Source organism: Scyliorhinus canicula, chromosome 11 (genome assembly GCF_902713615.1).
Source record: "Scyliorhinus canicula chromosome 11, sScyCan1.1, whole genome shotgun sequence".
Taxonomy (NCBI): domain Eukaryota; kingdom Metazoa; phylum Chordata; class Chondrichthyes; order Carcharhiniformes; family Scyliorhinidae; genus Scyliorhinus; species Scyliorhinus canicula.
Window position 1 is genome coordinate 44,479,014 of NC_052156.1, and position 72,089 is coordinate 44,551,102.

The following is a 72,089-nucleotide window of genomic DNA, read 5'->3' on the forward strand; positions in this document are numbered from 1 at the left end:
GACTGAGGGAGTGCTGAGCTTGTGGCATTTGAGTGCTACAGTGAGAGTTTGGTGACTGAGGGAGTGCTGAGCTTGTGGCATTTGAGTGCTACAGTGAGAGTTTGGTGACTGAGGGAGTTAGGTGAGGAGGGAGTAAGGTGCTCCTTACATTTCATTTCCTATATTTATCAAAGAGCGTGAAGGGAGCCAGGAGTTTAGAGTACAGCTGACTGGAAGCAGAGTCGGAGGGCGGAGGTCCAGTTGGTCCACGGGGCAGCTAATTCTGTAAAGTAAGAGGGGATGGAGGCTAGGGCAGTTGCATGCTCCTCCTGTAGGATGTGGATGGTGAGGGATACCACTGGTGTCCCCGCTGACTATACCTGTGGGAAGTGCACCCAACTCCAGCTCCTCAGAGACCGTGTTAAGGAACTGGAGCTGGAGCTGGATGAACTTCAGATCATCCGGGAGGCAGAGGGGGTTATCAAGAGGAGTTACAGGGAGGTAGCCACACCAAAGGTACTGGACAAGAGTAGCTGGGTTACAGTCAGGGGAAAGAAAACTAACAGGCAGACAGTGCAGGGATCCCCCGTGGCCGTTCCCCTTCAAAACAAGTATACCGTTTTGGATGCTGTTGGGGGGGATGACCTACCGGGGGAAGGCCCCAGCGGCCAGGTCTCTGGCACTGAGTCAGGCTCTGGGGCTCAGAAGGGAAGGGGGGAGCATAGAAAAGCAATAGTAATAGGAGATTCAATGGTTAGGGGAATAGATAGGAGATTCTGTGGTCGCGAGCGAGACTCCCGAAAGGTATGTTGCCTCCCGGGTGCCAGGGCCAGGGATGTCTCGGATCGTGTCTTCAGGATCCTGAAGGAGGAGGGTGAGCAGCCAGAAGTTGTGGTGCACATTGGTACCAACGATGTAGGTAGGAAAAAGGGTGTGGAGGTAATAAACAAGTTTAGGGAGTTAGGCTGGAAGTTAAAGGCCAGGACAGACAGAGTTGTCATCTCTGGTTTGTTGCCGGTGCCACGTGATAGCGGGGCTAGGAATAGGGAGAGAGTGCAGTTGAACACGTGGCTGCAGGAATGGTGTAGGAGGGAGGGCTTCAGGTATTTGGATAATTGGAGTGCATTCTGGGGAAGGTGGAACCTGTAGAAGCAGGACGGGTTGCATCTGGACCAGAGGGGCACCAATATCCTGGGGGGGAGGTTTTCTAGTACTCTTCGGGAGGGTTTAAACTAATTTGGCAGGGGAATGGGAACCGGATCTGGAGTCCAGCAACTAAGGAAGCCGATATTCAGGACGCCAAAGCACGTAGTGATGCAGTGGGGAAGGTAACACTGACAAAGGAGAGTACTTGCAGGCAAGGAGATGGGTTGAAGTGTGTATACTTCAATGCAAGAAGCATCAGGAATAAGGTGGGTGAACTTAAGGCATGGATCGGTACTTGGGACTACGATGTGGTGGCCATCACGGAAACTTGGATAGAAGAGGGGCAGAAATGGTTGTTGGAGGTCCCTGGTTATAGATGTTTCAACAAGATTAGGGAGGATGGTAAAAGAGGTGGGGGGGGGGGGGGGGGGTGGCATTGTTAATTAGAGATAGTATAACAGCTGCAGAAAGGCAGTTCGAGGGGGATCTGCCTACTGAGGTAATATGGGTTGAAGTCAGAAATAGGAAAGGAGCAGTCACCTTGTTGGGAGTTTTCTATAGGCCCCCCAATAGCAGCAGAGATGTGGAGGAACAGATTGGGAAACAGATTTTGGAAAGGTGCAGAAGTCACAGGGTAGTAGTCATGGGTGACTTCAACTTCCCAAACATTGAGTGGAAACTCTTTAGATCAAATAGTTTGGATGGGGTAGTGTTTGTGCAGTGTGTCCAGGAAGCTTTTCTAACACAGTATGTAGATTGTCCGACCAGAGGGGAGGCCATATTGGATTTAGTACTTGGTAATGAACCAGGGCAGGTAATAGATTTGTTAGTGGGGGAGCATTTTGGAAGTAGTGACCACAATTCTGTGACTTTCACTTTAGTTATGGAGAGGGATAGGTGCGTGGAGCAGGGCAAGGTTTGTAATTGGGGGAAGGGTAAATATAATGCTGTCAGACAAGAATTGAAGTGCAGAAGTTGGGAACATAGGCTGTCAGGGAAGGACACAAGTGAAATGTGGAACTTGTTCAAGGAACAGGTACTGCGTGTCTTTGATATGTATGTCCCTGTCAGGCAGGGAAGAGATGGTCGAGTGAGGGAACCATGGTTGAAAAGAGAGGTAGAATGTCTTGTTAAGAGGAAGAAGGAGACTTATATAAGGCTGAAGAAACAAGGTTCAGACAGGGCGCTGGAGGGATACAAGATAGCCAGGAGGGAACTGAAGAAAGGGATTAGGAGAGCTAAGAGAGGGCATGAAAAATCTTTGGCAGTTAGGATCAAGGAAAACCCCAAGGACTTTTACACATATGTGAGAAATATGAGAATGACTAGAGCGAGGGTAGGTCCGATCAAGGACAGTAGCGGGAGATTGTGTATTGAGTCTGAAGAGATAGAAGAGGTCTTGAACAAGTATTTTTCTTCAGTATTTACAAAAACGAGAGGGGCCATATTGTTGGAGAGGACAGTGTGAAACAGACTGATAAGCTCGAGGAGATACTTGTCAGGAAGGAAGATGTGTTGCGCGTTTTGAAAAACTTGAGGATAGACAAGTCCCCCGGGCCTGACGGGATATATCCAAGGATTCTATGGGAAGCAAGAAATGAAATTGCAGAGCCGTTAGCAATGATCTTTTCGTCCTCGCTGTCAACAGGGGTGGTACCAGAGGATTGGAGAGTGGCGAATGTCGTGCCCCTGGATTTTAGTAAGGCATTTGATAAGGTTCCCCATTGTAGGCTTGTGCAGAAACTAAGGAGGCATGGGATAGTGGGAAATTTGGCCAGTTGGATAACAAACTGGCTAACCGATAGAAGACAGAGAGTGGTGGTGGATGGCAAATATTCAGCCTGGAGCCCAGTTATCAGTGGCGTACCGCAGGGATCAGTTCTGGGTCCTCTGCTGTTTGTGATTTTCATTAACGTCTTGGATGAGGGAGTTGAAGGGTGGGTCAGTAAATTTGCAGATGATACGAAGTTTGGTGGAGTTGTGGATAGTGAGGAGGGCTGTTGTCGGCTTCAAAGAGATATAGATAGAATGCAGAGCTGGGCTGAGAAGTGGCAGATGGAGTTTAACCCTGATAAGTGTGAGGTTGTCCATTTTGGAAGGACAAATATGAATGCGGAATACAGGGTTAACGGTAGGGTTCTTGGCAATGTGGAGGAGCAGAGAGATCTTGGGGTCTATGTTCATAGATCTTTGAAAGTTGCCACTCAAGTGGATAGAGCTGTGAAGAAGGCCTATGGTGTGCTAGCGTTCATTAGCAGAGGGATTGAATTTAAGAGCCGTGAGGTGATGATGCAGCTGTACAAAACCTTGGTCAGGCCACATTTGGAGTACTGTGTGCAGTTCTGGTCGCCTCATTTTAGGAAGGATGTGGAAGCTGATGTGGATTGGCCATGAAAAATTGTCCAAAATTCTATGATTAACCTAGGACAAAAGTTCGGCGCAACATCGTGGGCCGAAGGGCCTGTTCTGTGCTGTATTTCTCTATCTCTATCTCTAGCTGCATGTTTGCATATCATGACAGTCATTGGGTGGAATCTTTCCATTTTTGAGTAAGTGTCGACTCAGGCAGGATAAACAGGGTGTAACTCGCTGACTGCAAAGGAAAGCAAGGAGGTAGGTCCATGATGTCAGGCTGGCGGGACGACTCTGAATGAGCCCATCCTGCCAGCCACATCGGGAAAAGGGAGCCCCAATGTAAGAAAGATAAAAATAGAATAAATAAACAGCCCCGCACTTTGGAACCCTGCCCCCACGTCACAAAATTCCATCCCCCCATCATGGATCCGCCCCCCCCCCCCAACATAGATATGGAAGCCCCCCCCCCCCCCCCCCCCCCCCCCCAACTACGGATATGGAACCCCACTCCTGGCACCTCCCCAGCAGTGCCAGGAGGCAGTGCCCATGCAATGCCAGGGTGTCTGGGCAAAAGCATCTCACCCATGGGGGCTGTACTCACTTGTGCCCCCCCCCCCCCCCGCAGAGGTTTTTCTGTGCCAAGTGCACCGTTGTGGGGAACCTGTCCATTGGGAACCATACATCTACCCTGTTAGTCATGTTAGAATTTTATACATCTCTATGAGATCTCCCCTCATTCTTCTTACTCCAGCGACAACAATCCGAACCTCGTCAACCCCAACTCATATGACAGTGCCACCATCTCTGGAATCAGCCTGGTAAACCTTCGCTGCATTCTCTCGAGAGCAAGAACATCCTTCCTCAGAAAAGGAGACCAAAACTGCGCACAATATTCCAGGTGTGGCTTCACCAAGGCCTTGTATAATTGCAACAACACATCCCTGCTCCTGTACTCAAAACCTCTCGCAATGAACACACCATTAGTCTTCTTTACCGCCTGCCGCACCTGCATGCTTACCTTCAGTTACAGATAGATGAGTTATCATGTTCTCACATGATGATTCGGTCTACATCTTGCCTGTTTGGTTTGAACACCCAATGGCCTGATGTTTAACAGTGTGCGCAATTGGTAAGCTGGTACAGACCATCGTGTGACATAAAATTTAAACAGGGTGGTCATAAACGAGGGAGTGGTTCCTGTTTTCATGAGCTCTGGTGCTGCTCATCATTTGATCCTTTTTTTAATCCTGATGCACAGCCCATAAATATTCGATCCTGATATGTATGATGTGTGCTATATCTCTAGGAGATCCTGGTTATATTCTGGTCATGGGGAGTCAAGTTAAGTCAAAAAAATCCTTGTTTGATTGAAGCGGTCGGAGGTCGAGTCAGGTTTGTAGTGGCAGTTTCGCTAGTGAGTGGGTCTACACTTCAGCGATGCCATTGGTGTCAAGGTGATGGCTGCTATTGTGAGTGAAGTTGTGGACAATGATCTCAGCTCCTCAACACAGATTATTGGTGCTCACATTGGTGAACTGCGAGATATCCTAAAGAGAAATGATGAAGCGGAGAACAGAGTCCTGTCAGTCGATAGGGCAGTTTCCTTGGTAGGAGATGGCCGTTAGTCTTTGGAGGCCCTGCTGCATGGTGTGTCAAGCATGCTGGTTGGTTCAGGGAGGTGGGGCTGGAGAGGGAATGTCCATGAGCCCAGTCTCCTGAGAGGAGCTGGGGATGGATTCCCTGCTGAATTTGAGAACTGGAGCAAAGCTTTCACAATCTCGATTTGAAGGTTGGGTATTGTGAGTTTTATGGAGAACATTGTAGCCTTCGAGGCCTGGCATTGGTCAGAGACCCCGACCACTTAGGTTGTCTTGTCCTCAGTGTTTGTCAAGAAGGGCTGGAGGCAGCCAGATACAATGGGTCTTTGCCACAGTAAGGTGTCTCTTTACTGAGGGATGATGACATGGTAGAGGTGCATACGCTTTGATGAAATGCTGGATGGATCCTGGTCGTTGCTCAATAATCATGTTATGTCTTTGGCCTTTCCAAATTCCGTGCATGGTTATATTATCTCGCAGTTCATCATTAATCCTGAACTTTTCTCCCTTGTGATTTCACTGTTGATTTTGAGTTATTGCATTTTATTCTGACACGGGTGCATGCTATATGAGAACAGAGGAGTTTGTCGCCTGATATACTGTTATCAGGCTGAGATGGTTGTGCAGTATTTACCGGTGTTTTTTTTACTGAGGGTGTACATTTTTTGATCCTTATTTATAGATAAGATGAGTAGCACCACAGCAGGGTGGTGGGTAGATGGTTTGGTATGGAGGTGGTTGCTATGGCCTTATAAGTCCTCGTGGGTGAGGAACACTCCCGTTAGCACCCGTTGTTATTTTGGGATTAAGTAATCCTTATCTCCTACGCAGGTAGCCTGAAAAAGATTGAGTTCCATTTTTGTTTTGTCGTTGGTGCCTCTGGCGTTGTTGGAGTTGGGGCAAATATATACTGGTGCCCAGGCATGGTCAGTTAATGCTTGGATATCTAGCCTTTCTTAGCTTGGTCTTTTACATTCACTTGGCTGCACAAGTAGTGACAGTGGTTACTTGATTGCTTGGCTCATGGAATATATGTTGGGCATATCGTCCTGTTGCTGGGGTTGCTGTGATGAGGGGAAATGAGTGGAATTTTATTGAAGGTGAGGCCTAAGTGACACCTCTGCGATGCCTAGAGATAGGGGAAGTTTGCTTTTTTCAATGTATAAAAGTGATGTGAGTAACCTTGACCTGTCGGCCCCTATTCTAGTGTGGCATGATCCTAGTTTCGCTGGATTGAGTAGGTTAGGGCAGTCGTAACGGAGTTTATCCGGGGCAGGTGGAGGGTACGTTGGGTGGAGAAGCAGGTCACCCTTCCTTGAGATGCTCCCTTTTGAGGACTTCTGGACTGCTCTCCTTCTTGAGGTACGCTTCCCTGGGGATATAATCTCCTGTAGGCTGCGGGGCCTGAGTACGAGTCTGAGTGCTTCAGTTCAGCATTGTGAGAGTCTTTTCTCGGGCGCAGATTGGCCTGGATGGAGGAGTAGATCTCCACCAAGTGGTCTTAGATAGGGACTTTCAGACTGTCCTCCTTCTTGAGATTTGGGCTCCAGTGGAGTGGGGGGGGGGGGGCAGTATCCTGTTTATTATGATGTTATGTTGCTCTGTTCCTGGTATCCTTTCTGCGAAAGTGTGCACTGCTATACCATGTCTGACGCCTATTGGCTAATCCTGGTGTTCCTGCCTGGGGCTTCCTCTCTTTATTTGGGTAAGTGAGCTGCTGATACAGGCTCTGATCTGTTATATTTGATTCTGGGGGAGATGTCCCTTAGCCTGTTGGGAGGAGGAGAATTATATTTCTCCACAAGATATCCTGTTGACGAGCATCTTGACGATTCTTCTTCTCCTTGTCAGTGGCGTTTTCTTTGTGGAAAGTGGTTTAAGCTTTTCCGTGATGGAGGGACCTGAATGCTGCCTCAGATTTGGAGAGGAGTAAGGTTTGTCATGTTGCGAGTAAGTCTTGGCATGATGTAAGCATCCTTGGGGCTAATCCTGATGTTCCTCTCTCTCTGGGGTTTCCTTTCTCTATCTGGGCAGGAGATGCGCTGATACAGGCTCTGTATCAATTCAAGAGGGTTTTCCTTATCTTGTCGAGGGGAGAGGAATTGGACTCCTTCCCAAGACACTCTGCTGGTGGGTGCCTTATTGATTCTTCTCCAAGGCGGCGGGGACTCCCCGATGGAAAATAGGTTAAGTCTTCTGGTGTTATGGCACGGTGGCAGAGTGGCGAGCACTGCTGCCTACTGTATTGAGGACCCAGGTTCGAATCCCGGCCCTAGGTCACTGTCCATGGGGACATTCTCCCCGTGTCTGCGTGGGTCTCGCCCCCACAATCCAAAGATGTGCAGGGTAGGTGAATTGGCCACACTAAAATTGCCCCTTAATTGGAAAAAAATTATTGGGTAAACTGAATTTATTTTAAAAAAGTCTTCCTGGGTTGGTGGGGCCTGAGTGGTGCTTCTGGATTGGCTGGCGAGGAATGAGAGTTGATATGGTGTAGGTATAATTGGCTTACTGGTTCCTGTGCACAAGAGTGTGCACAGCCGAGCATCTTGCCCCGATGGCATAATCCTATTGTTCCTCTCTTCCTGGGGTACCCTTCCATTTCTTGGAGGTCCCAGGAGGCTGAGTTAGGTCATAATTTTTTTCCCCATAAGGGATCTCATTTTTTGTGTAGCTTTCTCTTTGTTGCCCTTTGGAGGAGGCCAGGCACCATTGTGCCATGCGTTCATGGCTTTCTCCTGGTATACTGTTATCCTGAGATCCCTATCCTTTTTGGTGCCCTTTTATTTTCCGTACGAAAGGAGATGCTGACCACAATGATTACAATGATTGCCAATCTGAACCAATTGTATGAATGTTTGCTGGTCTTTTCTGTATATGTGGAATACTGATCACTCTGTACTGTACTAGAATTTGGGGATTTGTTGCGCCTTGTGGTTAAATGTAAAGTGCCACCTTAGAACTAAAGTCTTGGTAAATTTATATTTTGTATTTCTTTTTTTTTGATTTGGGGTTAAAGAATTGTTGACTGGGGAGGTAAATATACATTTGGGTGCCGGAGTAACAATTACAGTGGGCAATACTCGAATGAGTTTGGTGTTGGTGTTGTCGCTTGCTTCTCCTGGACGGATATCGCTGCCCTCACCTCAGAACGGTCTTGCGCTCACCTCAGCTTCTGCTGTTCCTCCCGTCTTTCGTCTTTATTCTCCTCGTTCCCTGCTCCTGGAGATGCCATGTTCGTTATTGTATCCCGTGCCTTCCTTCCGGCTCTCATTCCCTGCCTCCCCCCCCACCCCCCCACCCCCCCCTCACCCCCCCTCATCCCCCCCCACCCCCCCCCCACCCCCCCCACCCCCCCCACCCCCACCCCCCCCCACACCCCCCCCACACCCCCCACACCCCCACACCCCCCCCCCACACCCCACACTCCCACCTCCCTGGTTCTCCTCTCGTTTCCTGTCTCTTCCCTCTCCCCCCTCCTGTGATTCACCTTTGTTTCGTCTTAGGTTTAGCTGACCCCCCCCCCCCCCCCCCCCCCCTCTACTCCCTCTCATGCTTTGGCGACTTTCCCCTGATTCTTGGCTACCTGGCTATTTTTCCGCTTGTTCGTTGGCCACAAACAGGTCCCGGAACAATTGCGTGAATGGCTCCCGCGTTCTGTGGAAGCCGTTGTCTGACCCTCGGATGGCGAATTTGATTTTCTCCATTTGGAGAGATTCCGAGAGAATTAGAATTAGAACAGTACAGCACAGAACAGGCCCTTCGGCCCTCGATGTTGTGCCGAGCAATGATCACCCTACTCAAGCCCACGTATCCACCCTATACCAGTAACCCAACAACCCCCATTAACCTTATTTTTTGACCACATCAAAAGCAAGTAAGTGCTTTCTGTTGAGAAAAAGAAGTGAAACCACTTAACTCCTGGATGTTTCTAAACATTGCAGTTATGATCAAAGCAAGCTACTTGAGATGCATTCAGGCATGAAGGGATATTAAACTAAACAATCCAAAGATCTGGCTGTCTGGAAGCTGTCAATTACAGCTGTCAAGCTGTCAATTTCAACCTTGTAAATCAAAGGATCTGAGAGGTTTTGAGGCCTTGTGATGTGGTTTTGGCTTTCTGTGAAGTCAGGGCTGCTGCTTTCTAGACATCTTTCTGAGGCAGGAATAAGAGAACGGTGAGTGAAAAAGCAATGATTTCTTTCACTGTTTTGTCCTGGACTGCTCTTTAGCTTCCAGCCAGAGGTGATTGATGGTGGGGGAGGTATCTCTGTGTTTGGGGGACTCTCTATTATGGGAGGTCTCTGTTCTGCAGGATTCTGTTATGAGGATTCTCTGGTATGGGAGCCTTCTGATATGGCGGGTTCTGTTATGGGGGTCTCTGTTATGGGGGTCTCTGTTATGGGGATCTCTGTTATGGGGGTCTCTGACAGGAGGTCTGTTGGGGTCTCTACTGGGGGCTCTGGTGGAAGTCTCTGATAGAATGTCTGATGGGGGTCTCTTCTGGGATGTCTGATGGGGTGTCTGATAGAGGGTCTGATGGGGGTCTCTGATGGAGGGTCTGGTAGGGGTCTCTGATGAGCGATTCTGATGGGAGCCTCTGCTCGGGGGTCTGGTGGGGGGTCTGATGGGGGCTGTGGGATGTGGTGGGCAGGATTCGCATTTGGGGGAAGGGAACCCTCCGATGGACTTTGGAGGCACCTATCTTAATGATTTACCACCTTGGCCCACCACAAAGTCCATGGTATCAGACCACGCTGGAAAATACTTGCACCAATCCATGCCCGCATGAATCCTGGCCCAGAGAGCCACAGCATCACAAAGACATGGAAAATCCGGTGTTCAGCACATTATTGACCTATTTTTATTTTTCCGCTAGTGCAGGGAGTGAACTTTGATGCTGAGACCAGCGGGGACAGCATCGTAAACTGGCACCAATCCCATTTTTTCCCAACAGGGGATCTTCCACCATATCAGGAACTCTGCGACTGGTGGTAGGCGGTGGAGAATCCCCTCACACTGTTTTTTCCTGTTTACAGAGAGGCACCAAGTTTAATGGTTAAGCTGAATAAACTGTGTTGGTGTTCTCCTGTCTTTTTCCATGTTCATGTACGCAGAAGCATTTATGCTGTACAGTGCCAGTTTTGAGGTTTTATTGCGTTACTTGTAAAAATGGAAAAAAACGAATAAAAATGTACATAAAAAATAATTTTAAAAAGTTAAACAAGCCAATAATGCATAACTATTTACATATACAATGAGGCACGAATTAAACTGTTGCAGCTGGTACATAGCCCATTGTATCTAATTCCTCTTTCCTTTTTGATGTAGGAAACTGGAAATTAGAAAGTCAGTTCTGGGCTAAGTGGTAATAAAGTCCTGGAACCTGGGGCTGGATTCTTCGTTCCCGAGGCAAAGTGCCGGCGTCAACAGAGAATCCGTGGCGTTCCACAACGGGTAAACCGTTGCAATACCCTCACGGATTCTGGTACCGGTGAGGATCTAGCACCGGCGCCAAATGGAACAACTGCGGAACACGTGGAAAATGGCCGGAGAATCGCCAGGTCCCGGGCCGCACATGCGCAGGGCTGACAAGCTGCAGCTGCACACTCCTACACCCGCACCGGTCGTGGCGGAAACCGTGTTGCTGGCCGTGCAGGACCGCATATCCGCCCACACCAACCCCACATCCCACCTTCTGGCCAACCCCCACCGCTCCCCCAGCCCTAGCAGAAGCCCCTGACCAGCGGCATGGATCTGGCTGTGTGTGGCGGCGCTGGACACTGTCCGCAGCCGGTATACTGGGCTCCCAATCACTGGGACCATACGTGGCCCGCGCTGTCGGGAACTCGGTCCATTGGAGGTGAGCCTCATGGGTGGGCCAGCTGTTGGCACTCCGACAGGGTTGTGACTGCGCGCCCCACACATCCCGATGACGCCGATTTGGGGGGGGGCGGGGAATTGCCAACCAAGAACGGAGAATCGTCATGCCTGTGGCTGCCCTGATTTCAGCGTCGGGGGCCATTCTCCGCTCGATCGCTGTTCTCGATTTCCGCGTCGGGCTATGGAGAATCCCACCCCTTATATTTAATTTGCTCAGGCACCCTGAGCATGTTGTTTTGCCGTTTGGTGATGTTGTAGTCTTTCTCTGGCTGATGTCCTTAATGTGCCAATCTGGAAAGTTCCGTCAGCAGGTTTTATGGGTGTAGGGCTCACTGCGTTGGCCTCTTGAGTAGTCTGCATGTCCACTGGTGTAGGGGGCCTGTGCCATAGGCCGGATGACTGAAGTGCTGTGTCACCTGATGGTGCTGGTCCCGATACCTATAGAAGGTAACAGCGGTTGCATACATAGTGGGCACTGTCTATGCCTACAACATAATTGTTTTGCAGAGTATGGCCGTGTATCACCGCCAACTGGTTATGGCGAAGTGCGATCTGGATCCTGAGTGTTTGACCAGCTGTTAGAGGACTGAATCTGTGGGTTCTTGATCATAATGTGTCTTGCTTCTCAACCCGCATTACAAGAGGGCATCATTCATGTTGCTTCCAAGTTTGGGCTGCAACAGAGCATTTGCAGTCGGAATTGCAGTCCTGGTCCACCTGGAAAAGAGCCATTGTGCTGATGAGGGTAGGTCCTGTCCCAGTAGATTTCACAGGCTGAGGAGTGCAGCATTGTAATCTGTGCGACCTTATGCTTATTTCTCTAGGCTGTTGGTGGTACCGAATGGTCTAGTCTCATGTAAAAAGGTAAGGTAAAGTTGCCATAGTCCCAGATGACCATAGACTACCTTTGAGGGGGAGAGCTGACTGGTGGTGTTTTAAACTGAGATCACCACACCTCAGGCAAGGGGCAGGGTTGAGAAGGCAGGCCTTCAAGAATAATCTCAACAGGTCCGGGAATTGAACCCATACTGCTGGCCTTGCTCTGGATCACGTACCAGCTGCCCAGCACACTTATTGTATACAACTGGTAGCTTACCATGGTGTCACAGCTGAAGAGGTCTTTGTATGCTGTCATCTTGGGGACCTGGTGTTGTAAGGAATGCACTTGAATGAGCCCCAATGTAATGCTGTCCCAAAGACTTACATTCTGGTCAACTATATGAAACTTGAAATTGCCCTGAAGTTCAACTTGGAGAAATTTGAAATGATCCATTTTGATAAGGAGAACATGGAGTGACAATATAAAATAAAGGGTACAAATGGGGTACAGGAGCAGAGGAACATAGGGGTATATGTGCGTAAGTTATTAAAAGTGGCAGGACAGGACTGAGAGAGCAGTTAATAAAGTAGGCATTATCCTAGGCTTTATTAATAAGGGTTTGGAGCACAAGAGCAAAGAGATTATGTTGAACTTGGGCAAGATGTTAGTTGGAGTATTGCATCCAGTTCTGGATGCTGCATTTTAGCAAAGATGGGAAGGCATTGACGAGATTATGGGAGACATTCATGAGAATGGTTCCAGAGATGAGGAATTTCAGTAATGGAGAAAGATTGGAGATGTTGGGACTGTTTTCCTTGGAGCAGAGAAGGTTGACAGGAGATTTGATACAAGGATTCCAAACCATGAGGGATTTGGACAGTGTAGGCGGAGAGAAACTATTCCCACTTGTGAAAATATGGAAAATTAGAGTGCCCAGATTTAAAGGGCGGAACTCTCCAGCAATCCTGTGGCAGCGTAGCAGGTTTTCCAGCGGCAGAGGCTGATTGCCATCGGCTGCCAGTAGGATCTTTCAGTCCTGCCGAAGTCAATGGCAATTCACCTGTCTCGCCCTTGCCGTCGTAGGTGAACCCGTGATGGGAGTGGACTTCGGCATGACCGGAGGATCCACCGGCGAGAAGGTATTCCATCCAACGTAATTAGCAAAAGAAACAAGAGGAGAAACTTATTCATGCAGCGAGTATTCGGGGTCTGGAATGCACTGCCCAAGTGTGTGGTGAAGACAAGTTCAATTGAGACATTCAAAAGGGAATTAGATTGTCAACTGAAAAGGAAGGATACACAGGGTAAAGGCGCAAGGTGAATTCCTCATTCAGAGAGAGACGGTGCAGACGCAATGGGTCAAATCTCCTGCACTGAACAATTCTATGGGTAGTTATCTTTGTCTGCAATCTTAAATCAGCTTTAGTCTGTGGTTTAAAAAGTCTGTTTTTTAAAAATCAATTCAGGTTTTCAACCAGGGGATTGAAAATCATTATTTGACACAAACACATTTTCATGACAGGTGCCAGCACAGTCAATGGAGATGAAAACAACTGATCTGAAGGCACAGAAATATATTTTGGCTTTTTCCTTGAAAACGTGAAGAAATTGTTCTGGGGTAACAATAGTTTATGTATGTTCCACCAACACTAGTTCAATATGTGATACATCTATACTTCTGCCCAGAAGGGTCAGAATTCTGGGCAATGGCATTGATTGGTAGAGATTTCCACAGACAAGGAAGTGGCAGGTAAAGCCTCATTGGGGTATTCTGTGAACACAGAATGCTGCAGTAGCTTAAAGGAGTGGAGTATTGATCAAAACAAAGTCACGCTGTGGATCAGCAGGCAACAAATGTTGAAGCTACAGCTACAATGACATTACATTTCAAACAATGTTAGGGTACAAAACCTTGTAGTGACCGCTGAAAGGTCTCCATAAGCCCCAATCAGAGTTCGGGACAGCAACTCAAGATCTCTTTAATTACCACTGGGAAAGACTGCCTCTAGATCCATACCACCCAGGCAGGCAGAGATGAAAATGGCATGGGAGACTTAATTACATCAACTGACTGCAATGCATGAGGCTCCTGCTTATTTCTGATGGAAACTCTGGCTGCTGGAACACAAATCAGCCTGAAAATCGGGGCAAAGGCCGAACAGTGCATCTACACACTGCTTCATTTTGGTTCCGCTACTATCCCATTTCTAAACACACACAGTAGATACTTGGTGCCAGTGTGGCTTGACTCCCAGAGGCAAAGAAGGAGACAGGAGTAACAATTATAATAATAATGATCACTTACCGGCCTTCACCACATCCATGCCGGAGCGTGGTCTGGACATCCACCGACCTGTGAAGACAAACCGCAGCCTGACAGCGGAACGCTCGACCGCGCAGACCCACCTACCGACGCAAGAACCGCAAGCAAGGCAACAAATCCTCCATCCACACACCTACCGGAGTGAATAGCCTCATTGGACACAACTATTCCCTCAGCACTGCATACTCTCACCGTCTCCCAGGCTCGAAAAGAAGCAGTCACTCCAGGAGACGTGGAAAACGTGCAGGCCTGCAGGTGAGAGTGAAATAACGCGGCCCCAAAGCCCCTCTGCCTAGCTTACTCCTAACTAATTTCCAATCTCTAGAAAACAAGCTAGACAAACTTAAAGCCAGACTCACATTTCAAAGAGAACTGAGGGACTGCTGTGTGCTCTGCTTCACGGAGACATGACTCACTCCTGCTTCACCGGACTGTGTCTTACAACCAGAGGACTTCTCAATCCACCAAATGGACTGTACGGCGGCCTCAGGCAAGGCAAAGGGAGGTGGGGTCTGCACCTAATCAACACCGCCTGGTGCCTAGATGCAGCAACACTGGCGAGTTTCTGCTCCCCGGACCTGGAATACCTGACGCTAAAATGCAGCCCCTTCTACCTTCCGCAGGAGTTCAGCTCCGTTATCCTGACGGCAATTTACATCCCACCCCATGTGAATGTGAAAATTGCACTGGACGAAGTATTCACCACCACAAATAGCCTTGAAACGAAACATCCCGAGGCCTTGTTCATTGTAGCTGGGGACTTCAATCAGGCCAAGCTCAAGAGCGTACTACCAAGTTACCATCAACACTTCACCTGTTCCACCAGAGGCCCAAACATCCTGGACCACTGCGACACAAATATCAAACATGCTTACCGCTCTATCGCCCGCCCACACTTTGGCAATTCTGACCACAAGGCTGTGCTCCTGCTCCCAGCTTATAAGCAAAAACTGAAGCGGGAGAATCCGTCAAAGAAAGTTGTGCATTGTTGGTCTGAGGAATCGGATGATCTCCTACGGGACTGCTTAGAGTCAGTGGACTGGTCAGTATTTAAAAACTCTGCGACCAGCCTGAACGAGTTTGCCACGACAGTAACTGACTTCATTAGTAAGTGTATAGAAAGCTGTGTGCCAAAGAAGCAAATCCGCGTGTTTCCCAACCGGAAACCCTGGATGAACAGGGATATTCACTGCTTCCTGAAGTTTAGATCTGTGGCGTTCAAGTCAGGCGACCCTGACCTCTACAAGAAAGCCAGATATGATCTAAAGAAATCCATCAAAGATGCCAAAAGACTGTACCGGACCAAGCTCGAGTCCCAGGCTAGCCACACGGATCCCCGCCGTCTATGGCAATCTCTGCAAGACATAACAGGCTACAAGATGAAGACATGTAAAATCGCCGGCTCTAACGCACCCCGCCCTGATGAGCTCAACGCATTCTATGCCCGCTTTGAGCAAGAGGTCAGCGAGAGCGAGCCATCCACTGTATCTGAGATCACCACTGCAGACGTCAGAGCAGCCTTCTCGAAGGTCAACCCACGGAAAACCACTGGCCCGGATGGGGTACCCGGACGAGCTCTCAGGTCTTGCACGGATCAGCCGGCGGGGGTATTCACAGATATCCTCAACATCTCTTTACAACTATCTGAGGTCCCTATCTGCTTGAAGAAGATGACCATCATCCCTGTACCAAAACAAAGTCAAGCAGTGTGCCTTAATGACTATCGTCCAGTGGCTCTGACATCCATCATCATGAAGTGCTTTGAAAGGTTAGTCATGGCACGAATCAATTCCAGCCTCCCAGATTGCCTTGATCCACTACAATTCGCCTACCGCTGCAACAGGTCCACAGGAGACACCATCTCCATGGCCCTGCACTCTAACCTGGAACACCTAGATAACAAAGACACCTATGTCAGACTCCTATTTATCGACTACAGCGCAGCCTTCAACACCATCATTTCTACGAAACTTATCTCCAAACTCTGTGGCCTTGGCCTCGGCTCCTCCCTCTGCGACTGGATCCTGAACTTTCTAATCCAAAGACCACAATCAGTAAAGATAGGCAACAACACCTCCTCCACGATCATCCTCAACACTGGTGCCCCACAAGGCTGTGTCCTCAGCCCCCTACTATACTCCTTATACACCTATGACTGTGTGGCCCAATTCCCCTCCAACTCCATTTTCAAATTTGCTGATGACACCACCGTAGTGGGTCGGATTTCAAACAACGACGAGACAGAGTATAGGAATGAGATAGTGAATCTGGTGAACTGGTGCAACGACAATAATCTCTCCCTCAATGTCAACAAAATGAAGGAGATTACGATCGACTTCAGGAAGCATAGTGGAGAACATGCCCCTGGCTACATCAATGGGAACGAAGTTGAAAAGCTCGAGAGCTTCAAGTTTTTAGGTGTACAGATCACCAAAAGCCTGTCTTGGTCCCCCCATGCCGACACTATAGTTTAGAAAGCCCACCAGCGACTCTACTTTCTCAGAAGACTAAGGAAATTTGGCATGTCAGCTACGACCCTCACCAACTTCTACAGATGCACCATAGGAAGCATTCTTTCTGGTTGTATCACAGCTTGGTATGGAGCCTGCTCTGCCCAAGACCGCAGGAAACTACAAAAGGTCGTGAACGCAGCCCAGTCCATCACGGAAACCAGCCTCTCATCCATTGACTCTATCTATAATTCCCGCTGCCTCAGAAAGGCTGCCAGCATAATTAAGGACCCCATGCACCCCGTACATACTCTCTTCCACCTCCTTCCATCAGGAAAAAGATACCAACGTTTGAGGTCACGTACCAACCGACTCAAGAACAGCTTCTTCCCTACTGCCATCAGACTTTTGAATGGACCTACCTCGTATTAAGTTGGTCTTTTCTCTATACCTTGCTCTAACTATAACATTATATTCTGCAGTATCTCCTTCCTTATGTATGGTATGCATTATTTGTACAGCATGCGAGAAACAATACTTATCACTGTATACTAATACATATGACAATAATAAATCAAATCAAATCAAATCAAGTAGGCTTTAATGAAGTTACTGTGAAAAGCCCCTAGTCGCCACATTCTGGCGCCCGTTCGGGGAGGCCTTTACGGGAATTGAACCCGCACTGCTGCCTTGTTCTGCATTACAAGACAGCTATTTAGCCCAATGTGCTAAACCAGGAATGAAATCAGCTTGTTTAAAAAGGGGCTGATCTCTAACCTTTTTTGAAACTCTCCAGCTGGTAGTGCTGATTTCCTCTCACAGTCCAGCATAGAACATAAAACATAGAACAGTACAGCACAGTACAGGCCCTTCGAACCACGATGTTATGCCGACTATTTATCCTAATCTAAGTTCAATCTAACCTACACCCCTTCAATTTACTGCTGTCCATGTGCCTGTCCAAGAGTCGCTTAAATGCCCCTAATGACTCTGACTCCACCACCTCTGCTGGCAGTGCATTCCACGCACACACCACTCTCTGAGTAAAGAACCTACCTCTGACATCTCCCCTATACCTTCCTCCAATCACCTTAAAATGATGTCCCCTTGTGACAGCCATTTCCTCCCTGGGGAAATGTCTCTGGCTATCTACTTTATCCATGCCTCTCACCACCTTGTACACCTCTATCAAGTCATCTCTCTTCCTTCTTCACTCCAGTGAGAAAAGCCCTAGCTCCCTCAACCTTTCTTCATAAGACATGCCCTCCAGTCCAGACAGCATCCTGGTAAATTTCCTCTGCACCCTCTCCAAAGCATCCACATCCTTCCTATAATGAGGTGACCAGAACTGGACACAATATTCCAAGTGTGGTCTAACCAGGGTTTTATAAAACTGCAGCAAAACCTCGCGGCTCTTAAACTCAATCCCCTGTTAATGAAAGCCAACACACCATACACCTTCTTAACAACCCTATCAACCTGGGTGGCAACTTTGAGGGATCTATGTACATGGACCCGAAGATCCCTCGGTTCCTCCACACTTCCAATTGTCTACTTTTCACCTTGGAAAGTCCACCAGGTTTGCAAGTCAACAGCAAATTGCAATTCTCAATCTGACAGATTTGCAGATTCTCAGCCAAGATTATTATTCTAATGTGAAAAAGTAACAGAATTTGTGTGGTTTCCCAATATTTAGATGGCAGGGAAGCAGTTAGCAAAAAATTCTGAATTGCAGCCAATCCTCATCCTTCCCATACCAGCCCCCTCTTTCTGGGAATTTGCAAAGCTTCCACCTCATTGTGGTTTGGGACAGAAATGTTAGGAAGTCACCTTCTTGTGAGCTCTTAATCATTTGTTGTCTGTCCTGCCCTACAAACTGAAGGCTGTAATTGTTTTGATAACATGCAGCAATATCCAAAAAGGAGTAAACATCCCCTATGGGTATTATCACAAGTATGTGATACATTAGGTGGTATAATTACTTCTGTATGAACGCACACAAAATGCAAGTGAAGGAAATCTGTCAGGGAATGGTAGTGCTAAGTGCATCCTGTACAAAATGAGCATTCAAGGCTGACATTCAACATTATTGAAAACAGGGCAAGGAGGAAATAATTGCCAGTGCTCAATGGATTTAAATAATTGAATGCAAGTGTGCTTTCTTACCTTGATTGACCTTCCAACATTGCCTTCAGTTACACAATATGTTGGTGATTGAATTTATGCCACCTCCTCCCTCATTCTCTTCAGAAGAAAGTTCTCCTCTACTAACAAGTTTTTTCCATTATTATTTATATGGCTTGTTCTGAAAAGTCCTCTGCAGTACACAACCCTTTTCAAAACAAGAATACTGCTCTTTTTTTTAACTGAGGTCAAGCATTTAACAGCAGCATTTGATTTTCCACTCTGCATGGGCAAACTCTCAAAGACAGATATTGTTCACTGTTGGCACTCACCTCCCTTGTCATGTTTATCTCATATTAACTTCCAACTGGGCTTATGGAAAATCTAAGATGCCGAATAAAACTAATCTTAGATTTTACTTGTCATATTTAAACAAATATAAATTTAGAAACGTTTTATACATGAGAACCATATTTGCCTCATAATATGATAAACATGTCAAGAAGGAAGTTTTCAGTTGATCTCACCTTGCCTTCACACACATGGCACGTACATTGACATTTTTGCACGGTGCTCAAAGGAATGTCTCAAAGCTCTCTAAAATAAAAGTTGGAATTAGCTTTTGTGCTCGCTTCCAGATAATGGGACAAGACTTCACAATTGGGTTAAAAGAGAATTATACTCATGACAAAAATCAATCCTTTACATCTTTACATTCGGAATGAATGAGGAGATGCAAATAGTGCAAATTTTAACAGGGGTACAAAAAACGGGGATCCTCGGGGAAGTTGTGAACAAACTTTGGAGGGTGACAGGACAGGTTAATAAGGGAGGCTTTTTAAGCGTACCTTTACATAATAGTAGGTAAGTGATGGATGGATCCCCAGGTTGATCATCAGCCCATTGAAATAAGGAAGTTAATCAAGTACACAGGATTGACTTCATAAATGGAGACATATATGGCTCCGGCTGTTGGGATCCTCTGTTCTCGCCGGCAGTACACCCTTGTTCACAGGTTTTCCAGCGACGTGGGCTGGATTCAATGGGAAATCCCATTGACAAGCAGTGGGAGTAGAGAATCCCGCCGCCAGCGAACGACACACCACCGAGAAACATGGGACTGGAGAATCCCACCCGTAGAGCACAAAATTAGAAAGTAACACATAGCTAGGCAAACAGCTGCAGTATCAATAATGGACAGCACAATTCAGGAAGGATATTAAGGCTCTGAAAAGAGGTACAGAAGAAATATATTTAAATATTTTCAGGGATGAAGGAATGGAACAACATAAATAACCAGGAAAAACTGAAGAAGCTGTATTGAGAGTAGGGATGTCTAAGAAGAGGTTTAATAGAAATGTTTAATCTCATGAAGGGTTTAGATAGAGTAAATAAAGATAAATTGTTTCCAATGATTATAGAATCCCTACAGTGCAGAGGGAGGCCATTTGGCCCACTGAGTCTGCCCTAACCCCGAAAGGCATCCCTACCTAGGCCCACTCCCCCACCCTATCCCTGCAACAACCCCAAATAATCAGCACATCCCTGGACAATAAGGGGCAATTTTATCAGCACATCTTTGGACTGTGGTAGGAAACCAGAGCATCCGGAGGAAACCCATGCAGACATGATGAGAAAGTACAAACTCCATGCAGTTACCCAAGGTCAGAATTGAACCCGGGTCCCTGGTGTTGTGAGACAGCAGTGCTAACTACTGTGCCATCCTGATGAAAGACCATTAACCATAGAGCACCAGAGATTTCTGATGATTCGCAACAGAACCAGAGGCCCCATGAGGACAAGCTTTTTCATGAAGTGGTTATGATTTGGATTGCACTTTCAGAGGGTGATGGATACAGATTCAACACTAGCCTGCAAAAGAGAACTCGAGAACTACTTAAAGGAGATAAAGTTTCAGGGATATAAGGAAAGAGTGAAGAATTGGGACTAATTCGATTGTTTTTCAAAAGATCCAGCACAGACTCAGTGAACCAAATGGCCTCTTCCCATGCTCCGGTTTCCTCCCACAGTCCAAAGACGTGCAGGTTAGGTGGATTGGCCACGATAAATTAACCTTAGTGTCCAAAAGGGTTAGAAGGGGTTATTGGGTTACGGGGATAGGTGGAAGTGAGGGCTTAAGTGGGTCGATGCAGACTTGATGGGCCGAATGGCCTCCTTCTACACTGTATGTTCTATGCCCTTCTATGCTATGATTCAACAGATGACATTCAGTGTAGTGCTCCTTATGGGTCATTGATTTTTGACTCGCCTCAGCCTCAAGCTACCCAAACAAGGCAGGAAGATACACCGTGGACAGAAGCGGCTGGAGCATGGCTCTGGCGGGCATGCTCTGCCTCAATGGTTCGCACCAGGTGACACAATCCACATGCGGAATTTTGGAGATGGCACGAGGTGGGTTGCTGGGTACTATTGTACTGGGTCCGTGTGCAGAATTGGGAATTGAACAGGCACCTTGACCACCTCTGCAACAGAAGCTCCATATTGAATGGTGCCCTTTTGGTAGACACCATCGTCTCTGCTGCTGTCCCAGGAAAATCTCAATGTCGAGTGCCAGTTGCCGAAGGTTCAAACGCCGAGAGGGAGGTGCCGCTCCAGATGACAGTCGCTGGGGGCAGTACTACCAAGATGCTTGATGAAAAACGTCGGACATCTGACCATTATACGCTGCCTGGCCCTGCTCCAACGATGCCTGAATGACAACCGCAGGCTAAGCGATGCAGGGTTCCTCCTCCACGCTCTCCTTTGGGGTGCGCATTTTTGGACTTGGTGGGGGGGGAGGGTCGGAAAGGAGTGTTGTAACCTACATGAGACCCATGGGGTCGGGCCAATGAAATAAAATGAAATGAAAATCACTTATTGTCACAAGTAGGCTTCAAATGAAGTTACCGTGAAAAGCCCCTCGTCGCCACATTCTGGTGCCTGTTCGGGGAGGCTGGTACGGGAATTGAACCGTGCTGCTGGCCTGCCTTGGTCTGCTTTAGCCCTGTGCTAAACCAGCCCCTAATTAGGTTCTCCATGTGTCTCGTGGAGTACGAGCTTCCCGACTGAGGGGCGGAGCTCCCTCAACGGTAGAGGAGCAAATCAGGACATAGAAACCCCGGCCTGAGTGTGAGTTGGGTGCGGGTATTCCCTTCTGGGATCAGTGCGCATAGAGTCTTTGTTTTACGTCAACAAACCTTTTATTTCCTTATGCTCCTGTTTGGTCACTTCCTTGAACTCAACAGTGACTAAAACATTTCTTGTTGGACCCTAATGGATCCTTTGCCTTCTAGTCCCACAAGGAAAGAAAAGATCTGACCATTTTTGTTTCTGCTGAACATAATCTTCTTCCCCGCCCTCTTCATTTGGCCAACTTTCACTCAGACTGTGCAGTTAAAATTGCAGTGGTGTCTCTTGGGGCCAGTTATACAGCAAACTCGGGACTGTCATGGGCTTGGACACAAGCTTTAACCTTGGGAAGGTTAAAATTTCTATTGGTCAGCTCCTTGCAGTACAAAGCTTGGCAAGTACTGTAGGTGACTGGCTTAGAAATTGCCCAGTTTACAATGCGTAGGAGTAAAATTGCTTTCCTAATTTTTACTTTTAATGCACAAATAAATCAATGCATGTAAAGAACATTCGCCTCGAGAATTTTAATAAAATGTAGCTCACGTTCAAAACCAACACAGAAACAGCGGGCCGTCATTTAAATTTGGAAAATGTAAGAACAGCGTTTCTAATTTTTTGCCCAAACTCTGCAACCTTTTTAAAGGTCCGTTCATTCTGAGACTGATAGCCTACTTAGCAATTCATAAGTCACATCGTGCTGATATACAATCAATCAGCCTGATGGAAGGTGTGACTTTTCAGGCAATTCCAAAGCAGTTTTAAAACCACTGACCTTGCAGATTTTGTTTCACATTTTCTTTTATAGCTAATGGAGTCCAGTGAAGTACAACCACCTGGGAGACATGGGCAAGAACTGTAATAAGTTTATTAAAAAGGTTTGAGAAGTTAACAGAATCAGGCGAGCATGTAATTTTGTGCTGATCACCCTTCTGATTTGGTCTTAATTGAAACTCAGTAATCCATTGACACGATAGTCATTTGTAGCAAAGATATCAACTATTCTCAATTTAAGACCCTGATTCAGCGTAACATACCCTTAAATTCATTAATATAGCTTAAAATGCACTTGGAGTGAGGAATATGTTGGCACGATAGGTCACCCTGGTGCTCTGGATGGATCTGATATAATTAATTGATCAGTAAAATTTAATGTAAAATGCCAATATTTAATTTTCTCCCTTTAAGTGGTTAATGTGAAGTTTAATGCAGGGAATATTATTGCCTACACCAAAAAGCACACTTTAAAAAAATATGCACCTGGTTTAATAGAACGTGAGCTGCACACTTAAGGGGGAATCAAACAGGTTGTTACTGTGCTGTTGACATCAAGAATACGCATTCCTCTGTTAGATTTGATATCCACAAGAGGAACTTTGCAATAAAATTCTCCTCAGAATTTTAATAAAGAATATTATTTGACTGGAAGTGTTTTTTAAAGATTGTTTCAGTTCTTCCAGCAATACCAAGTGTTTACATCGTTCCTTGTAATTGTTTTGTATCTGGCATGACAGTTAAAACTAATGCACCAGATAACTAGGGGACTTCCAGGTCTCAGCAGAGATTAAAACTGCCTGGAAGGGTTTAGTAGCCATTCCTTGCTGTCAGAAACACCAGTCAACTTAATGTACAGGCACACTATCCTTGCTCCACATGTTACTCTTATGACAAAAGCTCTATTCAAAAACGTGAAAATCATTAAAAACAAACAGGAAGGAAAATGAGCCTGTCTGCCCAGTTTTCTAAGTCAATACACTAATGGCATTCTCAGAAGCACACATAAAATAATGTTGTAACAGTGAAAAAGATTAGGGTCTGGTAGTTATTAGAAGCTACGTGGCCTGTCCTGAAAGACAATGAACCAATTGGAAAGTTAAAACGAACATTCACCAATCCTACCAAAGATTTGGGTATAATTTGAATTCAACAGTTTTTATATGCAATTATTTGACATCAATTGTACTCCAGAGCAATCAGTTAGCCATCAACTGTGTTCATAAGGTTTCATTTCGCTATCAGTTGACATCCAACTGCAATGCCCAACATTTGCAATTAGCAAAATCACTTACATTAATTATCCTTGATGGGGAGATGCCGGCGTTGGACTGGAGTGAGCACAGTAACAAGTCTTACAACACCAGGTTAAAGTCCAACAGGTTTGTTTCAAATCACTAGCTTTCGGAGCACTGCTCCTTCCTCAGGTGAATGAAGAGGTATGTTCCAGAAACATCTATACAGACAAATTCAAAGATGCCAGGCAATGCTTAGAATGCAAGCATTAGCAGGTGATTAAGTCGTTACAGATCCAGAGATAGGGGTAACCCCAGGTTAAAGAGGTGTGAATTGTCTCAAGCCAGGACAGTTGGTAGGATTTTGCAAGCTCAGGCCAAATGGTGGGGGATGAATGTAATGCGACGTGAATCCCAGGACCTGGTTGAGGCCACACTCATGTGTGCGGAACTTGGCTATAAGTTGTCGCATGTCCTGAAGGCCGCCTTGGAGAACGCTTACCCGGAGATCGGAGGCTGAATGCCCATGACTGCTGAAGTGTTCCCCGACTGGAAGGGAACATTCCTGCCTGGTGATTGTCGTGCGATGTCCGTTCATTCGTTGTCGCAGCGTCTGCATGGTTTCACCAATGTATCACGCTTCGGGACATCCTTTCCTGCAGCATATGAGGTAGACAACGTTGGCTGAGTTGCACGAGTATGTACCGCGTACCTGGTGGACGGTGTTCTCACGTGTAATGGTGGTACCCATGTCGATGATCTGGCACGTCTTGCAGAGATTGCCATGGCAGGGTTGTGTGGTGTCGTGGTCACTGTTCTGAAGGCTGGGTAGTTTGCTGCAAACAATGGTTTGTTTGAAGTTGCACGGTTGTTTGAAGGCAAGTAATGGGGGTGTGGGGATGACCTTGGCAAGATGTTCATCTGCATCAATTATGTGTTGAAGGCTGCGAAGAAGATGTCGTAGTTTCTCCGCTCCGGGAAAGTACTGGACGACGAAGGGTACTCTGTCGGTTGTGCCCCGTGTTTGTCTTCTGAGGAGGTCGGTACGGTTTTTTGCTGTGGCGCGTTGGAACTGTTGATCGATGAATCGAGCGCCATATCCCGGTCATACGAGGGCATCTTTCAGCGTCTGTAGCTGTCTGTTACGCTCCTCCTTGTCTGAGCAGATCCTGTGGATATGGAGGGCTTGTTCATACGGGATGGCTTCTTTAATGTGTTTAGGGTGGAAGCTGGAGAAGTGGAGCATCGTGAGGTTATCCGTGGGCTTGCGGTAACATGAAGTGCTGAGGTGACCGTCCTTGATGGAGACGAGTGTGTCCAAGAATGCAACTGATTTTAGAGAGTAGTCCATGGTGAGAACAAGTTCTTCATCCAGACGCACGGAACAGCCATGGGGACCATCCAACATCTTCATGCACAAGTTTGAACAAGACCCCCTCACCACACAGGACCTTCAACCGACGTTATACGCCAAATACAAGATAACCTCATGATTGAATTTTTCAAAGAGGTGACCAGGTCACCAGATTAGGAAAATGTATTTGAAGTAGTCTACTTGGACTTTAGCAAGGCTTTTGATAGGAGAATAATAGCGAAGGTTAGAGCTCATGGGATCCAAGGAAATTCGGCAAATTGGACCCAGAATTGGTTGAGTGGCAGGAAGCAAAGGGTGATGGTCGAGGGGCGGTTTTCTGACTGGAAGCTTGTGTACAGTGGCGTCCAGCAGGGATCAGTGTTGTAGCCCTTACTGTTTGTGGTTTATATCACTGATTTGGGCATGAATGTAGGAGGGTTGATCAGTAAGTTTGCAGACGATGTGAAAATTGGTGGGGTAGTAAATAGAACATAGAGCATAGAACATACAGTGCATAAGGAGGCCATTCGGCCCATCAAGTCTGCACTGATCCACATTAAGTATCCTCACTTTCACCCTGCTCCCATAACCCAATAACCCCTCCTATACTTTTTTGGACACTAAGGGCAATTTAGCATGTCCAATCCACCTAGCCTGCATGTCTTTGGACTGTGAGAGGAAATCGGAGCACCTGGAGGAAACCCACGCAGAGACGGGGAGAACATGCAGACTCCGCACAGTAAATAGTGAGGCGGATGGCCTAAATTACCGGAGGGTATAGACGGGCTGGTCAGATGGGCTGATCAGTGGAAAATGGAATTCAATCCGGATAAGTGTGAGGTGATGCACTTGGGCAGGACTAACAAGGCAAGGGAATACATGATAAACGGCAGGACCCTGGGAAGCACCGAGGATCAGGGGGACCTTGGTGTGCATGTACATCGGTCCCTTAAGGCAACAGAGCAGTTGCATACCGTGGTTAAGAAGGCATATTATTAGCTGAGGCATCGAGTTTAAGAGCAGGGAGGTTATGCTGGAAATGTATAAAATGTTGGTTAGGCCACACCTAGAGTATTGTGTGCAATTCTGTAGTCCACATTATAGGGCGGATGTGATAGGATTGGAAAGGGTGCAGAGGCGAATTACTAGGATATTGCCAGGGCTGGAGAGGTTTAGCTACGAAGAGAGATTGGATAGACTGGGGTTGAGGAGACTGAAGGGGAACATGATTGAGATGTATAAAATTATGAGTGGAATAGAATAGGGAGGAAGAAACTTTACCCCTAGGTGGAGGGATCGATGGCCTGGGGCATAGATTTAAGGTATGGGACAGCAGGTTTAGAGGGGATGTGAGGAAAAGTTTTTTCAGCCAGAGGGTGGCGCGTGCTTGGAACTCTCTGCCTGAAAGGATGGTGGAGGCAGAGACCCTCGTAACATTTACAAAGTATTTAGATGTGCACTTGCGATGCCAAAACATACAAGGCTATGGGTCAAGTGCTGGAAAATGGGATTAGAATAGTTAGGTGGTTGTTTTTGACTGACACAGATGCTAATGGGCCCAAGGGTCTTCCCTGTGCTGTAAACCTCTATAACTCACTCCCTTCACACCTCCTCCACTGCCTGGAAAATATTCTCCTGACCCTGCCCAGATTCCCCATGGATTGCAGCAGTTTTCTCCCAGTCCTCTTCCCCCATTCCTACCTCAACCCCCTCCGCCTCTCTCTCCTCCCCATTTTTCTCCCCTCCTCTTCCCTCTTCCTCACTGTTATATTTTCTAAAGGGTTCTGTTTTTCTGAGCAGCAAAAGACAAAAGATGAAAGGTTGCCGCACCATGGGTTTCTCAACCAAATAGTCAGAATTTATAGAGGTGCTGCTTTCTCACAGTCTAGATGTAAGAGAGGGAACATCTCCCAACTGCCTTTGATGTTACCATGTAATTATGTGACATACTGTACAGAGAGACACTGGTTACAATACTCCTCCCGGAGCGGTCAAGTCAAGGAGGCAACCGGAACCAGAAGTGATGGTGACCCTTTTCAGCAGGCATGGACCATCAGTAGTGGTGAGTGTTTGATTTCGGGAAGTCGGTAAGTGGAGATATCCATGAGGGGAGGGTGCTGGGGCCTGACGTTAGGCGCCAGGGGCCTGAAACTCGGTGGTATGTGGAAAGCCCCCAAGATTGGGTGGCGGGGGTTTAGGTGTGGTGTGGTGAAAACCCAAGATTTGGAGGGGTGCCGTGTGGACACTTGGGGGTTGTGGCTGGTATCAGCCCTAGACTTGGACAGTGTTGTTCAGGCCTGAGACTTGGGGATGTGTGGTGCAGGCCCGAGACTTGAAGGAGTGTGGTTCAGACCCGAGACTTGAAGGAGTGTGGTTCAGACCCGAGACTTGGAGGGGTGTGGTTCAGGCCCGAGATTTGGAGGGGTGTGGTTCAGGCTCGAGATTTGGAGGAGTGTGATTCAGGCCCGAGACTTGGAGGGGTGTGATTCAGGCCCGAGATTTGGAGGGGTGTGGTTCAGGCTCGAGATTTGGAGGAGTGTGATTCAGGCCCGAGACTTGGAGGAGTGTGGTTCAAGCCCGAGACTTGGAGGGGTATGGTTCAGGCTCGAGATTTGAAGGAGGTTGCTCAGGCCCAAGACTTGGAGGAGTGTGGTTCAAGCCCGAGATTTGGAGGAGTGTGGTTCAGGCCCGAGATTTGGAGGAGTGTGGTTCAAGCCCGAGACTTGGAGGAGTGTGGTTCAGGCTCGAGATTTGGAGGAGTGTGGTTCAGGCCGAAGATTTGGAGGAGTGTGGTTCAGGCCGAAGATTTGGAGGAGTGTGGTTCAGGCCCGAGATTTGGAGGAGGGTGGCTCAGGCCTGAGACTTGGAGGAGTGTGGTTCAGGCACCAGGGACACTGAGAATCATGCCAATCATCCCACGCGTTTACTTCCTAGGCTGCCAATTAATGAACTAATAAAATGAATTTCAAACTGATGGGGCTTTGGTGTTGCTCTCAAGCATATCTAGTGGAAAGATTTATTGGAATATTGGATATTATTTAATATTTAATTTCTGAGTTATTTTCAGTGCAGATTGCTGAGCAAACTTGATGCCTTCCAGAGAATTTGATGTCAAGGACAGCAAAACGCTGCTGACAACATGAAAAAATACCATTCCCAATGAGAACATTGATGTCGAATGAGCATTGATCGGTTTTGAGCTCATTGAATACATTTGAATGCAAAACTGATGTCAAGATGTTCCAGCTGGGATATTCCGAATATGATGCACCCAAAGGGTTATTTCAAAAATGACATGGTTATCCGACATTGACATAGATTTCTCCCCTAATTGAGTTCGGCATCCAGGAATTCTCGAATTCCAGTGCCTCGTGTATCGCTGCATGGTTACTCCTGTGTACCAATACAAATTCAGTTATTCACAGTGGTCAGCACAAAGTGTTCACAATCAGTGTCTTGGGTTCTGTAGCCATCTCAGATGGTCACCTGCAAAGGACCATGGGAATTATGGCCAACCCAGGACTCAGACACACTCAGAGCTTGTGTGTGTATTTGCAACCCAGATAGCTAGAGGCGATCGAAACCCCTGCTTGTTTGCATTCTAATGGCCCATTTCCCCAGAACAAAAGGACTGTACTCAGGTAACCGATACAGTTGCAGACTAACCGGCGCCACTCCCTTTGCTAAGAAAGCCCAAACAGCCAAGGTCAATGACCGCTCAGGACACGCCCAGCCATCAAGGCACCCGCCCCTTTATTGGCCAAAATCGAAGGCAGTGTTCGAAGCCTGTCGAATTATTGGCTCCAAAGCTAAGGACCGCCCCAAAGAGTGCAAAATTTCAGAGGGATAAAAAAAGACACAGCCATGTGTTCGGTCTCTCTTGGCCCCGGCCTACGCCTAAAACCAAGTGTAGCATTACGACCAGAAGACAATTCAAGACCAACGATCGCTACCAGACGGATGAGCCCAGCAGAAATGAAGCCACTTCTTCCACCCAGCCACGCAAGATCCGAACAAAGGCCTTGTTCATCTGCAAAGAGCCGGTTGCCCTGAAGTTAAATATAGATTATTGTAGTTGTTTAATTATTTTGTGACTGAGATACCACACAAAATAAAAATCTACTTGAAGTCATGAATTGCTTCCAGATATGAAATCCAACTTGTAGTGTTTTATGTTGTATGTCGAAGTAATTCTTGTGTGTAAATAAACTATCTTTTTTTAAATAAATTTAGATTACCCAATTATTTTTTCCAATTAAGGGGCAATTTAGCGTGGCCAATCCACCTACTCTGCACATTTTTGGGTTGTGGGGGCGAAACCCACGCAGACACGGGGAGAATGTGCAAACTCCACACGGACAGTGACCCAGAGCCGGGATCGAACCTGGGACCTCAGCGCCGTGAGGCGGTTGTGCTAACCACTAGGCCACCGTGCTGCCCTAAATAAACTATCTTTGAACTTGAACTGACTAACTGGTTGTTTGGTCTTTGATATCCGGTAAAGCCTTGTGGTGGTATCATTTGATACCTGGCGACTCTGAAAAGCAATATTATCATTAATAACTGCCATATCTAATTAATTTGGCAACATTATTGGTGCCAATTGGTGGGATAGTATTCCACTTATTAAAAAGAGCAACATTGTTAATTGGCGACATTACTCCGGTGCCGATTGGCAACAGTTCAAAATTATCAGAGCCAATGATTTATGTAAAAAAAAAGTCTCAGTTGTTGAACAGGAAGAAGATATTGGGCGGGATTCTCCCCTATCCGGCGGGGCGAGGGCTCCCGGCGGGATGGAGTGGCGTGAACCACTCCGGCGTCGGGCCGCCCAAAGGTGCGGAGGTCTCCCCACCTTTAGGGGCCAAGCCCTAACCTTGAGGGGTTAGGCACGCGCTGGAGTGGTTGGCACCCCGCTGGCCGGCGGGAACGGCCTTTGGCGCCACGCCAGCGCAGGAGAGGGGGTCACTTCCGCCTCCGCCATCGTGAAGACTATGGCGAACGCGGAAGGAAAAGAGTGACCCCACGGCACAGGCCCGCCCGCCGATCGGTGGGCCCCGATTGCGGGCCAGGCCACCGTGGGGGCACCCCCCTGGGCCAGATCGGCCCGCGCCTCCCCGCCCCCCCACCCCAGGACCCTGGAGCCCGCCCGCGCCGCCTGGTCCCGCCGGTAAGGTAGGTGGTTTGATTCACACCGGCAGGACCGGCAGGACCGGCATGACAGCGGCGGGACTTCGGCACATTGCGGGCTGGAGAATTGCCGGGGGGCGGGGGTGCCGACAGGCGCGGCGCGATTCCCGCCCCTGCCGAATCTCTGGTGCCGGAGACTTCGGGAGACGGCGGGGGCGGCATTCATGCCGCCCCCTGCCAATTCTCCGCCCTGGCGGGGGTCAGAGAATCCCGCCCATTGGCTTTTATTTGAAGGCTACCAATTTCCTCTTCCTTTGCACTTGTTGCAAGCATGGAAGAGATTCAGGTCAGGGTGTAATGTGAGTCAGACACAGAGCTGACCTTCCTTGATACGACCATACTGATGCATCTACACTTTTACTATTGCGTCACTTCAGCCCATTATTTCTGCTTCTCAATCTTGTCACTCTGTATTGCCTTTCAGAACTAATTCATCAGATTATTACCAATATCAATGAACTTGATGCCAGTTTCAATGTTATTGACTCATATCTGTCTAGGGCGGAATATGAACCCTATACCACAGGAGAAAATCATTTTTAATTATTATGTGACTGAGCTACCACACAAAATAAAAATCTACTTGAAGTCATGAATTGCTTCCAGATATGAAATCCAATAAATGACCGTGCAAATAAATAGTGTTCTAACTTTGGACTGGATATTGACTGTATCGAAGCAAATAAGTTAGAGATTGGAGCACTTAGTCATAATTCTAAGTCTATATAGTATTCTCCCCAACTCTTGTGTATTATACGGCTTAAATTATGAGTTATTAAAGTCATTAACAATTTTTAGATAGTTTTAGAAAATGATGTATAAAGCGTTGCAAAATAGAGTTAAACAGCAGGTCAATTGGGAGAAATCTGGGCCAGAATCTTATAGAGGTGATGGGGGATGGGGATGGGTAGTTCAGGCTTTGGTGAGAGCTCTGTGTTGCCTCTTTCCAGGAAGGCCTGCCCCATCATGCATCATTCACACACTTGACAAGCCAGCGGTAGGCCTTTCCTCGAATGAAAGTCTGAGGGATCCCAGAACTGTCAGCTGATCAGAGGCCGACAGCTCCACAGAACAGCAGGGTCAGTAGAAGCCAGTGGCTGCTGCCTGCATGACATTCACCTGAGGCCTGGAATCATTGATTGATCCAAGGCCACAGATGAGTTATGGCAGGGGAGGGGCTCCTGGGGGGAGAGGCATATGGTGGGTAGCAAGGAAGAGGGTTGGCTGTCAGTGGGTTGCCCCCCCATACTCCAACCTTTCCAATGCCAGATCCCTCCCCCCACCCTACACCCAGACTCCTCAAGGAGCCCCTCACACGTTTGCTTTTCATGCTCCCCATGCAGTAAGCCCCCCACCCGCCGCTGGGTTAATACATACATGGCAAGAAGCCCTCGAGTGGAATATAATTGGCCAGTTACAGGTCTCAGTTGGCGATGGGGTGGGTAGGCCATCCATAGGCTTGCCTGCCATGGAATTAGTCTGCTTGGAGGCAAGAAGGTGATGGGGCCCCTGATTATTGAAACAAAATATAATTCCTTTTGAGAAGCTGTTGTTCCACAACAAAAAAAATTGTGCATTCACGATTAAATTAAGGGACTGGAACCTTAGGACAGATTAGTTGTATGCGAGCAGATTGATTGTTTCTGCTCAAATAAAGCCTGAAGTTCAAGTTATAGGAAATGGAACAGCTCCTTGGTTTCAGCCATTTTTCATGTGCCTAATTAGTAGATCAAGAGTTTAGGTCCCAAGGCGATTGTGCACTTCAATTTTATTTGTTTTTCTTGGGGAATATTGTTGATTCTTAGCCAGATGTCTATTTTGAGCACAGCATAGCAGCAAGGTACTATATCATACATGGAAGGAATAATTAACACCAGCCACTAATCACTGATAAGGACACAACTATACGAGCTAATACCCGCTCTAAATCGGCAAATATGTGTCATTGAGTGGCCTGCTAGGTGAAGAATAATGTGGGAAATGGGTGTATTATTAAACACAATTTTTCACATTTAATATGTAAAAGTAGAGTTTGTTTTAATACAATGTTGTAAGATTTTGTTAGAATACAATCCTTTTTTGTTGAGTCACATGGTATTGAGATCTGCTCTTTCTGGCAAATACAATTAACTCAGATAATCTCAGTCCCAGGATATAATTTCTGCGAAGCAGTCTCCTCAAATTAAGCAATTTGGCAAACTTGGCTGGAGCACCTGCAAGCTGAATGAGTTCCTATCAATAAAATCTGACAACATCTATTATTTAATCATTTGTTCATGTGTGTTGTCTTCAAGCATCATTAATCTTTGTAAGTTGATACTTTCTTCAAAGCAATGGCATGGCAAATCGACGTTTGCTGCCAGTCTTCTTCTCAAAGCCTATTATTATATCCTGAGACTTATTGAACATTTGTTTGCTTTGCGAATCCGAAGGTGAAGAAGGAAGCCGTCCCTGCCAAAGAATGAAGCTAAATCCAAGGTCTTGAAAGCAAAGAAGGCAGTTTTGAAGTGACTTCATAGTCACAGATAGAAGAAAATAAGGACAACACCTACCTTCAGCATACCAAAGGCAATCAGACTGAGGAGGCAACTCAGAATGAGTGTTCCCAGGAGGAACATATTGGACCATTATTCTATCATTAAGTTCCTTCTGACCACCAACTCCTTGATGAAGAAAATCAAGGACAACTTTTCATTGTTGACATAAAAGCCAATAAACATCAGATAAAACAGACTGTCAAGAAACTGTATGATATCAATGTAGCTGCAGTCAACACTCCTTTCAAACCCGGCAGTGAGAAGAAATTTCACGTCCATCTGGCCCCAGACTATAATGCATTGGGTATTGCTAATAAGGTTGGATCGTCTAAACTGATGACACTGAAGGTCTGAGAGGGATATAGATCATTTAAGTGAGTCGGCAAGGGTCTGGCACATGGAGTGCAATGTTGGTAAATGCGAGGTCATCCATTTTGGTAGGAATAACAGCAAAATGGACTATTATTTAAATGGTGAAAAAGTGCAGCATGCTGCTGTGCAGAGGGACCTTGGTGTCCTTCGGCAGGAATCACAAAAAGTTGGTTTGCAGGTGCAGCAGGTAATTAAGAAGGCAAAATGGAATTTTGTCCTTCATTGCTAGAGGGATGGAGTTTAAAAACAGGGAGGTTATGTTGCAGCTGTATTGGGTACTAGTGAGGCCACACCTGGAGTACTGTGTACAGTTTTGGTCCTTACTTGAGAAAGGATGTACTGGCACCCGATGGAGTGCAGAGGAGATTCACTAGATTGATTCTGGAATTGAGAGGATTATTTTATGAGGAGATACTGAGTAGGCTGGGATTATACTCACGGGAATTTAGAAGAATAAGGGGGGATCTTACAGAAACATATAAAATTATGAAGCGAATAGATTAGAAGCAAGGAGATTGTCTCCACTGGTGGATGAAACTGGAACTAGAGGGCATAGCCTCAAAATAAGGGGGCGCAGATTTGGGACTGAGTTGAGGAGGAACGTCTTCTGTGGAATTCCCTGCCCAGTGACTCAGTTGGGGGTACTTCAGTGAATGTTTTTAACACAAAGATAGATATAGCCCTTTCTATCCAAGAAGGTTGGGTAGGGTTACTGGGTTATGGGGATAGGGTGTGGGCTTGGGTAGAGAGCTCTTTCTAAAGGCTGGTACAGACTTGATGGGCCAGATGGCCTCCTTATCCACTGTGAATTCTATGAAAAAAAAAATTAAGGGTTAAGGTGAGTGGGCGGGTAAGTGGAGCTGAGTCCTCAAAAAGATCAGTCATGGTCTTATTGAATGGCAGAGCAGGCTCAAGGGGTCAGATGGCCTACTCCTACTCCTATTTCTTATGTTCTTATTCTTATGTTTCCAGATTGAGCAATTCATGCTGGGAATGCACGTGGGAAACTATTGGGTCTTGGTAGGATTGATCTGGCACTGCTATTTTCTGTGATTGTTTCGGCTACTTGCACTCACTGCCTGGTACATATTTGAATACAGTACTGTAGTACTGTGGGATTTTGCCAATGGAAACTGAATTAAGGTATTCCAAGGTGATTACAATAAAAATAGAATTGATCTACCTTAGCTAGACCTTCGCTAAATTTTAGTCAAAAGATATTATGATCAGTAAGTTTGGAATTTGACTTGAGTTTTATATGTACAATGCTCCATTAAGTAACTTAGCCAGACAGATTCAATCTCTGATCTGGATTAAGTTGTTCACCTTGGATACCAATTATTATTTGTGTGGGGCAGGGGGAGATTGAACCACGCTTCCTATGGCTGCTTGCCATTCAATGAGCCCCATGAGAACATCAGGTGAAGAGAAAATCGCATAAAGAACTGCCTCTTGGGTAAGGTACCTGAGGCTGCCTGGCACCCAGTGAACCACAGATTAAATGAACTGATCTCACAACCCCGCTGCATTTACATGGAGAATGGGCTGGAGGCAAGGTAATGATTGCACCGCTCCAAAGTTCCAATCTACACTGCCTTTGGATCATTGCTGGTTTAGCACAGTAGGCTAAACAGCTGGCTTGTAATGCAGAATAATGCCAGCAGTGCGGGTTCAATTCCCGTACCGGCCTCCCCGAACAGGCATCGGTGTTGGTGTTTTTTCCACCCAACAGCGTCGCCAATACTGTTGGTATTTCTATTTATCTTAGTGAACCACAAGCCTTCCCTTATATCGATCAAATGACCACACAACCACTTAGCTAGTTCAAAAGATGGTTTATTTACATTCACAAGAGTTATCTCAACATGCAAACACAATATCTACTACGAGTTAAACTACACCTATCAGCTACAATAACCTATACTTAACTTCAGGGCGACCGGCACTGTGCAAATGGATAAGGCCTTTATCTGGATTTCACTTGGCTGGTTCGAAGAAAGTGGCTCTGTCTGCTGGGCTCATCCATCAGTAGTGATCGTTGGTCTTGAACTTAGCTGGCTGTCCCTGCTGCAATTGGGCTAGTACAGGCTGGATCCAAAAGAGACAGAACACATGGCTGTGTCCTCTTTTATCCATCTGGGATTTTGCACTCTTTGGGCCGGCCCTTAACCTTGGACCCAATAATTCGACAGGGCTCTGATCACTGTCTTCGATTTCGGCCAATGAAGGGGCGGGTGCCTTGGTAGCTGGGCGGGTCCTTAGCGGTCATTGACCTTGGCAATTGTGCTTTCTGAGTAAGGGGAGTGGCGCCGATCAGTCTGTGGCTGTATTGGTTGCTTGATTGGAGTTCTATTGTCCTGGGAAAATGGGCCATTAAAATGAAAACGAGCGGGGGTTTTGATCTGGTCTGGTTACCAGTGATTTAGATACACATCGGCTGTGTATCTGTCTGAGTCCTGGATTGGCCATAATTCCCATGGTCCTTTGCAGGTGGCCATCTCAGATGGTTACATCCCGTCCTCTTGATCCTGAACGCGAAGCGTGGTAGATCACACTATTGATCCCTGTTCATCCTTGGTGGCCCAGTCACCCTTGGTCAAGGCAAGGTTCTACTCTACTCTATCTTATGGTTGGGTCATTTACCTAATATTTCATTAATACATCCATAAATTAATTCATCTCTAATAGTTACTATAATCAGGTCGCTCTAAAACATTTAATTTATCCGCACAGTGGATCTCCAGCTAACGCTATCTAAGCTACTCTCATGCTGCTGGTGAATATCAATGAACTTACATACAGTACAAAATTTAAAACAGCAGCATCACATTTCTACTTAATCCCAATAAAGTTAAAGAGGTACATGGTTTATCTTTAGCAGCGATTATTACATGAGTTCAATTTTGTTGAATTCCAAAGAAGGGGGATCGGACCGTATATATTGGGGAGCAGAAGGCTTTTGCTCACCATTTACGGAGTCGGAGTGTCTGAATGACATTGCAGATTATTGCAATTACTAGAAGGGCCTCTGCTGTGTATGAATGGGGTTCCATTTGGCAATGTTTTCGCACCAGGTGGGGGTTTCGATGTCTGTCTTTATGTGTGGTGTAGTGTCCGGGCTGGTAGTGGCCTGTGTGTGGTAGTATTCGGGGCTGGTGTAGTGTTCGTTACAAGGGTTCGTTGCACACAGTTGCAGAAGTCCAGCGACGATCCAAACGCATGTCAGCAGTCCTTGCTTTATCCTGTGTTTTCTGTTTTCCATGTAATCCTGGGGGTGCAAGGATAGTACCTGTTATTATCTTTGGTTAATATCTCGTTTTATTAGTCTTTCTCTCCTTACTCCAATTATCCATTATGATTGTCACCATGTGTGACTCCCTCATTTTTTTTTCGAAATACCATTTTGGAGAGACAAGAACAGAGACTCTCGCAGCTCGTGGTCGATGCGGGAAGTGGTTGGACAATTACTTTGACCAGTCTTTTCTTTACTTGCAACCAGTGGTGGTTAAGGCTTATCTTAACCAGCCGAATTTCAGGGCAACCAGTTTTATAGAGTTTTGTCCCAGGGTTCAGAGGTAGTCCGTGTGTAGCAGTGTGTATTGCAACCAATTGTGTCATATGTGTAAATAGCAGGTGGGAAGCGACCAGGGGGTCGTGGGAGGTAAAGGAAAGAAGGGGTGAGCGTACAGAACGTGGAAAAATGCATTCTTTATACCACAACCAAAGGGAGAGTAGAGAAGTGAAACTGAGGCCTGCCAAAGACAGTTCAGAGTGTAGAGAACCATTCCAGAGAGTATGAAGTGAAGGGAACATGAGGTGCGTGTGGGCCGCTGCGGGATACAAATGGGTGGAATCCTCGGGTAGGGCGGGGGTTAGTGTCGTTACTCCACTACCCGAACTTAACTGACCGGATGCATTTGGGGTCCTCAGGTAGGGAGGGGATCAGTGCCGTTACTCCCTACCTGGGTGACCTGGGTGGACGGTAAGAGTTTGTAGTCATGTGGAAACTTGTCATAAGGACTGGGAGAACAGTGGTCTGTTTCTCAACAAACTTGGGGTTTCTCAAACAAATGACGGGGTGTTTGGTGCTAATGTTCCCTATCTGAAGGGTACGGGAGCTGTGATATATCCTTGCTGTATGTGGCCTGTGATTCCACTCCGGGTGATGATGTCTGTGGTGGGCCATTTGTCCTGTTGAAACATGGTGGAGGAGTTTAAAGTGGTGCGAGATTCTCCTGTGTCCCAAAGAAAATCAACTGTATGTCCGCGGACTGTGCCTGTGGAAACTGGTCTGCCTGATTTGTCCCAGCGTGTGTCACAGACCCAAGTTGGGGAGTCCGAACACCATCAATCTGTGGAGTTAAACGGTAAGTCATCTGAACGGGCGCTAACGTTATGCATGGGCCGAACATTGTTCCTAGGTGGGGGGTTTGGTTGTCAGTATCGTTGCTGGTTTGGGGGGTCTTGTCAGCAATCGCGGGCGTAATGTCCTATGTGGCCACAATTGTAACCGCCTCGTAGTGCCTGTGGTCTGGGGTGCTGTCCCTCGTGTCTACCCTCGTTTATCCATGCTGGGTCCTGGCTAATCCTAACTGGGTTCATGTTTGCTGCTATCTCGTCCTGATCTGTCTGTCGGTGTAGGGTGTGCTCCCATGCTCTAGAAAGTCGTTTCAATACCCAAACCTCATTGTGTGTGTAGTCTGCGAGGTCATAGTTTACACAAGCCTTTTGACCTACGCTTGTGGCATGCGAGACTATGGTATTTAGTGTCCTCCTCATTTAGGCGTGCGCGGTTCATTGTCCATGGACTGCCATTAAATGAATCCATAGGCGACCAGCAAATGCAATCAGATGTTCTCCCTTCTTTTGCCTGCAGTGATTTAAACCCTCGACTGGATCTCCTTTGTTATATCCGAAGGCATCTAATATGGCTGTTTTCATTTCCTGTAGGGTTCATCCTGCTACATTTTGGAGTTCTGGCAAAGCTGACCTTATGGACTGGCTAAGGCTCATAACTACTAGCTTTACTTCCTCTCTCTCATCTAGGCTGTACATAACCTTTTGTTGGCGCACCTCCTCAAAGAAGCTGTGCGGGTTTGCGGTGGGCTGGAATGGACTAATTTTCGTGCAAGCTTCTCTTAATTAGGTTATGGACAGTGGGGTGGTGTAAACGATATAAGGCTCCTCCTGATCCATTGACTTGCATTGTGTGGTAACCGGATTCATGGGGGTCGAATTGTGAGTGGGGGTATGTGTTGCCGGTGCAGTCGATGCTGCGGGTGCTTTTCTTTTTTGGGGCATGGGGGGCTCGATTTTGATTTCCCGTGTCCTCTCCGTATCTTTGGGTGCTTTTGTTTAACTCTTGCCAATTGGGAGCATCTTCCTCATCTTAATCCTGCCCGAAAGTGCACCTGAAGCCATTCTGTACTGAGAGTAGCGACTGTAACTTTCCTAACTTCTGTCGGCATTTAGCATGGTCAATGGTACTCTGCCTCTGTTCCTTAATGGAGCTGTGGAGCGCTCTCAAAGCTGCTTTTAAAACTGCGCATTTGCTAGTTAGCTGGGCGACCTTCTGTTCTCTTTCTTCTCTTACCAGGACTGCACGCTGTGTATCTTGGTAGGCTTTATCGCACTGGGTCTGGAAGCTACTAAGGTGAACTAGACAAGATTGATGTGCGTGTTTTACATCCGCCATTTCCTTATCCTTAGCTGCTAACTGTTCCTGGAGTTTCTCAATTGTCTTCTCGCTTTCGTTACTGTATCCCTCCTTCTTTTCTTCCTTATCAATTAACTGCCTTCGGAGCCTCTTCACCACCTCCTCTGTGCTTCGCAACTGTGCCAAACACGACACTGTTGTCATCGGCTTTCTGACTTTCCCTACATTTTTCTTGTGGACCTCGCTTAGGTTCTCCCACCAAGTTTATCCTATCTTTCCTGGACCTGATTCATCATTAGCGCAAAAATTCGCCCAAAGGGGCCACCCTTTCCCCTTTTCCTGTTAGGTACGCATGTAGTACACACTTCCGAAATCCGGTTATTTGGTCGATATGGGACTTGCATTTGTGGTTCTTTCTCTTTTGCGCAATTATTGGATTTAAAGTTTGTGGGTTCTCTCGGAGTGACAAAGTCACTTCTAATTGAGTCCCGTCAGAGTTCGCCAATAATGTTGGTGTTTTTCCCACCCAATAGCGCCGCCAATACTGTGGGTATTTCTATTTATCTTTGTGAACCACAAGCCTTCCCTTATATTGATCAAATGACCACAGAACCAGTTAGTTAGTTCAAAAGATGGTTTATTTCCATACACAAGAGTTATCTCAACATGCAAACACAATATCTACTACAAATTAAACTACACCTATCAGCTACAATACCCTATACTTAATTTCAGGGTGGCCGGCACTGTGCAAATGGATAAGGCCTTTATCTGGATTTCACTTGGTTGGTTCAAAGAAAGTGGCTCTGTCTCTGCTGGGCTCATCTGTCAGGTAGCGATCGTTGGTCTTGAACAGTTGGTCTTGGCTGTTCCTTCTGCAATTGAACTGGCACAGGCCGGATCCAAAAGAGACAGAACACATGGCTGTGTCCTCTTTTATCCCTCTGGAATTTTGTGCTCTTTGGGACGGTCCTTAACCTTGGACCCAATAGTTCGACAGGGCTCTGATCACTGTCTTTGATTTCGACCAATAAAGGGGCGGGTGCCTTGGTAGCTGAGCGGGTCCTTAGCGGTCATTGACCTTGGCAGTTGTGCTTTCTGAGTAAGGGAACGATGCCGATCAGTCTGTGGCTGTACCGGTTACTTGATTGGAGTTCTATTGCCCTGGGACAATGGGCCATTAAAATGCAAACTAGCATGGTTTCGATAAGGTCTGGTTCATGTGTTTTAGATATACATAGGCTCTGTTTCTGTCTGAGTCATGGGTTGGCCATAATTCCCATGGTCCTTTGCAAGTGGCCATCTTAGATGGCTACACCGGCATGTGGCGACTAGGGGCTTTTCACAGTAACTTCATTGAAGCCTACTTGTGACAATAAGCGATTATTATCATTGTTGTTCCCACTGGGAATGCGTGATTGGTGAATCTGCTTTCATATCCCAGCTGAGATCAGAATCTTCTGGGGAGGAAGGGACGTGAGAAATCTTTGGTTTAAACATAATCTGTTTCTAAGAAAATCAGTTTGTTGTGGCTGTAAATTCCTAGCTTGGAATTACTCCCAAACAAGATTTAGATCACTTTCTTGGGGCAAGTGCTTAAATCTCAAGACATCATAATAATAAAATGCTCCACTTTAGATTATTTGTCTTAGATGCCAGAAGACAGACTCGACACTTGGCTATCAATTAAAAATCTGGCTGCTTCTAATTGGACCCATATGTTGTTTCTCAGCAGTGTTCTCTCTCTGCACTCTCTCTGCAGCTTTCCACCTCAATTAGGCACGAGAGTCAGTTCAGAAGAACACAAACTGGAGATGGTGTTGACTTCTTACAAATGCTCATCCCTGTTGTACCCTCAACATGACATAGGAGGGTAGTAAAATTTGTGGGGTTCCTGTTGACTCCAGCATTCCACCTGACCCTGCCTTGGTCTAATAGCTCTGCTGACTATATTGTGCCAACCTCCCACCCCACCCCCCCACCCCCCATTTACCCCCTCGCCCAGTCTGTATTGATTTGGCTATAAACTGTCAGTGCCACCTGGTGCACACAGATTCTAACCATCTGATTCCAAATGCCACTTCATCTCATATATTTGAATTCAAAGTGCAGACTTAAATTTAAATGAAGAGTAATTATACCTGATAATTGTAAAATACATTTACAGCTAAACGCTATTTCCACTTCTAAATGAACCTCTCAGCTTGGCAATCAGCAGCTGATCGAGATGATCAAAGTCACGCACTAAACAAATGTCCCAGGAAGGATTATGTATTGACTTTCCACTCTGAATCTTTCTGCTTCTAATGGGAATTTGCATTGTATTTTGTGCATTTGTTATCTTTCTTTCCTCTGCAGTCTCTCTCTCTTGCTCTCTCTCTCTATCTAATTAGCATGGAAATCAGTTGAGTGCTGCGAAAAACATCTTTTGTTCATGGTCAAAGTGACTTAATTAAATCTACTACATTATACTTAGTGAATATTACACTATTAGGAAGAATGTTCGCAGCAACCCCAAAATTACAGATATTAAGTGATCTCCTTTACAGCTCGGTCAATGCTTCCTGCATGTTTAGAGGTTTGAAATACAATGTTCTAAACTACATAAATACAAATTATAATACCTTTCAGGCAGACCCAATCTTGCAGGCATTTTACCTGCCATTTTGAAGCAATCATGTTCCATTAGGCTGGAGGGTTACTTCTCAAAGTGAAAATCTAAAGCGGAGGGGAAAAATGTAAAATTTCAAATGTAGTTTCAGATGTCAGATACGCATTCAGGTGGTGTCACAATTAGCAGAGAAAGAACAAAATTGTAAAGAGCTCGAGATAAAGGTTTCCATTAGATACTACGCTTTGAAGAGGCAGCCAGTTTTGGGACAGGTTGAACAAGCTGCACTGCAAAGCTGTTACAGCCTGAGATGTTAGCACTTAACACATATTTGCTCTGCAACTTTTAAAATACTGCAATTTTGGGACTGATTTTAACACACTTAACAGGGGTGGTGCTGGTGGGAAGTGAAGATGGATGGGAAAATGCACCATATCGCTGTAAACCCACTCTACAGCCTGTTTGACTTCTTAAAAGAATGCTTGAAGTCGTCTCTAGGTTAACTGATGCTTTATTGTGCCCCACAATAAACTACAGTGGTACTTGAAAATATACTGCTTTACTTGTCTGCAACTAGGCCCAAAAGACTTGCATCTCCACAGTTGAGTTCCACCTCTTGTCTCTTCCACCCTCTAGCTCCAACTGGCCGAAGGCGGAGCTCCGGCGTTCCTCCTATTTGTCCCTGCGCTGCCCCCTGGTGGTACTTGTACACACACAGGCGAGGATCACCACATTCCCCTTTTTCACTCTTTTTTTTTTTTTCTTTTTTTTTCTTAGCTGCAGAGCTGTAACAAAACACAAATGTAACAGTTAGGTTTATATACATATATATACAACAGGGCAGGGCCATGCATGTGTCAGTCCATGTTTACAGGTTCAGACGGTCAGGTGCACGTCTGATCCGAGTGGACCTCCTGAGTGGGCATGGAGATCCAGGGTCGTCTGTGTCCATGTGGACATCTGCTGCTGGAGTGTCAGGATGATGCATGACAGCGTCCTGTAGGTCCAGCGTGTCCTGCCGATCCAGAGTCGGAAAGACCCGTGGTCGAGGTGTGACTTTAAGAAGGTCTCTCCGATTTCGTCGAACCATTGTCCCAGCGTCCAACCGAACGATGTAGGACCGCGGCGATGTTTGGCGAAGGACCACGGCCATTTTGGACCATCCTCCAGCCGGGTTTCGCAACCTCACCGTGTCGTTGCTGGCCAACGGCTGCAGTACCTTGGCCTGCTGGTCATAGTGCTGCTTTTGCACTTGACGTTGGTGACGCATTTTATCCAGGACAGGCGAGTGATCAGGATTGGTGAATTGTAGCGCTGGTAATGTTGTCCGTACGTCCCTGTTGAAAAGCATCTGAGCTGGTGATAGTCCCGAGCTCAAAGGTGACGATCGGTACGACAAGAGGGCCAAGTGTACGTCGGATTTCGAGTCCTCAGCCTTGCTGATGAGTTGTTTAACTATGTGGACACCTTTCTCCACCCTGCCATTTGATTGCGGAAAGTGTGGACTCGACGTTATGTGCTGGAAATTGTAGTGCTTGGCGAAGTCCGTCCACTCCCAGCTGGCAAAGCAAGGACCATTGTCGGACATGACCGTCCGTGGGATGCCATGCCTGGAGAAAGTTTCTCTGCAGGCCTTGATGACGGCTGCGGCTGTGAGATCCGGGAGTTGCAGGACTTCCGGAAAGTTGGAGTAATAGTCAATGATCAGAACATAGTTGCGGCCCATGGAGTGGAACAAGTCAATGCCCACTTTGTCCCATGGTAACGTGGCCATCTCATGCTGCTGCAGTGGCTCCTTGCATTGCGCCGGTCGATGTCTTTGGCACGTGTCACAAGTGAGCACCATGTTTGTAATGTCCTCGTTAATCCCTGGCCAGTAAACAGATTGTCGCGCTCTCCTTTTGCACTTTTCGGCACCAAGGTGCCCCTCATGAATCCTGTGAAGGATGTCCGCCCGGAGAGCCGTAGGAATGACGATCCTGTCGTTTCGTAGTATGATGCCATCGACCACGGATAGTTCAGTCCTAACATTTTGGAACTGTGGGCACCGCCCCTTTGGCCAGCCATGTTGCAGGTTGTGTAAGACTTGGAGGAGGGTAGCATCCTCCTGTGTTGCCTGACGAATTTGCTGTAGCCTTTCGTCCGTTGCCGGGAGCGTCTCCTTGCACCACTGTGCATGAGCTTCCACATCATTGATGGAAGCCGGTGGCGGGTTGTCAGCGTCCATGGCTCGTGATAGTGTGTCAGCTATCACAAGGTCCTTGCCAGGGGTGTAGACCAGCGTGAAGTCGTACCTTCGCAACTTCATCATCATGCGTTGTAGGCGCGGTGTCATATCATTTAGGTCCTTGTCGATGATATTGACCAGCGGCCTATGATCCGTTTCCACGAGAAAAGTGGGGAGACCGTACACATAGTGGTGGAACTTGGTCACCCCTGTGATTAGCCCTAGGCACTCCTTTTCTATCTGTGCATACCTGCACTCTGTGACAGTCATTGCCCGTGAGGCGTAAGCCACTGGGACCCAGTCCGACTGGTCGTTCTGTTGTAGGAGCACAGCACCAATTCCATATTGACTGGCGTCAGTGGAGATCTTGGTAGGTTTTGCCGGGTCAAAAAATGCGAGCGTTGGAGCTGCCATCAACTGGTGTCTCAGATCATCCCATTCATCTTGGTGAGCTTGGGTCCAGGCAAACTCCGTGTCCTTCCTTGTCACGTTCCTCAACGCCGTTGTCCGTGCTGCCAAGTTCGATATGAATTTACCAAGGAAGTTGACGAATCCGAGGAACCTTAAAACCGCTTTCTTGTCCTGTGGTCGCTGCATGCCCTGAATCGCAGCGATCTTCTCAGCGTCCGGCGTCACCCCATGCTCGGATATAGTGTCGCCCAGGAAGGTCAGAGAGGACTGTGCGAAAGTGCACTTGGCTTGGTTGAGCTTCAGTCCATACTGGTGGATCCGCTGGAAGACTTGCTTCACCCTCGCAATATGGTCTTCCTCTGTCGTGGACCAGATTATGATGTCATCCACATAGACACGGACGCCTTCGATGCCTTCTACCATCTGCTCCATAACCCTGTGAAATATTTCGGATGCCGATATGATGCCGAAGGGCATCCGATTATAGCAGTACCTTCCAAACGGCGTGTTGAAGGTGCACAGCAGGCGGCTGGACTCATCGAGCTGCATTTGCCAGAACCCCTGTGATGCATCCAGTTTGGTGAAGATTCGAGCTTGTGCCATTTCGCTCGTGATCTCCTCGCGCTTGGGAATAGGGTAGTGTTCCCTGCGAATGTTCTTATTGAGGTCCTTGGGATCTAGACAGATCCGGAGTGCACCCGACGGCTTCTTGACGCACACCAGCGAGCTGACCCAGTCAGTCGGCTGTGTGACGCTTGAGATGACACCTCGAGTTTGGAGACGCTGAAGTTCGGCTTTTAACTTGTCCCGCAATGGAGCCGGCACCCTCCGTGGGGCATGAATGACCGGTATGGCATTCTGTTTGAGCAGGATCTTGTACGTATAGGGCAGTGTGCCGATGCCCGAGAAGACGTCAGGGTAGTCGCTGAGTAGCAGTTGTATGTCCTCGGCAATTCGTGATGCTGCAGCCGTGTTCATGAAAATCCGCTGAATCAGCCGCAAATCCTTGCAGGCTTGAGCACCGAGCAGTGAGGACTTTTTGTCCTCTACAATTTCAAAGCGGAGTTCTGTCATGACTGTTTGGTTGGCAACTCGTAGGTGGCATGATCCCTTTGAGACGATCTGGTTGCCGTTGTAGTCAGTGAGCTTGCATGCTGCAGGTAACACCTCGTGCGTCCCTGGGACGGATGCGAGATCTTTGCTCGTCAGCAAGTTTGCTGAGGCTCCCGTGTCCAGTTTGAAGGTGATGGGGAAGTTATTTACGTGCACCATGGCAGTCCATTCGCTTGCCGAATTGATGGCATGCACGTGACGAGGTTTTGTCGTCGGGTCCTGTGGTTCCGCTGTGGCATTAATAATTCCAATGCTGTACTCGTGCTCCCAGGAGTTGAATTCCTCATGGTCGGAATAATTGTCATCGGGTGCCTGAGTGTTCATGACATCAACTGTGCGGACCTTCATGTTCCCGTGCCGTGGCATTGAGGAGTGAAATTTTGCTGTAGACTGACATTGGGAGGCGAAGTGATTCATTTTTAAACACTTTCTGCACTTTTTTCCTTGAGCTGGACATTGCCCTTTTAAGTGGGAGGAGCCGCAACAATAACACGTCATGACGTCATGCGCATGTTGCGTTCGCGCATGCGCAGTGCGGTTTTCATTCCAGGGCCGGTATTGCGAGTAGTGCGCATGCGCATGCCGATCACTTCCGGGATCGCGTCTTTCAGGACGGTGCGCATGCGCAGACGGGCCGGAGAACGGAAGAGACGGCCTGGAGAACGGAAGAGACGACCTGTGAGGGGAAGCCACCATCTTTATATCTGCCTCGTGGTGAGTGTCTTTCAATGAATGCTTTTCAAACAACTCGTGTACCTGCTGCTTTTTCTGCTCATGTAACAAACATTTATCTATGGTAGTTTTGAGTGTTAAATCGCTTTGTAGTAACAGAGAATCTCTCAGATTTGTATCAGCAAGACCAAAGATTAGCTGATCTCTAATGAGTGAGTTTGCCAAATCACCAAAGTTGCAGCCTTGTGCCAGCAAGCGTAGGTCTGTCACAAAGTGGGAGATAGTCTCCCCGTGGTTTTGGAGTCTGCTACGCAGGGTGTACCTTTCAAGGATCTCACTGGATTGAGACTTCCAGTGTTCATCAAATTTCGCAATTACCACGTCATACTTAGTTTTGTCTGCAGCATCAGCATATGTGAAAGAGTTATATGTATTTAACACCTGCTGGCCACCTATTGTGACCAAATGTGCAATTTTTCTGTCATCAGCGGCCGTATGTAAGTCCAGAGCTAACAAATGCATCTCAAACTGTTGTTTATACATTTTCCAGTTGGAATGTAGATTACCTGTAGTGCTCATTGGCCCTGTAAGTAGCTTGTGTTCCATCATTGCAGAAGGTCGTCTGTAGTTGAGAGGCTGCAGAGTCTGGTGGCCTGCCTGTTGTTGTTGCTTTTTGTTTTTTTGTTTGCTGGTTCCTTTTGTTCAGAGAAGCCACTCCTGTACCATGTTTGACTTCTTAAAAGAATGCTCGAAGTCGTCTCTAGGTTAACTGATGCTTTATTGTGCCCCACAATAAACTACAGTGGTACTTGAAAATATACTTGTCTGCAACTAGGCCCAAAAGACTTGCATCTCCACAGTTGAGTTCCACCTCTTGTCTCTTCCACCCTCTAGCTCCAACTGGCCGAAGGCGGAGCTCCGGCGTTCCTCCTATTTGTCCCCGCGCTGCCCCCTGGTGGTACTTGTACACACACAGGCGAGGATCACCACACAGCCCAGCCAAGAGGAGCCCCATTTTATTGTCAGGAATTGTGGTGTCTCTCGTGCTATGATGCAACTTTAACCATTAGAATTACTCAGCCCCCTGCCGATATCAAAAACTACACCAGTCGGAGTTATCTAAGAAGCAAAGGTAGGTTTTTATCCTTTCTAAGGTAAAAGAAAATTACCGTGGATGCTGGCATCTGAAACAAAAACAGAAAATACTGGACAATCTCAGCAGGCATAACAGCATCTGTGGTGAGAGAAAGGGTATTTTCCCTTTTTCCCTTTTCTAAGGCTTCCTATGTGGACCAGAATCAGCAGCAGTTCTTTCCTGGGCTCCATGTAGAGTCCTTGGAACACCTCAAACTTGTTCTTCTTCCAAGTATCGGCACACCCAGGGAACAGCAGTTCAGTGGCAACTTTATGATGGGGGCCAATGGGCACCATTCAGTGCCCTCGTTCAAGCGAGAGCGCACGAGGCCGATGAATAACGGGAAAGGCCAAAAACAAAAACTGCACCGGCTCGCTCCCGTGGGCAAAATCGGGATCCCGCTATAAAGTGGTGAGAAACCAATAATCACCACTTAAGCCCTATTACCATAAAATGTACGGGAGCCACCCCATATCCAACGGCCTCCCGCGATCCAGCACCTCCCCAGCAAGTGGTTACGCTGGCGCCAATTAGCACTTCTTTTTAAATATGTGAACCCTTCCGCTTCTGTGGGGAACCGAGGAGGTGAGTAGCCATCTTCGCTCACAGGCAAAGAGCCCGGGGGTACTGGGCTTGCTGCCCCTTTGCTCAGAGTGGGGGGGGGGGGGGGGGGGGGAGAACTGGGGGGATCCGCCCTGGATTGGATTGGATTGGATTTGTTTATTGTCACATGTACCGAGGTACAGTGAAAAGTATTTTTCTGCAGCAGCTCAACAGATCATTCAGTACATGGGAAGAAAAGGGAATAAAAGAAAATACATAATAGGGCAACACAAGATATACAATGTAACTACATAAGCACCGGCATCGGATGAAGCATACAGAGTGTAGTGTTAATGAGGTCAGTCAATAAGAGGGTCATTTAGGAGTCTGGTGCCAGTGGGGAAGAAGCTGTTTTTGAATCTGTTCGTGCATGTTCTCAGACTTCTGTATCTCCTGCCCGATGGAAGAAGTTGGAAGACTGAGTAAGCTGAGTGGGAGGGGTCTTTGATTATGCTGCCCTCTTTCCCCAGGCAGCGGGAGGTGTAGATGGAGTCAATGGATGGGAGGTAGGTTCGTGTGATGGACTGGGCGGTATTCACGACTCTCTGAAGTTTCTTGTGGTCCAAGGCCGAGCAGTTGCCATACCAGGGTGTGATGCAGCCCGATAGGATGCTTTCCATGGTGCATCTGTAAAAGTTGGTAAGGGTTAATGTTGACATGTCGAATTTCCTTAGTTTCCTCAGGAAGTATAGGCGCTGTTGTGCTTTCTTGGTGATAGCGTCGACGTGAGTGGACGAGGACAGCTTTTTGGAGATGTGCACCCCTAGGAATTTGAAACTGCTAACCATCTCCACCTCGGCCCCGTTGATGCTGACAGGGGTGTGTACAGTACTTTGCTTCCTGAAGTCAATGACCAGCTCTTTAGTTTTGCCGGCATTAAGGGAGAGATTGTTGTCGTTACACCACTCCACTAGGTTCTCTATCTCCCTCCTGTATTCTGGCTCATCGTTATTCGAGATCCGGCCCACTATGGTCGTATAGCCAGCAAACTTGTAGATGGAGTTGGAACCAAATTTTGCCACGTAATTGTGTGTTTACAGGGAGTAGAGTAGTGGGCTAAGTACGCAGCCTTGCGGGGCCCCGGTATTGAGGACTATTGTGGAGGAGGTTTTGGTGTTTATTCTTACTGATTGTGGTCTGTTGGTCAGAAAATCCAGTTGCAAAGTGGAGAGCCAAGTCCTAGGTATTGGAGCTTTGATATGAGCTTGGCTGGGATTATGGTGTTGAAGGCGGAGCTGTAGTCAACAAATAGGAGTCTGATGTAGGAGTCCTTAGGATTGGTCGGACATCGGCGGGGGGAGAGGTGTCAGGGAGGGGGAGGGGTACAGGGTCTGGGGTCCTGTGGGCCGGGGGGGTGGGGGGGGGGGGGGGGGCTGCTGTGGCCGCCTGTGCATTGGCAGGGCGTTCCGGCTGTGGGGGAGGGAGATCAATGGGGGAATGGAGGGTCCCGGGGTGGGAACCACTGCTGTTTGTTGGTCTAACCCCTTTCCCAATTCCTTACAGATATTGAGCAGAATGGGCGGTATTTTGGACCCCGTTGAACTTGCCCTAGTTGTGCTGCTGGCAGGCTGGGCAGCCAGGCACCGGACATGGCGTTGGCAGTAGTGTCGACAGAGACACGAGGCGTCGGCCCATGAGCCAGACCCCACCCCACATCCGGAGGGCCCAGCTGCTCATCAGGCCAGGGTTACAGCCAGAGAGCGTGACCCGCGATCAACCAGGGTGTACAAGCGTCGCTGGTCGTTTGAGATGATGGACTGAACGTGCCTCTGGAGCCTCCGCCTCAACAAGGAGATGGTGCGGTACCTGTGCCACGTCCTCGTGGATTTGGCACCACATGGAGGAGGGGGACACCCGTTCTCTGTGGCCGTCAACGTCACCGCAGCCCTGAACTTTTATGCCTCGGGATCCTTCCAGGGATTGAGCGGCTACTTGTGTGGCATCCCTCAGATGACAGCCCACAAGTGCATCCAACAGGTCACAGATGCCCTGTATGACTGGGCAAAACACTACATTAATTTTGACATGGACAGTCCCAACAGGATGCCTGGGCAGCAGGATTCTCCACCATTACCAGGATGCCCAGGGGCTGATAGACTGCATTAATGTTGCCTTGTGAGCACCAGGCCATCAGCAAGTGCCTGACATAAATAGGAAGGGGTTCCACTCCCTGAACATCCTGCTCATGTAGGATCTTGCTCATCTGTGCACGCTTCCCAGGGACTGTACACGGCAGCTACATCTTGGTGCAGTCATCGCGGCCTCTTCGAGGACCACTCGAGGAGGGGTGGATGGCTCTTGGGGGTTAAGGGGCATCCGCTGAGGCCCTTGCTTGAGGCCGGTGACCGATGCGGAGACCCGATACAAACGGCCCATGTGACCACCCGCGCTGCCATTGAGCGGTGCATCAAACACCTCAAAATGCAGTACCGATGCCTCGACCGCTCTGGTGGTGCCCTGGAGTCCATCCCCTGGAGAGGCGGCAGTGGCAACGGTCCAGCAACCGGACATTCTGCCAAGGCCCTCAGCCAAGGCCTACCCGACTGTGCCATGCCTTGGACACCTCCACTAATGCTTCTGACGTTGTGCATCAGGCTCTCCACTGCGGTTGTCATCCTAGTAGTGTTGGCCCCAGTGCCATGCATTGCTGGTGACATCTCCTGTGTCCGTAGCCTGTGGGACTCCACCAATCAGTTATGGACCTGCTGGAGAGTCCTTAACAACTCCATTAGCTCCGGGATAGCTTGATCCATAGGCTCAGCATCTGGCTGGGACCCAGCTGGGTCCTGGAATCCAATGGACCTCTGACAGTTGTCTCGCCTGAAAATTACTTCCCTCACCAGATTGTGCCCCCGAGGCCTGACCACTAATGTTGCCCACCGAGGTATATGTGTCTCTGCGCTAGTGGAGAATGGGGATGACAGCTGTGACGCATTGATTGTGGCATCCTCAGCACCCTCATGGGACGCAGGGGAGGGGGCCACCGCGGATGGGCCACGCGTCAGCTGGAGGACCTACGTGGGAATGGACATGTGGTCAGTGGGAGGGATGGGTCAGTAAGTATGTCAATAAGAACCCATGTTTGACAGGTCCTCATGGTGGGGTCCGGTGGATCTGCACCTCTGTGGCATGTGCCAACCTCTACACTGGTGACCGCTCTGTCCTCGGCACCCCCTCACCTCCAGGATCCATTACTCAAAGGTCATGAGGTTTCTTATGTCCGACACCCCTCCGCCAGGTTCCTCACTTGGCAAAACACAGATAGGGCATTGTTAGCCGCACGCGTGGTTCACAGTGGTGGAGGGGATGGTGAAGGAAGGGTTCGGGGGGGTTGAAGGGAGAGGGGGATGAAGGGAGGGAGTGAAGGGAGGGTTGGGGTGGATGGTCGCGTGAGGGCGAAAAAGGCTTGAGGGGGAGGGTGGTGTCAACTAGCCCGTGCTGCCCAGTGTAGGTCGTTGATCTTCTTGCGACACATGAGGCCAGTCCTGGTCACACTGCCGGAGCTGACGACCGCTGCCATTTCGTCCCAGGCGGCACTAGCTGCCAGGTGGCTCACCCTCAGGGACCCTCAGGACATCTTTCCTGGCCTCCACCGCATCAGGAGCCTCCACAGGTCTGCCTCTTAAACCATGGGGCAAGGCGTCTCTTCGCCTGTGGTGATATGATTTGCATAGCTGTCTGCCATTGGTGCAGAACACCGGATTACCATTGGCCCTGGTCGGTCATGTGCCTCTCGACCGATTGGTTGAGACCAGTCATGTGACAGCTCTCCGATTGGTCAAGAGGCTGAGTTAACCACGCCTCCATACCGAGGTATAAATAGTCGGAACGCCCGGCGGTCGTCCATTTTATTGTAGTCAACCGCAGGGCTAAGTTCTAGCATATTAAAGCCTAACTTTTGTATAGCAACTCGTCTCTCGTGCAATTGATGGCTCATCATCGCCATGGCTGCAGGTTGAGCGGGGTTGGCTGTGCAAGTACTGTTTAAGTGCTGCTCGACCGTGTTAGTGGGGGGCTGGCGAGCGTAGTCCCGGTGAATCAGCTAGTGAGCCTTCATTTGCGGCGTGAAGGCCTTGGGGCCTTGTTAAGTGGACCAATTAATGTTGAATTGAATTGCCGGCCTCGCCAGGCTGAGCGCCGGGAAGCTCGCGGCAGTTCCCGTTCGCCACCACATTTAGAAATCTTTCGGTAGAATCGCGCCCAATGTCTCTGATGTCCCATCACATTGTCTTCTTGCATCTGCTGGCTCTGACTCCTGCACTGTCCATAACTGATTTCTATCAATTTTGTGCTGAAATGTTGCTGCATGTGAATTTCTTTAATCATTTGTATCGCTTTGAAGATTAGTTGAAACCCTCTTCTCATTTGCATAGCCTTACCCTAATGTTCAGATCAACTCACACGTTTCCTGCATTAAAGCCAGAAATGCTTTGATGTAGATTTAGGTCAGAAATTTAAAGAACGGCAGGATCCCAAATTACTTGGTGTCAGTGCAACTGAGCCGTTCCTGCCTCAGGAACATAGGAATTACTGAACATAAAACTATCCTTTGCTTTCGTGCATACTATACACCTTCTGAAGGGAACAGCTATGTAACTTGCTATAAAAGTGACAGTAGCTGTGTATTTCCTACAGCAGTAATTACTTGTATGCACAATTGTAAAACCTCTCCCCTTACATTAACCGGGTTCTACCAGCATCTCTATTTCAGCTCTCTCGTGTCACTTGACCCTCATTCCTCAACTGTGAATCTTTACCTGATTTACTCAAACCTGTGATACAACACCTCTGGGAGAAAGGCCAAGGGGACAAAACATCCCCAGTCATTTCATGTTCCACAAGAGCATGGCCACGCAGCATTTGGGGAGTCACTCTATTCTTAACATGCAAAAATCACCATTTGCTGACCATCATTTCCCAACTGCCCAAACTACAGTCTTGGATTTTTTTAAAAATTGTAATAATTTGGTCACCCACCACTGCTGCTTAAATGGTGCAACAGTGCTAAGGGAGATTTGAGGAAGGGAGCTGAGTTACAGTAAAAGTCATTGAACTGGCTGTTCGAAGTTATTTGAACATATTAATTAAATGGGAAATACATCTGCATTCACATAATTTATATGTGGCATTGAATTTTTGACAATGCTTTCTGAAACATTTCATGAACAAGATTGGGGAATAAGCAGAAGCTAGAGAAGCATATGTGGAAGCAGTGAATAGAGAGTTGTGCTGATAGAGTTAGATGAGGAACAATGGAGGGAATCAGGAGTAGAGCACAAATACTGATATGACTAACTTTACTCTGTGCTCTGTGTAATTCTATGTAAAGGTCAACTTTCATCAATTTGAAGGTTCCATATTGTTAATATTTTGATAGCATAATTTAAGTAAATTAAGTAGACCTCCTGAGGTTGCAATACCACTTAAAAGGCAAATTAATATTACATCATCTCACATCAACTCCTTGTATCAAATCACTGAAAATGTAGAATGTTGATTCTGTAGGGAGTGGTCTCTGTGGAAACATATCAAAGTTTAGTAATGAGGGGTGGGATTATCCCCTACCCGGTGGGGCGGGGGGGGGGGTCCCGGCGTGATGGAGTGGCTTGAGCCACTCCGGTGTCGGACCGCCCCAAAGGTCCGCACCTTTAGGGGCCAAGCCCTAACATTGAGGGGCCAGACACGCGCCGGAGTGGTTGGTGCTCCGCCGACCGGCGGGAACGGCCTTTGGCGCCACGCCAGCCGGGGCCGAAGGGACTTCGGCGGCCGGCAGAAGTCCGCGCGCGCGCCGGAGCGCCAGCGACTGCTGACGTCATCCCCGCGCATGCGCAGGGGAGGGGGTCACTTCCGCCTCCGCCATGGTGAAGACTATGGCGAAGGCAGAAGGAAAAGAGTGCCCTCACGGCACAGCCCGCCCGCCGATCGGTGGGCCCCGATCGCGGGCCAGGCCACCGTGGGGGCACCCCCCGGGGCCAGATCGCCCCGCGCCCCCCCCAGGACCCCGGAGCCCGCCCGCGCCGCCTGGTCCCACCGGTAAGGTAGGTAGTTTGATCCACGCCGGCGGGACCAGCATAACGGCAGCGGGACTTCGACCCATCGCGGGCCGGAGAATCGTCGGAGGGGGGTGGGGCCGCCAACCGGCGTGCCGCGATTCCCGCCCCCGCCGAATCTCTGGTGCCGGAGACTTCGGGACACGGCGGGGGCGGGATTGATACCGGCGCCCGGCGATTCTCCGACCCGGCGGGGAGTCGGAGCATCCCGCCCGAGGTTTTGAGAGTCCATGCAAGTGAGCATATACACAAGAGTTATATATCCAAATATTCATGGCTCATTTGCTGCCCTGAGATTCATTCGTTTCTGCTTCCCTAGGTCTGGGGTGGCACAGTGGTTAGCACTGCTGTCCAAAGTGCCAAAGACCCAGCTTCAATTCCGCCTTGGGTGGCTGTTTATGTGCAATTTGCACTTTCTCTCTGTGGTGCAAGGTTATTACCTTAATCTTACACCATCCTGTGCGATCATTTAAGGTGAGAGTAAAAGTAGTTAGAGAAATTAAACAGGCCTAGTTACTATCTGGATTGTTGCCTGTTGTTTTACATAGCCAGGTAACTAAAAGTTTCCCAAACTAACTAACAGCTCTGGCTTTATTCAAACGGTTAAAAGAATTTGCTCATTACACATCCATTATGCATATTACCACATTGACATTTATCCGACGATATGGAAAATTGCCCAGCTATGTCCTGTCCACAAAGAGGATCACAAATCCCGCCTGGCCAATTATCGCTTCATCAGTCTGCTCTCAATCATCAGCAAAGTGATTTAACATGCTATTGACAGTGCTATCAAGTGGCACCTACTCAACAATAACCTGCTCACAACAACACTCAAGAAACTCAACACCATCCGTGACAAAGTAGCCCACTTAATCAGCATCCACCCATCATCTTAAACATTCACTCTCTCCACCACTGGCGCACAGTATGCTCCATCTACAAGATGTACTGTAGAAACTCTCCAAGCCTCTTTTGACAGTACTTTCCAAATGCGTGACCTGCATCACCGAGAAGGTCAGGGACTGGGGTGGCACAGTGGCAGCAGATGCATGGGAACACCAACACAGGACGTTCCTCCCCAAGCCACACACAATCCTGAATCATATGCTTGTTTTTTCACTGTCGCTGGGCCAAAATCCTGGAACTCGCTCTCCAATAACACTATGGATGTACCTGCACCAGCTGGACTGGAGCAGTTCAAGTCGGCTCCTCGCCACTACCTGCTCAAGACAATTATGAAGAGCAACAAATGGTGTGCTTCTTAACAACTCATACATTCCATGAATCTTGATTTGTGCTTGTCCATGGTGTCACCATCAAATAAGAGAATCTTTACTGGAAGACGTACCACAACAATGCATGAGTTCATCGTTGAAATGGGGGTTAAAGAAGCATCAAAAGTATAAAAGGTGTTACGTTTGGCAAAAAAGAAGGTAAGGAAATAATATGGATAAAGAGCTTTTAAAGTGAGAGAAAAATGTTGAAGAAATTTAAGAATTCACCAGCCAGAAATGGGCAATTATAATCACTTGTATGCAAGATCTTCATTTCCTGAAGACAGAAGCAAAATTAGCATTGCTAAGAATAGGCATTGGAGGAATGCCGAACGATTAGAGCAGAGATTCTTCAGGCTGTCTTGCTTGAGGAGGACCCAAGATATCCAGAGGGAGATGAGTGGACGAACACCATATAGAACATAGAACAGTACAGCACAGAACAGGCCCTTCGGCCCTCGATGTTGTGCCGAGCAATGATCACCCTACTTAAACCCACGTAACCCATATACCCGTAACCCAACAATCCCCCCATTAACCTTACACTACGGGCAATTTAGCATGGCCAATCCACCTAACCCGCACATCTTTGGACTGTGGGAGGAAACCGGAGCACCCGGAGGAAACCCACGCACACACGGGGAGGACGTGCAGACTCCACACAGACAGTGACCCAGCCGGGAATCGAACCTGGGACCCTGGAGCTGTGAAGCATTGATGCCAACCACCATGCTACCGTGAGGCCCATTTGCCTAACATCTATAAATGCCATTTGCCTAACATCTGGAAATCTTTGCTGAAGCTGCAAGCTGCAAAATGCACTGATCTGAACAACATTTAATATCCATGGGCAAGACATTTGACTTCCACCTGAAGCAGGCCAAAGTTAGTGGAGTGGCTGCTGCACATGCCCGTTTCTTTTTTTAAAATAAATTTAGAGTACCCAATTAATTTTTCCAATTAAGGGGCAATTTAGCGTGGCCAACCCTGCATGTCTTTGGGTTGTGGAGGCGAAACCCACGCAAACCCGGGTTTCCTCCGGGTGCTCCGGTTTCCTCCCACAGTCCAAAGATGTGCAGGTTAGGTGGATTGGCCATGATAAATTGCCCTTAGTGTTCAAAATTGCCCTTAGTGTTGGGTGGGGTTACTGGGTTATGGGGATAGGGTGGAGGTGTTGACCTCGGGTAGGATGCTCTTTCCAAGAGCCAGTGCAGACTCGATGGGCCAAGTGGCCTCCTTCTGCACTGTAAATTCTATGATAAAAAACACGGGGAGAATGTGCAAACTCCACATGGGTCCTTACATGCCCGTTTTTGCTGCATGGAGCCCAACTCAAATTTGCAGGAGACCCTCTGCAGCTGACCACTTCTGGAAGGGCAGGAATGCAGCCTATCCCTACGCTGTTCTGGCCAGCAGGCGACATGCTCCCACAAAAACAAAACTTCAAAATATTTGCGACAATTATTTGAGCAGATTCCAATGATCCCCTTAAAGCTTGTAGATTAAACTGTTCAACACCTGAAAGAACAAATCAGAGCATTCATGGTGCACGCTTTGCCAATTTGTACCTACAGTTTGCATTTGTGATCCTACAACTGACATAATACCCTGGTATCTTAGAACAGTACAGCACAGAACAGGCCCTTCGGCCCTCGATGTTGTGCCGAGCCATGATCACCCTACTCAAACCCACGTATCCACCCTGTACCCATAACCCAACAACCCCCCCTTAACCTTACTTTTTAGGACACTACGGGCAATTTAGCATGGCCAATCCACCTAACCCGCACATCTTTGGACTGTGGGAGGAAACCGGAGCACCCGGAGGAAACCCACGCACACAGGGGGAGGACGTGCAGACTCCGCACAGACAGCGACCCAGCCGGGAATCGAACCTGGGACCCTGGAGCTGTGAAGCATTGATGCTAACCACCATGCTACCCTGCTGCATATTTAAGCAGCCTAACTCAGGCAAACTCACCCATATGGTCAGCACGGTAGCACAGAGGGTAGCACTGTTGCTTCAGAGACCCGGGTTTGATTCCCAACTTGGGTCACTGTCTGTGCAGAGTTTGCACGTTCTCCCTGTGTTGCGTGTGTTTCCTCCAGGTGCTCCGGTTTCCTCCCACAAGTCCAGAAAGATGTGCTTGTTAGGTGAATTATCAAAGAAAAAGAGAGATCCTATAAAGTGGCCAAAAGCACTGGGAAATCAGATGATTGGGAAGGCTACAAAAACAAACAGAGGTTAACAAAGAGACAAATAAGGAAGGAGAGGATCAAATATGAAGGCAGGCTAGCCAGTAATATAAGAAATGATAGTAAAAGTTTCTTTCAATACATAAGAAACAAACGACAGGCCAAAGTAGACATTGGGCCAATTCAAACTGATTCCGGAAGGCTAGTGATGGGAGACGAGGAAATGGCTGGAGAACTTAATAAGTACTTTGCGTCTGTCTTCACAGTGGAAGACATGAGTAATATCCCAAAAATTATAGAGGGTCAGGGGGCTGAGTTGAGTATGGTTGCCATTACAAAAGAGATGGTGCTAAAAAAGCTAAAAGGTCTTAAAATTGACAAATCTCCTGGCCCCGATGGGCTACACCCTAGAGTTCTGAGGGAGGTGGCTGAAGAAATAGCGGAAGCGTTGGTTGAGATCTTTCAAAAATCACTGGAGTCAAGGAAAGTCCCGAACGATTGGAAGATCGCTGTTGTAACCCCCTTGTTCAAGAAAGGATCAAGACAAAAGATGGAAAATTATAGGCCAATTAGCCTAACCTCGGTTGTTGGTAAAATTCTATAATCGATCGTTAAGGATGAGATTTCTAAATTCTTGGAAGAGCAGGGTCGGATTAGAACAAGTCAACATGGATTTAGTAAGGGGAGGTCGTGCCTGACGAACCTGTTAGAATTCTTTGAGGAGGTGACAAGTAGGTTAGACCAGGGAAACCCAGTGGATGTGGTCTATCTGGATTTCCAAAAGGCCTTTGATAAGGTGCCACACAGGAGGCTGCTGAGTAAGGTGAGGGCCCATGGTGTTCGAGGTGAGCTACTGGCATGGGTTGAGGATTGGCTGTCTGACAGAAGGCAGAGAGTTGGGATAAAAGGTTCTTTTTCGGAATGGCAGCCGGTGACCAGCGGTGTCCCACAGGGTTCAGTGTTGGGGCCGCAGCTGTTCACTATATATATTAATGATCTGGATGAAGGGACTGGGGGCATTCTAGCGAAGTTTGCCGATGATACATAGTTAGGTGGTCAGGAAGGTAGTGCTGAGGAAGTGGGGAGGCTGCAGAAGGATCTAGACAGTTTGGGAGAGTGGTGCAGGAAATGGCTGATGCAATTCAACGTGAGAAAATGTGAGGTCTTGCACTTTGGAAAAAAGAATCCAAGCATAGACTACTTTCTAAACGGTGAGAAAATTCATAATGCCAAAGTACAAAGGGATCTGGGAGTGCTAGTCGAGGATTCCCTAAAGGTAAACATGCAGGTTGAATCTGTGATTAAGAAAGCGAATGCAATGTTGTCATTTATCTCAAGAGGGTTGGAATATAAAAGCAGCGATGTGCTACTGAGCCTTTATAAGGCTCTGGTTAGGCCCCATTTGGAGTACTGTGTCCAGTTTTGTGCCCCACATCTCAGGAAGGACATACTGGCACTGGAGCGTGTCCAGCGGAGATTCACACGGATGAACCCTGGAATGGCGGGTCTAACATATGATGAACGGCTGAGGATCCTGGGATTGTATTCATTGGAGTTTAGAAGGTTAAGGGGAGATCTAATAGAAACTTACAAGATAATACATGGCTTAGAAAGGGTGGACGCAAAGAAACTGTTTCCGTTAGGCGAGGAGACGAGGACCCGTGGGCACACCCTTAGAATTAGAGGGGGTAAATTCAGAACAGAAATGCGGAGACATTTCTTCAGCCAGAGAGTGGTGGGCCTGTGGAATTCATTGCCGCGGAGTGCAGTGGAGGCCAGGACGCTAAATGGCTTCAAGGCAGAGATAGATAAATTCTTGATGTCGCGAGGAATTAAGGGCTACGGGGAGAATGCTGGTAGGTGGAGTTGAAATGCCCATCAGCCATGATTGAATGGCGGAGTGGACTCGATGGGCCGAATGGCCTTACTTCCACTCCTATGTCTTATGGTCTTATGGTCTTATGGAATTGGACATTTCAAATTCTCCCTTCGTGTACCTGAACAGGCGTCGGAGTGTAGCGACTAGGAGATTATCACAGTAACTTCATTGCAGTATTAATGTAAGCCTCCTTGGGACACAATATAGATTATTATTATTATTCAGGCCAGCCTGAGAATTAGGTCTTGGGGTCAGCAGGTGCCATATAGGTGCTCTCCTCCTCAAATTTTAACTCCTGGCAATGTACGCTTCAAGTGTGAACTATAATTCTGTTCCAGAATCTAGATGAAACTAACATTGCTGGCTTTATTTCAAACTTGAGCATTTTGCATAATGTGTGCTATTATTCTAGACTTGGAATACCTTCAGATGTTAATTTCACCAATTAATATTCAACATAACAATGTTAAGTACTTTTAGTGCTGAATATAAAGATGCTACAACTGTGTGACCATACATATGTTTATGAAGAAATATTGCGTGCGATTTAACGGGGAAAGTTCTAAGTGTCACATCGGCCGCAACTTCCCTGGTGCTTTGCGATGGCCGAGCCGAGGAGACCGTGACCTGCATTTAATGACACTTAGTGCCGAAAATTATCTCCCATAAGTTTCATGGCGGAACTAACTGTCCCGCCAGCTGATTAGCCGGAACCGCACTCGGCAACTCCCCGCTAACAAGGGGGAGCTGCTCATGAATGCTCCCTCTGAACTCACTCCCAGGCAGCACACAACCATGGCACCACATAAACATGCTCCATGCTTCGGGGTGACGTTTTACCAGGTTGCTGGATGCTGAGCAGGCAAGACGGGACAGCCTATTCCCCCGAGGGGTTTGGAACAGGGCAATAGGGCTGCCAATGCCGGTTGAGAGGCTATCAGTTCAGGCAGCGTGACCAGGAGGATCATTGTCCAATGTCGGAAGAAGACCAAAGACCTCCAAGGGGCTGCTAGGGTACGTTAACACCCGCCCGTGGCATCAGTCCTGTCTGTGACCCTCCTGACCTCCGGCACCAGTACCCCACGCCCCCCTAACCAGTCGGCTAGTACTCCCTATCCACACCCCACACAGCATATCACACTTGTGGCCCAGCACATCCTGGCACCCACCTGATCAACCCCTCCATGCCCAGCAATGGTGCCCACACATGCCATCTGCCATCAACCCCCTCTGATGCATCAAGCGTCACCCCCCTCAGCTCACAGTGACCCCTCTCAGTCTCTGCAGGAGAAGTTGGTCCATATCAGGCGAGAAAGGGCCCAGATGGGTGGCGGGGTTCCAGACATCAGAGTCCTCACCCCCGATGAGGGACGGGTCCTGAACATCGCAGCGTTGGCCGAGGAGAGAGTGGTCACCGACAGCGAGATAGACCTGTGCCTCAGAGGTGAGGATCGACTCCCCATTCACCCAGATGACCTGTCTCATGTGAGTTGCTCATGTCAGACAAAATGATCCTTCCCTCTCACTGACCACATGTCCCTTCTCCAGCAGGCTCTTCACCTGATGGGGCCAGGCCATCGGGGGTCCACTAACCCCGCCACCCAAAAGAACACCTCGGAGGACAGTTCCGAGGAGACCACCATCGATATGTCACAATTATCACCCCCACTTCCCACCAGTGCAGAGACATACGATGGGTGACATTAGTGAACAGGCTTCTGGGATACAATCTTGTGAGAACCAGACAGTTGTTGATGCACATCAGGTGGAGGCAGGAATGTCCAAAGGAATCACCAGTCGGAGGTCTGCTGGATTCCTGGACTCAGCTGGGTTCCAGTCAGATGCCGAGCCTCTGGACAGGATTCTGCCGGAGTTGATGCAGATGTTAGGACATGGCAGTGAGATTCAGGTGGGAATGTCAGTGACACTCCACCAACTCCACAGCCGATTGGAGGAGTCCCAATAGCTCCAGGTGCAGGAGATGGCTCCGGCAATCCACAGCACCAAGGCCAACACTGCTCGGGTAGCAACTGCAATGGAAAGCCTGCAGCACGAGCTCAGCGACATGAGTGGTCATGTCCAAGGCGTAGCTCAGTCAGCATTAATTGTGGCCGAGGTCCTCGGCATCATGTCCCAGTCCCTGAGGGACGTGTCCTAGATGCAGGTGGTCATTGCCGGGACATTTGGCACAGTTACTGAGTAGCATGGCCAAGGGCGTCAACACCATGGTACAGGCAACAGAGAGGCATCAGGACCAGCAGAGCTAGATGCCTCTCCTTCCCATGGAGACCCCCAGGAGGGAGCGCTGCAGGCCGGTGTGGGGCCTGCCACCAGGGAGACGATGGCAGTCTGCACCTCACCCAAATCCCCCCCTCCTGACATGGGCACTTCCCAAGATTAGTGGGCAGAACAGGGTCCAGTGACACTGGTAAGTCGGCCAAGGCCCTCTGGCTCCAGGCCCTCCAAAGGACGCCTGCCAAGGGCATCAAAAGCCACGGGGTGCTGGAAGCTGCAGGCTACCTCCTCCTGGGGATACACCTAGACATAGCAGTGGAGCTCGGAAGATGAAGAAGATAGAGGATGACTGAGCGGGCACTGTGTGACACTGAGAGGGTGAGGGCACCATCTGTAGACAGGGATAATGAGGGTTTAGATTTGTTCACTATTAAAACATGTTGCACCTGACACATGTGAATCCTCTGTGATGTTATTCTTCACAGTGGGCCTGCCCGCACCCCCACCCCCAGCTGCCCTCCCCTTTCCCCAATACCCGGGCACAGTGTACAGCAAGAGCCCTCAATGCAGACCTTGTGTAGGTGTGAGCCTGCTGTTTGCAGAATGACAGGGGTCAGACTTTGGCATAAACTGAGGGACATCGGAGTTTACCTTATAGTGTGTTATCACCACTCTCCAGCCTAGTACTATGATCAGCCGACATTGCTAATACAGGCCCATCACCCTGGACTGATGTTGCACAGACCTTGGGAGGGTGGAACACGGTAGTTGGAGAGCAAAGGGGTGTGTGGGAGGGTCGGGGAATAGGGCGGGGTGATGGTGGGGGGAGGGGAAGAGGGTAAATGGGTGGGAGGGGGCGGAATGGGGTTGGGTGGGGGTGAGGAAGGAGAGGTAATGGTTAGATGGGCGGGTGGGTCCAAGGGGAGGAGGGGTGGTCAAAGGGGGAGGGGGTGTTTGGGGGGCTTTGGTGGAGGGAAAGGGGTGTCCTGACAGACAAAGCTTTGTCCTATGAGAAGTGGATGAGAATGAGTGCCTCGCTGGCCCTCCGTGCATGCTGGACCCTCACTGCTGCCTGTCTTCCATCCTCCAGCTACTCCGGGGGTCCTCCCCAAGCTTGTCCTCCAACCCCTTTTGGCACGGCCCCTCCTCATCCTCCTCAGACGAGGCCGCATGTCCCTTCACCTATTCCTCTAGCATGTCACCCCACTGCTATGCCAGGTTGTGGAGGGCATAGCAGACCACTGCAAATCGGGAGACCCTCTGGGGGGTTTGCTGTTGTGCAGCACCAGAGTGTTCCAGGCATCGGAACCACATATTGAACAGTCCGATGCTCCACTCAGTGGCAGCCACATGGCCTCGCTATATAGGCTCTCTTAATCGGTTTCCAGCCTCCGCACTAGCTCCATCAGCCAGGAACTTAGAGGGTACCCTTATCCACCAAGAGCCAAGCCATCATCCTGGGTGGTCCTCGAAGATGCCAGGAATCTCCAAGTGTCCCAGGATATAGCTGTCATGTCCACTTCCTGGGAAGTGTGCACACATGTGCATGGTCAGGAGGTGGTCGTACAGGATTTGAACATTCAGGGAGTGGAACCCCTTTCTGTTAATCAAGGGCACTGATGCCATCTATTATCCCATGAACCTGAGGCATCTCGGCAATGGCAGAGCAGCCTGCTGCCCGGGCATCTTGATGGGCTTGATCCAGCTCCAAGTTAATATAGTCAGCTGCCTGGGTATAAAGGGCATCTGTGACTTCGCAGACACACTTATGGGCTGTGGCTTGGGAAATGCTGCCCGGTCAAGCTTTGGAATGATCCAGTGGCATAAATGTTCAGGGCTGTGGTGACCTTCACGGTAATCGGGAATGAGTGTCCTCCTCCTCCATGGGGTTCCAGGTCCACAAGGACATGGTACGGGTTCCGAACCATCTCCTTGTTGAGACGGAACCTCCTGCAGCGCTTGCTGTTTGTCATTCCCTCGAATGACCAATGACACCTGTACACCTTGGGCCCTCACTGGTGTTCTCCCTCTGGGTTCCTCCTCGTCCTGATTGGCAGCCAGGTCTGCAGGGTGTGCGGTGACCCTATGCACATGGGGTGCCGCCTCCAGCCTGCGTCGATGCTGATGCCTTCGCTGGCGTCTGATCACTTGGGCTGCCACCAGCACCATGAAGGCTGCCGCTGTGGGGTCAACAACACCATCCATCTTGGTTGCTATAAGGAATTGGAGAAGGAGAGGACTGACAATCAGTTAGGGCTTCCGCCCTAGGACCCTCACAACCCCCGGGCCTCCCCGCATCCTTATGTGTCCCACCTTCTCTCAGAGTGTCATCCACCGAGGCAGTTGTACTGGAGGACTCCGCTCTGCACACTCACCCCAGCTACAACAGGAGCCCCTAGGCCCCAGACCCTGCTGGGAAGATTAGGGAGACCACGCTTGTTTTGTCCTGTGATATAACAGTTGTAATGATGTGCACAGAACATATAGTTGTTTAACTGTAAAGATGATTTATTAATAAACAGGTGGAAAGATAATGAACAAACTATAATACAGACGATGGCTACTAAATGAATTCAGTGAATTCTCATGAAGCTACTCTCAGTGCAACTATCTTCTTGTATGGCTTACTACCAACTGGCGGGGGTCTCGAGTCAGGTGATAGATCTCTATCGCCACCAGCTGGTTGGAGATCGCATTGCTAACTATATGCAGAACTGTGCACAGGCAAATCACCACAGTGCTCAGGTGCCCACCCCTGATGCACAAACTCACCCTCTGGTCGCGGGGATATTCCAGTGCTGAAGCCCAGCTCCAGAGTGTTTGATTGTTGGCTGCTGCCTATGTGGTGCTGACGCTTCCAGTGTTCAGGCAAAGTGTCCAGGCCTCATAGTTTGATTGGAATGCTAGGCAATAACACTTGTCTAAGACATGGAACGCGTACCTACGAGAATGCACTTGAGAATATTTTGTTTTTTAAATGGTCAACAGTACCTTTGTACAAAGAGATGAAAGCCAGCTACTTAACAGTCCATAAATCACACTAACCATTAATCGACAAGGAAAAAGCACCATGCCATACACACACAAGTATCTTCCCGCTCCAGAATATTGGTACAAACACAAAGCGGCAGCAGTTAATTTGTACAAAGAAAACCAATCACACTGTATCACCCCTCGCAGGTCCTCAACAAAATGGAGGATCCTTGCTGTGCAGTCATTTTATGTATTAGTCTCTGTCCATGAGCCTCCGTTGTACAGGCCTTCCTGACGGCCTAATTTCATCGGAACCAAAGCTCAGCATCCACATGTTCCATTGATGTTCAAGGTGCAGTAAAGCAGTCTCGACGTCCAAAGTGTTTGACTTGTGGTAACATGCTAGTCGGCATGCAGCACTCGCCACACTCACTATAAAATCACCTACGATCTGTAAAAGCATTTCTTCAACACCATCATCAAGGTGCTTACTCGGATCAATCCGCCCCTCTCTCTTCCTCCTGCATCTCCCAGGAGTCAACTTCCCACAGTGGAAAATCGCACTGACCCAGTGCACGACAAAAGAGAGAAAGAGCTCCCCTTCCCCTTCTCCAGCTCTGGCAGCAGGTTATATTACCAGCCTCCCTTTCTTTACTCCAGGCTATAAAAGAAAAAGGGTGGCAGCAAACAAACACACAGCCTCCAGGCAGCTGCAGCTGCAAGTAGCAACATGTGCAGACTCGATGGGATGAATGGCCTCCTTCTGCACTGTAAATTCTATGAGATTCTATGAGAAACACTGCTCATTCGTATAAATCTGCCTCTCTCTCCCCCTCTTGCAGCTCCCAGCAGTCAATACCTCAATCATTGAAAGCCACACCAACCCATAACATGCCAGAAGAGAGAAAGATCTCCCCCAGCCCAGGCAGCAGGTCATCATCCCATTCTGCCTTTCCATACTCCAGGCGACAGAATAAGAAGGAAACAGCAGCAGCAGCCTCCAGGCATTTCATAGAATGTACAGTGCAGAAGGAAGCCATTCGGCCCATCGAGTCTGCATCAGCCCTTGGAAAGAGCACCCTAGTGAAGCCCACACCTGCACGCTCTCCCCAAAACCCTGTAACCCCACTCAACATTTTTGTATACTAAGGGCAATTTAGCATGGCCAATCCATGTAACCTGCATATATTTGGACTGTGGGAGGAAACCGGAGCACCCGGAGGAAACCCACGCAGACATGGGGAGAACGTGCAGACTCCGCACAGATAGTGACCCAGCGGGGAATTGAACCTGAGACCCCGGAGCTGTGACGCCACAGTGCTAACCATGGTGCTACCGTGCTGCCCATTTGCAGCCGTCGGCAGCAGCAAACAGCAAACACAACCTGCAGCACTATTTGAGAATAGATTATTGGCAAAAACGGTCAACATTAACAGAGATTTGAAAATCAGCACCGTAACATTCCATATATTGCAGTAACCAGTCAAGAAGGAAACGTCACCGTTACATATTGGTCCCAATACAAAGCTATATCAGCTCATTTTCGCAATAAAAAACAAACACACGGTATCACCCCTCGCAGGTTACTCAACAGAAATGGAGGACAAGCCTGAGAATGTGTTACCCTGTCCAGAACTTTGTCATGGGAATTATCTGTCCATCAATGCGTTACTTGTTCCACGTTTCAGTTCCATTCTCTGTCCAGAAGCAGCAGCTGTGCAGGCCCCTCCCACACGACCCAAACTCACCGGAACTAAATTCTGGCATCCACAGAGTCCACTGGCGCTCAAGGTACAGTTGAACATCTTTGACTTCCAGCGTGATGTGCCGGTTACATGCAGCACTCACCACACTATCGACAAAACCATCAGCAATCTGCGAAAGCATTTCTTCAATGTCTACATCAAGTTGCTCATTTGGATCAATGTCACACATCAGGTTCTGCAACGTCTTCTTGCTTCAAAGCTGACTGCCTTCTGGACTGATCCATCCCCCGGCTTCCCAGGTTCCAGGTATCTTAGAAAACAATTGTCCTTCATTCCAAAATAAGACAGATAGGCAGTGGCTTAGTTGTCCCAGTTATGGATATACTCAATATTGGAGGATGACTTGTCGGCCCCACAGATGCCAAGTGCCTCAGACCCGGGCCCAGGGGCAACCCACGACCTATGGCGTCCAGCCCCCCCCAATCAGGCCCGTCCCCCCTGAAGGGTCCCCCATACACTCCCCCACAGCACTGGGGCAGAGCTCCAGTGCCCCTGGGCTGCATGTCAAGGATTGGAAATGGCTACTCACCTCCTCGGCTCCCCTCAGTAGCCATTGTACTAACTTCCCATTTTTTTTTTTTATAAATTTAGATTACCCAATTATGTTTTCTACTAAGGGGCAATTTAGCGTGGCCAATCCACCTACTCTGAACATTTTTGGGTTGTGGGGGCGAAACCCACGCAGACACGGGGAGAATGTGCAAACTCCACACGGACAGTGACCCAGAGCCGGGATCGAACCTGGGACCTCAGCAGCGTGAGGCGGTTGTGCTAACCACTAGGCCACCGTGCTGCCCTTTCCCATTTTTAAAAGGAGTGCTAAACAATGCCTGTGCGACCTATCCAGGAGGCTGTTAGCTTGGGCTTCCATCTTGTTAGTGAGTTGGAGATTGCTCTTAATTAGTCTCAATTTGTGCCCCACCATGTCTGGATGGGATCTGGAACCCACCAATGGGAGCAGGCTGGTTAGATTGTGAACCGACTCGCCCCTGATTTCGGCCTCTCCCGCGATCTAACCGACGCGCCTGGATCCGCGCCAGTCGCAACGAGGCCGTTAAATCGTGTCACTAATTCTAGATTTCGCAGTCTGACTTCTCTTTGAGTCTTTGAGAAAAAGAGGTTACCTGAGGCCCACACCGGTTCAATAAAGGATTGGCAGTAAGTGTTTAAATAATCTTGTACCTGTTAATGTAAGACCGATCCGATCAAGTCAGCCAAATGTACGCATTGAGTAAATCCCTAAATTTGTCAATTCCCAGACAGCTCTTTGCTGAGGAGTTAAGGATTAGGGGATAAGGATTGATCTCGGGCTCTTTGATTAATATCCCCTATAAGATTTATTCATTTATTGATCAAGTGGTCATACAATATGGAACATCTACTGTCAATTTACACAATGTAATCAATGTGTTCCTCACAGAGAAGACAGGACATAATTCCAGGGAATGATCAGCCAGTGGAAGAGGAAACAGATATCTGCATATGATTGGTGCAGTCAATCATGAGAATCAATTCTCGAATGGCAATTCAGAATACACCTTCAGTTGTTTTGCGATTACACGCACCTTTTCTGACATAAATGGCTCGATGTCTTCTTTCCAGTAGCAACCAGCTTCCTGAAAAAGACCCACAAAACAGCCGCTGGCAATTTACCATCAGTCCTTTCTGGATAGCAGAGTTATAAAGTACACAACAGGCCACTACAACCTTTGAAATGGTGCATAGTTCAGGGGCTGGATTCTCCATTCTGGAGACTAAGTGTTGATGTTGTGGTGAAAACTGTGGAGTTTCACGACGGCGAGATCGGGTCCCTAGCTGCAGCGATTCCAACCGCTCCCAAGGGGCTAGCATGGACATCACGAGGAATGCCACATTCTGGGATTGAATGGCGGCCGATTCGGCGGTTCCGTGATTGCCGCACAGTCGCGGCTGGACTTAAGGCAAAGTGAGCAGCGCCGCGCTTCCGTGATGCTGAACTCGAGACTCTCCTTGATTCCGTGGCGGAGAGGAGGCTGGTGCTGTATCCCGGGCCGGGAGGGAGGTCCTCAGGCACCACCATTCACCATGCCTGGGCAGAGGTGTAAGTGGCCCTCAGCGCCGTCAGCAAGGTGGCCCGGACTGGCAACCAGTACAGAAAGAAAATGCACAACCTCCTCAGGGTGGCCAGTGTGAGTACCCAGCGCTGTGCCCCTGGCACCAAGCACCCTACCCCCCACATGTGACCCCCCCTCCCTGCCCACCCTGACCCACATGCCAGCACCCATGCCAGTCGCACTGGCCGTGTGCCCTGGCCACTGATGCCACCATCGACCCAACCCCTGGGCTGCAGGTGCCAGACCGTCTAACAGTGTCGTTATCTGTGTTTTACCCCCCCCCCCCCCCCCCCCCCCCCCCCCGCCCAGGACAAGGCTGCGCACAACCGCCTGGAACGGGAGAAGACCTGACGGGGACCACCAGACCTGCGGCCCCTAACCATGGCATGGCAGAGGGCACTGGGCCTGCTGGAGATGGTCCCGGTCCATCCAGAGTCCCCAGCCAGTGCCAGAGCCGGTAACCCCCCCCTGGATGGCGGCGCACCGATGGGGAGAGCAGCCAGAACACCAGCCCTCTGCCTGAGAGCCAGGATACCCCGGAGTTCGGGACAGAAGAGGACACATAGATTCCGTCACTGCTGTCTCCAACATTGTCCATCATCTCAAAGACTATCACCTCCATTGGACAAATTAGTGAAGAGGCCCCTGGGAGCACACTGTCGGTCCGGTACAGCAGGTGGAGGTGGGAGCAGCCGAGGGGCCGGACGGTCGGAGGGCAGCCCGGCCCCAGGAACCAGCTGCCGCCCAGACGGGTCCTGGGCTTCTGGAACATCCAGTCCCACCCACAGTGCAGGTGCAGTCAGAGACCCAGGGACTAGAGGAGGAGATGACGGCCGGCTTCCAGCACCTGCAAGAGCAGATGGAGGAGTCCATCCGCATACAGGAGTAGGAGGTGGTGCTGGTCATGTGTGCCACCCAGGCCGAAACCGCACGGATGGCATCCATAGTGGAACCAATTATGGGTCAATGATTGCAAGGCCTGGGGCATTCTGTGCAGGCAGGGGTTGAGGCCCAGGAGAGGGCTGCCCTCTCACAGGCAGCCACATGCCGGAGCCAGCTGGACATTGCAGCGACACTCCTCAATGTGGCCCAGTTACAGCAGGACATTGCTGAGAGCATCGGTGGCATTGCCCAGGTGCAGGCTGGCGTCGCACAGACACAGAGGTGATCCAATGCCAGAGGGAGGTGGCCCACTCAGTCGCTGATGTGGCACAGACCCTCAGGGTCGTGGCCCAGTCGCAGAGTATTGTGGTGGATCCCAGATGGAGATGGACCACTCCCTGTGCTCCATGGGCGCTAACATTCAGACTGCTGTTAACACCAGGGCGGGCCTCCAGGACTGGCAGCGCAAGGTGGTAGGGGGTGGAGGGGGGTGAGGGGGTCGGGCTCGGGGGCTGGCTCTGCTCGCTCCTTCCCATGGAGAAGCCTGGGGACAATCCGGCACCCCAAGGGAGGAGGGGTTTCTGCGGCACGTGCCGGTGACTCTGCAGGGAGGTGCCGGAACACCGCAGCAACTTGGACTCTCCCCCTCCTGTCCCTGCTGAATCTGGTGGGCAGCGGGCAGAACAGGGTGGCACCATGCTACCCGGGACTCCCGAGGAGCAAGCGGGCCCATCTAGGCCGGGCTGCCCCGGGAGACATGCGCCAACAGGGCAGTAGCTGTAATGAAAAATTGGAAAAACACGACATTTAAAACATGAAAGTAACACTGAGAATGCCTGAGACTTTTAATGAAAGGGAAAAGTCCCACAAGGGGCTAACAACAGCAGCTTGCTTGAAATACAGACAGCCTCACAGACGGGAAGGAAAACAGCTAGGAACAATTCCTTCTGATTTACAAGTTAAAGAATCATTTGATCGACTTAACTTCTTAAGTTAAATGAAAGGGAACAGTATTTCACGGTTCTTTTGAGCGATGAATTATTTTATTGAACAATTAAGAAGAGCAGCCAGAATCTAAGGTTTAAAATAAGGAACAAGTGTTAAGCATGAAAACTTGCTGACACCAGTAATAAGATGTGACAACTGATTTACAAATAAAGAAACCTAAGGTGACAAGGTTACACTATAACCCACACCATTTTGACGTTAAAAACTTTTAGAAAATGGCCAAGCCAGGTTAGGATAGAGTCAAAGGGGTAAGACATTAGCTTGACCCCAAAGATGACCCGGGTTGAGACTGAAAGAATCATTAAAAAAGACATAAATATGAAAGGGCACTGACGAAGACACAGACAGATTTATTACAAGTCAAGCAACGTGAAAAAGTTCAAAGTAATGGCGAGCTGGTGGAATGAAGCCATGCTGTTGCAAAGGTACCACCCTTCTCACCGATAGAAACTAGCTTTCAACTATCAGGCTCAAACAGCAGAAGGGAATCAGTTGTAAAGGTCAGGCTGCACAAATTGCTATAAAAACTCTGAAAAGTGAGTAGAAAAACTGATTCTTCCTCGGTGACGCAGCATCTGAAGACCGTGCAACCCAGAGAAGCGAACAGAAGACCAAAAGTTAAAGAAAAACGATTGACAAGATAGACTTGAAAGTCTTACAACTGGTCTGAACAAGAAAAGATCTTTTCTTACCTTTCTGTAAAAGTAGTTTTTATCTTTTTAACTTGAAAATAAAGTTAAGTGTAAATTGATTACCTGAAAGACTGGTTATTATTAGAAAGTTTACTTTACTCTACTTAGCAAGTCGGACCCGTGTGTAAGCTACTAAGTGGTAAGTAGATAAAATTCTTCTTTGAAGATATGGGTTATGCCGGGGAATAACTTGAAACACCAGTTTGACCCGAAGAGCACCCCACCTAAGTCTGCATGGGAGTCAGGGAGTGCAAATCTCTGTTCAGCATTTTGAATATGTTGACCCCTTTTTGGTGTAGGGGGAATTCTAAGAATAGTGGTGAGGTTTTTAACTTCAAGTCACAGCAGGGCGCCTCCACTCCTGCTGTACCATCTGGGGAACCACATAGGCATAGTGGTAGGGCCGTAAGGCAAGAAGGTTAGGCACCAGTTAAGTTGGCATGGATGTAGGGCACAGCTTAGATATAGGGGCTAAGGCACAGACTTGATACTATTGTTCAGAATAAACACATGTTCACACCATTAAAACAAGCCTTGGTGATCTGTCAGATGGGTGTGGGTGTGGGGCGGTCAGTGATGACCACTGGGAGTGAGGGGTGGTGGATGAGTGAGGCCCAGTGGGTGGAGCATGTCGCCACCCCCCCCCCCCCCCCCCCCGACCGTCCCTATCACCCCCACCCCAGCTATTCGACAGGACTGTGTGATGGACCGGCCAGCTCGCAGACAGGGATGACCCATGTGGAAGGTGCTACTGTGGGCATGAGTCAGACATTGTCTAACGATGTGGAGCATGGAGCTCATCACAGAGTGGGCTGTCATCATCCTCCATCCCATGGACCAGACCCACTGTCACCGCCAACCCAGTGCCCCCAGCTCGTTGTGCCGCAGGTATATATAACGGAGGGGGGTGTGCATGCGGGTGGTTTGGTGGTGTGGGAGGTGTGGGTGGTCGGTGGTGTGGGAGGTGAGGGTGGTCGGTGGTGTGGGAGGTGAGGGTGTTCGGTGGTGTGGGAGGTGAGGGTGGTCGGTGGTGTGGGAGGTGAGGGTGGTCGGTGGTGTGGGAGGTGTGGGTGGTCGGTGGTGTGGGAGGTGAGGGTGGTCGGTGGTGTGGGAGGTGAGGGTGTTCGGTGGTGTGGGAGGTGAGGGTGGTCGGTGGTGTGGGAGGTGAGGGTGGTCGGTGGTGTGGGAGGTGAGGGTGGTGGGTGGTGTGGGAGGTGAGGGTGGTCGGTGGTGTGGGAGGTGAGGGTGGTGGGTGGTGTGGGAGGTGAGGGTGGTCGGTGGTGTGGGAGGTGAGGATGGTGGGGGAGGTGAGGGTGGTCGGTGGTGTGGAAGGTGAGGGTGGTC

The 72,089-nt window shown here is 48.5% G+C and overlaps 1 pseudogene; it reads left to right on the forward strand.

The window, feature by feature from the left end:
• The first annotated feature begins 4,937 nt into the window (after positions 1 to 4,937).
• Positions 4,938 to 33,248, forward strand: LOC119973754 (annotated as a pseudogene).
• Positions 33,249 to 72,089: the final 38,841 nt, after the last annotated feature.